Raw genomic sequence first — 72089 nt, 5'->3', positions numbered from 1 at the left:
ACTCATCATCATTCTCAACTATGAACGTGTGCCTGACAACCACCTCCGTTCTACCTTAGATTAAGTAGATATCTCTTGGATTCTTTAATCAGAATCTTCGTGGTATAAGCTATAACTGATGGCGGCATTCAAGAGAATCCGGAAGGTCTAAACCTTGTCTGTGGTATTCTGAGTAGGATTCAATGATTGAATGACTGTGACGAGCTTCAAACTCCTAAGGGCTGGGCGTTAGTGACAGACGCAAAAGAATCACTGGATTCTATTCCAACCTGATTGAGAACCGACAGATGGATAGCCGTGCCGTGATAGGGTGCGTTGAACATTTCCACTGAGAGGATGGGAGGTAGCCACTGACAACGGTGAAACCCTTGCATACAGCTTGCCATGGAAGGAGCCTTGCGTGCTTGAAGAAGAAGACAGTAGGAAAGCAGAGATTCAGAAGACAGAGTATCTCCAAAGCCTCAACCTATTCTCCATTACTGCAAAACAAGTACTTATTTCATGTTCTTTTGCTTTTCACAATCAATCCTGATAATTTCTGATATACTGACTAAGAGTTACAAGATAACCATAGCTTGCTTCAAGCCGACAATCTTCGTGGGATCGACCCTTACTCACGTAAGGTATTACTTGGACGACCCAGTGCACTTGCTGGTTAGTTGTGCGGGATTGCAAAAGTGTGATTGCAATTTCGTGCACCAAGTTTTTGGCGCCGTTGCCGGGGATTGTTTCGAGTTTGGACAACTGACGGTTTATCTTGTTGCTTAGATTAGGACTGTTTTATTTTTGTTGGTTTAGAGTCTTTTATTTGAGTTTAGTTTTATATTTTAAGTTTGGTGTCTTCTTTGTGTTTTCCTTTAAGTTTTCGAGAATTTGTGTTTGATTTTCTAAAAATTTTAAGTTTGGTGTCTTTTGTGCTTTTATTCACTTAAAAATTTTTCAAAAATTTGTTCTTGGTGTTCATCTTGATCTTCAAAGTGTTCTTGGTGTTCATCTTGACATTCAAAGTTTTCTTGTTTGTTCTCTTTGTTTTGATCTAAAATTTCTAAGTCTGGTGTCGTTCCGTTGTTTTTCTCTTTCCTCATTAAAATTTAAAAATAAAAAAAATATCCTTTCCTAGTTTTACTCATAATTTTCGAAATTTTGCATTAAATTAGTCAAAGATTTTCAAAATCATATCTTTTCAATCATTTTTATTTGCAATCATATCTTCTCAATCATATCTTTTTCAAAATAATTCTCAATCATATCTTTTTAATTGCTAATTCCAAAATCTTTTTAATTAATTAATTAATTTAGTTTTAATTTGCTTTGATTTTATTTTTCGAAATTTTATTTTATTTTCCATTTATTTTATTTTATTATTTTCGGTCACTTTTAATTAAAATAAAAAAAATAAAAATAAAATAATATCTGCATCATTTCCCTTTCTCTATCATGGACCTAAGTAGAATTGAGCAGTCCAGAAGGACTCTGGGGTCATATGCTAAACCCATTACAGCTGCATATGGGAGTAGCATCTGTATACCTCCTATCAAAGCAAGCAGCTTTGAACTAAATCCTCAACTCATTATCATGGTGCAGCAAAATTGCCAGTATTCCGGTCTTCCACAGGAAGAACCTACTGAGTTTCTGGCACAATTCTTACAAATTGCTGACACAGTACGTGATAAAGAGGTAGATCAGGATGTCTACAGATTATTACTGTTTCCATTTGCTGTAAAAGATCAAGCTAAGAGGTGGTTGAACAACCAACCTACAGCAAGCATAAAGACATGGAAATAGTTATCAGACAAATTCCTGAATCAATTTTACCCTCCAAAAAGGATGACACAGCTAAGGCTGGACATCGAAGGCTTTAAACAATAGGATAATGAATCCCTTTATAATGCCTGGGAGAGGTATAGAGGTATGCTAAGAAAATGCCCCTCTGAAATATTTTCAGAGTGGGTACAGTTAGACATCTTCTACTATGGGCTTACAAAAAAAGCTCAGATGTCTCTAGACCACTCATCTGGTGGATCTATACATATGAGGAAGACGATTGAAGAGGCTCAAGAGATTATAGACACTGTTGCTAGAAATCAATATTTGTACTCTACCAATGAGTCCTCTATAAAAGAAAAAGCTATGGCAGTAACTACTGGTCCTAACCCTCAAGAACAGATGGTTGAGCTAAATCAGCAATTACTCCTTATGACAAAACAATTAGCAGAATTTAAAGAGATGCTCCAAGACACTAAAAATGCTAACAAGAATATGGAAGCACAATTGAATCAGACAAGACAGCAACTATCTAAACAGATAACAGAAGAATGCCAAGCTGTTAAATTAAGGAGTGGGAAGACATTGAATGTATCAACTCAAAGCAGCAGAAAGCTAAGAAAGGAACAACTGACAGAGGATGACCAACCAATTACTCAAAATCCCTCTGAGGACAGTAAGAGCCCAGAGAGGAATGATTCTGGCGTTCAAACGCCAGAAAAGGGTAAGAAAGTGGCGTTGAACGCCCAATGGGTAGCCAATTCTGGCGTTCAAACGCCAGAAAAGGGAGAGAAGTTGGCGTTAAACGCCCATTCTTCACCCAATCCTGGCGTTCAAACGCCAATGAGGAATCAGACACCTGAGAGTGCTGATAGTAACCCCTCTAAAAAGGCTTCTCCAACCACTTCTGTAAGGAATAAACCTGCAGCAACTAAGGTTGAAGAATATAAAGCCGAGATGCCTTATCCTCAGAAACTCCGCCAAGCAGAACAGGATAAGAAATTTGCCCGCTTTGCAGACTATCTAAGGACTCTTGAAATAAAGATTCCGTTTGCAGAGGCACTTGAGCAAATACCTTCTTATGCTAAGTTCATGAAAGAGATCTTAAGTCATAAGAAGGATTGGAGAGAAACTAAAAAAGTTTTTCTCACTGAAGAATACAGTGCAGTCATATTAAAGAGCTTACCAGAGAAGCTTAAAGATCCTGGAAGCTTTATGATACCATGCACATTAGAGGGTACTTGTACCAATAAAGCTCTATGTGATCTTGGGGCAAGTATCAACCTAATACCTGCTTCCACTATCAGAAAGCTTGGCTTGACTGAAGAAGTCAAACCAACCAGGATATGTCTCCAACTTGCTGATGGCTCCATTAAATACCCATCAGGCATAATTGAGGACATGATTGTCAAGGTTGGGCCATTTGCCTTTCCCACTGACTTTGTAGTGCTGGAAATGGAGGAGCACAAGAGTGCAACTCTCATTCTAGGAAGACCTTTCCTAGCAACTGGACGGACCCTCATTGACGTCCAAAAGGGGGAATTAACCCTGAGAGTCAATGATGATGAGTTCAAGTTGAATGTTGTCAAAGCTATGCAGCATCCAGACACATCAAATGACTGCATGAGCACTGATATTATTGACTCTTTGGTGGAGGAGGTCAATATGACTGAAAGTCTTGAATCAGAGCTAGATGACATCTTTAAAGATGTTCATCCTGATCTGGAGGAACTAAAAGAAATAAAAGAAATTCTGAAAATTCCTCAGGAAGAAGATAAGCCTTCTAAACCAGAGCTCAAGCCACTACCACCATCCCTGAAATATGCATTTCTGGGAGAAGGTGACACTTTTCCAGTGATCATAAGCTCTGCTCTAAATCCACAGGAAGAGGAAGCACTAATTCAAGTGCTAAGGACACACAAGACAGCTCTTGGGTGGTCCATAAGTGATCTTAAGGGCATTAGTCCAGCAAGATGCATGCACAAGATCCTATTGGAGGATGATGCTAAGCCAGTGGTTAAACCACAAAGGCGGTTAAATCCAGCCATGAAGGAGGTGGTGCAGAAAGAGGTCACTAAGTTACTAGAGGCTGGGATTATTTATCCTATTTCTGATAGACCCTGGGTGAGCCCTGTCCACGTTGTCCCTAAGAAGGGAGGCATGACAGTGGTTCATAATGAAAAGAATGAACTTGTTCCAACAAGAACAGTTACAGGGTGGCGCATGTGTATTGACTACAGAAGGCTCAATACAGTCACCAGAAAGGATCATTTTCCTTTACCATTCATAGACCAGATGCTAGAGAGACTAGCAGGTCATGAATACTACTACTTTTTGGACGGCTACTCAGGTTACAACCAAATTGCAGTAGATCCTCGGGACCAAGAGAAAACAGCATTTACATGTCCTTCTGGAGTATTTGCCTACAGAAGGATGCCTTTTGGTCTGTGCAATGCACCTGCAACCTTTCAGAGGTGCATGCTCTCTATCTTCTCAGATATGGTAGAGAAATTTCTGGAAGTCTTCATGGATGACTTTTCAGTATTTGGATACTCATTCAGCTCCTGCTTTAACCATCTAGCACTTGTTCTAAAAAGATGCCAAGAGACCAACCTAGTTTTAAACTGGGAAAAATGTCACTTTATGGTGATTGAAGGAATTGTCCTTGGGCATAAAATTTCAAACAAAGGAATAGAGGTGGATCAAGCTAAAGTTGAAGTAATTGAAAAATTACCACCACCTACCAATGTTAAGGCAATCAGAAGCTTTCTGGGGCATACAGGATTCTACAGAAGGTTTATAAAGGATTTTTCAAAAATTGCCAAACCTCTGAGTAATCTGCTAGCTGCTGACACTCCATTTATTTTTTATAATGAGTGTCTACAGGCGTTTGAAACTCTGAAAGCTAAGCTGGTCACAGCACCAGTCATCTCTGCACTAGACTGGACATTACCATTTGAACTAATGTGTGATGCCAGTGACCATGCCATTGGTGCAGTACTGGGACAAAGGTATGGTAAGCTTCTGCACGTCATTTATTATGGTAGCCGTATTCTAAATGATGCACAGAAGAACTACACAACCACAGAAAAGGAGCTACTTGCAGTGGTTTATGCCATTGACAAGTTCAGATCTTATTTAGTAGGATCAAAAGTGATTGAGTACACTGACCATGCTGCTCTTAAATATCTACTCACAAAGCAGGATTCAAACCCCAGGCTCATAAGATGGGTGTTGCTTCTGCAAGAGTTTGATATAGAAATAAGAGATAGAAAAGGGACAGAGAATCAAGTAGCTGATCACCTGTCCCGGATAGAACCAGTAGCAGGAGCATCCCTCCCTCCTACTGAGATCTCTGAAACCTTTCCGGATGAGCAATTATTTGCTATTCAGGAAGCTCCGTGGCTTACAGACAATGCAAACTATAAGACTCAAGGTTCCCCTTCTGTAACCATGGAAAGGAAGCATGAAGTGCTTCTCTCAGAACAGAGTCAAACAGAGCCCCCACAGTCAAACTCTAAGTTTGGTGTTGGGAGGCCACAACTAACTTCTAAGTTTGGTGTTGAACCCCCACATTCAAACTCTAAGTTTGGTGTTGGGAGGTTCCAACATGGCTCTGAGTATCTGTGAGGCTCCATGAGAGCCTACTGTCAAGCTACTGACATTAAAGAAGCGCTTGTTGGGAGGCAACCCAATGTTATATTTATTATTTTCCCTTGTTATTTTATGTTTTCTATAGGTTGATGATCATGGAAGGTCACAAAATCAATTGAAAAAGCAGAAATAGAATGAAAAATAGAAAGAAAAACAGCACACCCTGGAGGAAAACTTGCTGGCGTTTAAACGCCAGTAAAGGCAGCAAATGGGCGTTTAACGCCCAGTCTGGCACCATTCTGGGCATTTAACGCCAGAAAGGGGCACCAGACTGGCGTTAAACGCCAGGAATGGGCACCAAGCTGGTGTTAAACGCCAGAAATGGGCACCAGCCCGGCGTTTAACGCCAGGATTGGTAGAAGGAGCATTTTTGCTCGCCACTTGGTGCAGGGATGAATGATCATTGACACCTCAGGATCTGTGGACCCCACAGGATTCCCACCTACTCCACCACTCTCTCTCTCTTCTTTCTTCTTTTGCTAGAGGACGAGTAAACCTTCTAAGTTTGGTGTGGTAAAAGTGTTGCTTTTTGTTTCTCCATAACCATTTATGGCACCTAAGGCCGGAGAAACCTCTAGAAAGAGGAAAGGGTAGGCAAAAGCTTCCACCTACGAGCCATGGGAGATGGAGAGATTCATCTCAAGGGATGCACTTTCCTCCACAAAACTATTGGGAGCAAATCAACACCTCCCTAGGAGAATTGAGTTCCAACATGGGACAACTAAGGGTGGAGCACCAAGAACATTCCATCCTCCTCCATGAAATTAAAGAAGATCATAGAATCATGAGAGAGGAGCAACAAAGGCAAGGAAGAAACATTGAGGAGCTCAAGCACTCCATGAGATCTTCAAGAGGAAGAACAAGCCGCCATCACTAAGGTGGACCCGTTCTTTAATCTCCTTGTTCTTTATTTTCTATTTTTCGAATTTTTATGCTTATGTTTATCTATGTTTGTGTCTTATTACATGATTATTAGTATCTTAGTGTCTATGCCTTAAAGCTATGAATGTCCTATGAATCCATCACCTTTCTTAAATGAAAAATGTTTTTATTACAAAAGAACAAGAAGTACAGGATTTCGAATTTATCTCTGAAACTAGTTGAATTAGTTTGATGTGGTGACAATACTTTTTGTTTTCTGAATGAATGCTTGAACAGTGCATATGTCTTTTGAATTTGTTGTTTTAAGAATGTTAAAATTGTTGGCTCTTGAAAGAATGATGGAAAAGGAGAACTGTTATTGAGGATCTGAAAAATCATCAAATTGATTCTTGAAGCAAGAAAAAGCATTGAATGCAAAAAAAAAACGATGAAAAAAAAAGAAAAAGAAAAAAAAGAAAAAGAAAGAAATAAAGTTGTGATCCAAGGCAAAAAGAGTGTGCTTAAGAACCCTGGACACCTGTAATTGGGGACTCTAGCAAAGCTGAGTCACAATCTGAAAAGGTTCACTCAATTATGTGTCTGTGGCATGTATGTATCCGGTGGTAATACTGGAAGACATAGTGCTTTGGGCCACGGCCAAGACTCATAAAGTAGCTAAGTTAAAAAATCATCATACTTAACTAGGAGAATCAATAACACTATCTGAGTTCTGAGTTCCTATGGATGCCAATCATTCTAAACTTCAAAGGATAAAGTGAGATGCCAAAACTGTTCAGAAGTAAAAAGCTACTAGTCCCGCTCATCTAATTGGAGCTAAGTTTCTTTGAAACTTTGGAGTCTATAGTATATTCTCTTCTTTTTATTCCATTTTGATTTTCAGTTGCTTGGGGACAAGCAACAATTTAAGTTTGTTGTTGTGATGAGCGGATAATTTATACGCTTTTTAGCATTGTTTTTAGTATGTTTTTAGTATATTTTAGTTAGTTTTTATTATATTTTTATTAGTTTTTAGTTAAAATTCACTTTTCTGGACTTTACTATGAGTTTGTGTGTTTTTCTGTGATTTCAGGTATTTTCTGGCTGAAATTGAGGGTCCTGAGCAAAAATCTGATTCAGAGGCTGAAAAGGACTGCAGATGCTGTTGGATTCTGACCTCCCTGCACTCGAAGTGGATTTTCTGGCGCTACAGAAGCCCAATTGGCGCGCTCTCAACGGCGTTGGAAAGTAGACATCCTGGGCTTTCCAGAAATGTATAATAGTCCATACTTTGCCCGAGATTTAATGGCCGAAACCGGCGTTGCAAATCAGCTTCAGAATTTCCAGCGTTTAATGCTGGAACTGGCATAAAAATTGGAGTTAAACGCCCAAACTGGCACAAAAGCTGGCGTTTAACTCCAAGAGAAGTCTCTACACGAAAATGCTTCAATGCTCAGCCCAAGCACACACCAAGTGGGCCCGGAAGTGGATTTTTCTGTCATTTACTCATTTCTGTAAACCCTAGGCTACTAGTTTTCTACAAATAGGATCTTTTGACATTGTATCTAGACCTCATGACACTTTACACGTTTCTTTGTGTACCTTCCACGGCATGAGTCTCTAAACCCCATGGTTGGGGGTGAGGAGCTCTGCTGTGTCTTGATGGATTAATGCAATTACTACTGTTTTTCATTCAATCATGCTTGCTTCCATTCTAAGATATTACTTGTTCTTAAACCGGATGAATGTGATGATCCGTGACACTCATCATCATTCTCAACTATGAACGTGTGCCTGACAACCACCTCCGTTCTACCTTAGATTAAGTAGATATCTCTTGGATTATTTAATCAGAATCTTCGTGGTATAAGCTAGAACTGATGGCGGCATTCAAGAGAATTCGGAAGGTCTAAACCTTGTCTGTGGTATTCTGAGTAGGATTCAATGATTGAATGACTGTGACGAGCTTCAAACTCCTAAGGGCTGGGCGTTAGTGACAGACGCAAAAGAATCACTGGATTCTATTCCAACCTGATTGAGAACCGACAGATGGATAGCCGTGCCATGACAGGGTGCGTTGAACATTTCCACTGAGAGGATGGGAGGTAGCCACTGACAACGGTGAAACCCTTGCATACAACTTGCCATGGAAGGAGCCTTGCGTGCTTGAAGAAGAAGACAGTAGGAAAGCAGAGATTCAGAAGACAGAGCATCTCCAAAGCCTCAACCTATTCTCCATTACTGCAAAACAAGTACTTATTTCATGTTCTTTTGCTTTTCACAATCAATCCTGATAATTTCTGATATCCTGACTAAGAGTTACAAGATAACCATAGCTTGCTTCAAGCCGACAATCTCCGTGGGATCGACCCTTACTCACGTAAGGTATTACTTGGACGACCCAGTGCACTTGCTGGTTAGTTGTGCGGGATTGCAAAAGTGTGATTGCAATTTCGTGCACCAATCACCTTCTTCTTTGCCACAACATTATAGAAGTGGTCTTGATGGCTTTTGGAGATGAATCTTTCCATCTCCCATGACTCGTAGGTGGAAGCTTTTGTCTTCCCTTTTTCTTTTCTAGAGGATTCTCCGGCCTTAGGTGCCATTGATGGTAATGGAAAAACAAAAAGCTTATGCTTTTACCACACCAAACTTAAAATATTGCTCGCCCTCGAGCAAGAGAAGAAAAAAGAGAAGAAGAAGAAGAAGAAGAAGAAGAAAATATGGAGGAGAAGGGGGAGTGTAGGTTTCGGCCAAGATATAGAAGAGGGGGTTGTGTTGTGTGAAAATGAAGTAGAATGGAAGGGTATATATAGGGAGGGGAGAGGGTGTAGTTTCGGTCATTTAGGGTGGGTTTGGGTGGGAAAGTGGTTTTGAATTTTGAAGGTAGGTGGGGTTTATGGGGAAGAGTGGATGGATGTGAGTGGTGAAGGGGGTAATTGGGAAGAGAGATTGAAGTTGTTGGGAAGTGTGATATGGGGAAGAGTGTTATAGGATTAGGAGGTAAGGTGGGAATATGTTAGGTGGGGATCCTGTGGGATCCACAGATTCTGAGATGATCCTGTGGGGTCCACAGATCCTGAGGTGTCAAGGAATTACATCCCTGCACCAAATAGGCATGCAAAATGCCTTTGCATACCATTCTGGCATTTAAACGCCGAGGTGATGCACGTTCTGGGCGTTCAACGCCCATGTGTAGCATGTTCTAGGCGTTCAACGCCCATGTGTAGCATGTTTTGGGAGTTCAACGCCCATGTGTAGCATGTTTCTGGCGTTGAACGCCAGTTCCATGCTTGTTACTGGCGTTCAGTGCCAGCTTTTCTCAAGGCACATTCCTGGCGTTCAAACGCCAGAATGTTGCTTGTTTCTGGCATTCAGCGCCAGATTCATGCTCTGTTCTGGCGTTGAACGCCAGCCAGATGCTCCTTACTGGCGTTGAACGCCAGTCTGTCCTCCCTCCAGGGTGTGATTTTTCTTCTGCTGTTTTTGATTCTGTTTTTAATTTTTATATTTTTTTCGTGACTCCACATGATCATGTACCTAATAAAACACAAAATAACAATAAAATAAAATAAAATAGAAATTAGATAAATAAAATTGGGTTGCCTCCCAACAAGCGCTCTTTTAATGTCATTAGCTTGATAGTGGGCTCTCATGGAGCCTCACAGGTGATCAGGTCAATGTTGTATAGCCCCAACACCAAACTTAGAGTTTGGATATGGGGTCTTAACACCAAACTTGGGGTCTTAACACAAAACTTAGAGTTTGGTTGTGGCCTCCCAACACCAAACTTAGAGTTTGACTGTGGGGGTTCTTCTTGACTCTGAACTGAGAGAAGCTCTTCATGCTTACTCTCTTTTGTCACAGAGGGATGGCCATGTGCCTTAAACACAAGGTAGTCCCCATTGAATTGAAGGACTAATTCACCTCTGTTGACATCTATCACAGCTCCTGCTGTAGCTAGGAAAGGTCTTCCAAGGATGATGCATTCATCATCTTCCTTCCTAATGTCTAAGATTATGAAATCAGCAGGGATGTAAAGGCCTTCAACCTTTACTAACACGTCCTCTACTATTCCATAAGCTTGTTTCAATGACTTGTCTGCCAATTGTAAGGAGAACAAGGCAGGTTGTACCTCAATGATCCCCAGCTTCTCCATTACAGAGAGTGGCATAAGATTTATGCCTGACCCCAGATCACATAGAGCTTTTTCAAAGGTCATGGTGCCTATGGTACAAGGTATTAAGAACTTTCCAGGATCTTGTCTCTTTTGAGGTAAAATTTGGTGAATCCAGGTATCTAGTTCATTAATGAGCAAGGGAGGTTCACTTTCCCAAGTCTCATTACCAAACAACTTGGCATTCAGCTTTATGATAGCTCCTAAATATTGAGCAACTTTCTCTCCAGTCACATCTTCATCCTCCTCAGAGGAAGAATAGTCTTCAGAGCTCATGAATGGCAGAAGGAGATTTAACGGAATCTCTATGGTCTCTATATGAGCCTCAGATTCCTTTGTATCCTTGATAGGAAACTCCTTTTTGCTTGAGAGACGTCCCAGGAGGTCTTCCTCACTAGGATTTTTGTCCTCCTCCTCCCTTGTGCATTCGGCCATATTGATTAAATCAATGGCCTTGCACTCTCCTTTTGGATTCTCTTCTGTATTGCTTGGGAGAATACTGGGAGGAGTTTTAATGACTTTCTTACTCAGCTGGCCCACTTGTGCTTCCAGATTTCTGATGGAGGATCTTGTTTCACTCATGAAACTAAACGTGGCCTTTGACAGATCAGAGACTAAATTGGCTAAATTAGAAGTGTTTTGTTCAGAATTCTCTGTCTATTGCTGAGAAGATGATGGAAAAGGTTTTGCTATTGCTCAGCCTATTGCGTCCACCATTGTTAAAGCCTTGTTGAGGCTTTTGTTGATCCTTCCATGAGAAATTTGGATGATTTCTCCATGATGAATTATAGGTGTTTCCATAAGGCTCACCCATGTAATTTACCTCTGCTATTACAGGGTTCTCAGGATCATAAGCTTCTTCAGAAGCTGCCTCTTTAGTACTGTTGGATGCATTTTGCCATCCATTCAGACTTTGAGAAATCATGTTAACTTGCTGAGTCAAAACTTTGTTCTGAGCCAATATGGCATTCAGAGCATCAATTTCAAGAACTCCCTTCCTCTGAGGTGTCCCATTATTCACAGAATTCCTCTCAGAAGTGTACATGAATTGGTTATTTGCAACCATGTCAATGAGTTCTTGAGCTTCTGCAGGTGTTTTCTTTAGGTGAATGGATCCACCTGCAAAATGGTCCAATGACATTTTCGAAAACTCAGATAGACCATAATAGAATATATCTAATATGGTCCATTCTGGAAACATGTCAGATGGACACCTTTTGGTCAGCTGCTTGTATCTTTCCCAAGCTTCATAGAGGGATTCACCATCTTTTTGCTTGAAGGTCTGAACATCCACTCTAAGCTTGCTCAGCTTTTGAGGAGGAAAGAATTTATCCAAGAAGGCCGTGACCAGCTTCTCCCAGGAGTCCAAGCTATCCTTAGGTTGTGAATCCAACCATATTCTAGCTCTATCTCTTACAGCAAAAGGGAAAAGCATAAGCCTGTTGTTCCGAGGGTAACCTGAAACTGTAGGTCGATCTCGGATGAGATCTTCTGTGCTGGTCGGAGCTGTTGTGTCCGACTTGTTGATGGTGGTCGGAGCCGCCGCGTCCGACTTGTAGATGGTGGCCAGAGCTGCCGCGTCCGACTTGTTGGACTGGTTGCACTGCTGATCCTTCGTCACCGGAGGGTGGGGGGTACCTGCAAGAGACTTCGATGCTTAAGTTAGCATGGGTATTAAACAGGTTTTATGTAGAATCAGAGTATGAGTTATACCTGGGTGCTCCAGTGTATTTATAATGGTGAGATGTGGCCTCTTGTGGATAAGATAAGTTAGTTATCTTATCTTATCTTTACCTTATCTTTAAGTGAGGTCATCTTATCTTCAAGGGAACCGCCATTATCTTTCTGGGCTTTAGCTGCCTTTAGGTTGGGCTGTGTTCCTTTGTTTTGGGCCTGCTTTGGGCTCCTTTGGCGAGTTGGCCGAGCTCTTTGAGAAGAGGTCGGGCATTTGGCCGAGCTCTTTGAGAAGAGGTCGGGCATTTGGCCGAGCTCTTTGAGAAGAGGTCAGGCATTTGGCCGAGCTCTTTGAGAAGAGGTCAGGCATTTGGCCGAGCTCTTTGAGAAGAGGTCGGGCATTTTGACCTGAAGAGGTCGGTCAGCTTGTCGCTAAGCATCCCGGGTCGGACAGCTTGACCCAGGGTATGAACAGTGCCCCTGCTTGAGTTCGATCTTTCCATGAGATCATGCTTTTCAGAGCGTCGATCTCTTTGGAAGTCGTGCTCAAGCATCTGTCTGGCTTGTTTCTTCATTGCTTTGCAATCTTTGTAGATTTTCTAGAGGTTTGGTGCTTCACAGTCCAACCTCTTTTGAGTGGTAGCGTGGGTTTTCTACCCTTGCCTTCTGGATCACGCCTTGCTTTAAGTTTGTGTTGACAACCCTCTGCTTTGGTGAAGTTATCCTTGCGGCTTGATATCCGGACTCTTAGTGACTTGTCTGATGACTTTTTAGTGTTCTTTGTATAGAACCTTTTTAGTCTCGGATGACGTACGTAGCCCTGTTTGAGATTGTGCCTTCTTTGAGTGGAGTTGTATCCCTTTTAGCTAAGCACTTTTGAGCCTTAAGGTTTTTTCTTAACCTTTTGGCTTGTTCTTCTTTTTTTTTTTTTTTTGAGATTTGTACTTGCGCCTCTTCTTAGCTGACGTCGACCTGTACGACTTTGCCCCTGCTTGAGTTCGATCTTTCCGTGAGATCGTGCTCTCTTTGGGGGAAGTCGTACTCAAGCATCCTGACTTTGGTCGATCTTGAGTAGTTTTTATCTTGTGCGAGTTTGGCATTTGCCTTTTTTAGTTTGTTGAGAGGTCTTTTCAGCCTTCTTCCGACTTGTTTGTCTTCACTGTTCGGGCTTTTTAGTCATAATCCAACAACTTTTTAGGTATAGTTCCTGATGGGAAACCTTTTATAGTCTGTTTGGATGACTTTTTAGCGCCGTTTTGATTTGTGCTTTTGCCTTTTAAGTAGTGTCTTTTTTCAAGACTTCGTACCTTTTAGCAAAGCATTCCTGGCATTCCTCTGGCCGTTGCGAGATGTCTTTGTCCCCTTTGTGGATCTTTGTAGAGTGTCGGTATTTTGTTGTCCGACCTCTTTTGATCACTGCCGGTTTTGTCCACTTTCTGCTTGGTTGAGGTGGTCCTTGGGGCTAACTTGTCCAACGACTTTTTAGTGTTCTTTGGTAGAACCTTTTTAGTTGGTCTGAACAATTTTGATAGCCTTGTCATGGAGCCGTGGCTTTTTGGGCAAAGCTATGTCCCTTTTAGCGCACGCTTTTCGTTGGTCCAATTTCTCGTGTCGACGAGCTGTAGCTTTCGTTGGTCCGACTTCTTGTCGGTCCAAGCTGTGGTTTTCGTTGGTCCGACTTCTTCTTGTCGGTCCAAGCTGTAGCTTTGGGCCGACTTCTTCATGTCGGTCGCTTCTAAGTTATTTCTAGTAATCCTCTTTATTGGACCTCTGTCAGGTCTCTTTCAGGGATTACTTTTTATAACTTTTTGTTTATGGGATGACTTCTTTACGTCAGTCCCTTCTCCAAGTTATTTTTGTAATCCTCTTTCTTGGACCTTTGTCAGATCTCTTTCAGGGATTACTTTTATAACTTGTCCGTTGTAGGAGACCGACTTCTTTATGTCGATCTCTTCTAAGTTATTTCGTAACCCTCTTTCTTGGACCGACTTCAGGATCTACTCCATTCGTCTTAACAGTCTCATAATCTGCAAGAACTCAGTTAAAAACTGATAAGGATCTTCAGATAGAAGTCCATAGAACTTGCAGTTTTGTTGCATTAAGGGAACTAGCTGAGGTTTCAGCTCAAAATTATTGGCTCCAATGGCAGGAATGGAGATGCTTCTTCCATCAAATTTGGACGTTGGTTTTGTGAAGTCACCAAGCATTCTCCTTGCATTATTGTTGTTGGGTTCGGCTGCCATCTCCTTCTCTTGTTCTAATATTTCTGAAAGATTACCTTTAGATTGTTGTAATTTGGCTTCTCTTAGTTTTCTCTTCAGAGTCCTTTCAGGTTCAGGATCAATTTCAACAAGAGTGCCTTTTTCCTTGTTCCTACTCATATGAAAGAGAAGAAAACAAGAAAAGAAAGAGGAATCCTCTATGTCACAGTATAGAGATTCCTTTATGTTAGTAGAAAAAGAAGGGGAGAAGAGTGAAGAAGAGTGGGTTCGGATATTTAGATGAAGAGAGGTGAAGAGAAGTGTTAGTAAATAAATAATTAAATAGAATAAGAGAGAAGAGGTAGAAAATTCGAAAATAATTTTAAAAAGGGGTTAGTAATTTTCGAAAATTAGAGATAAGATAAGATTAAAATTAAAGATTAAAACAAAAAAGAATTTTTGAAAAAGAGATGAGATATTTTCGAAAATTAGAGAGGGAAAAGTAGTTTGGTGGTTTTGAAAAAGATAAGAAACAAACAAAAAGTCAAATAGTTAGTTGAAAAAGATATTAAAATCAAATTTGAAAAGATAAGAAGATAAGATAAAATAAGATATTTTGAAATCAAAATTTGAAAAAGATAAAATTTTGAAAAAGATATGATAAAAAGATAAGATAAAAAGATGTGATAAAAAGATATGTTTGAAAAAGATTTAATTTTTAAAATTAAAATTAATTACTTAACTAACAAGTAACTACAAGATATGATTCTAGAATTTAATGATTGAACCTTTCTTAACAAGAAAGTAACAAACTTCAAATTTTTGAATCAATCACATTAATTGTTAGCTAATTTTTGAAAATTTGATATAAAGATAAGAAAAAGATTTTGAAAAATTTTGAAAAAGATATTTGGAATTTTTCGAAAAATAAGAAAAAAATGAAAAAGATATGATTTTTGAAAAAGATTTTAAAAATATAAGATTTTTAAAATTGAAAATTTGACTTGACTTGTAAGAAACAACTAATTTTAAAAATTTTTGATCAAGTCAACCCAAAATTTCGAAAATTTGGAGAGAAATAAGGAAAAGAATTTTTTTTTATTTTTGAATTTTTAATGAAGAGGGAGAAAAACACAAACATGACCCAAAACATGAAAATTTTGGATCAAAACACAAGATGCATGCAAGAATACTATGAATGTCAAGATGAACACCAAGAACACTTTGAAGATCATGATGAACATCAAGAACATAATTTTGAAAAATTTTTGATGCAAAGAAAACATGCAAGACACCAAACTTAGAAATCTTTAAGGCATGGACTCTATGAATGCAAAAATGCATATGAAAAACAACCTACAACACAAAATAAGAAATCATCAAGATCAAACAAGAAGACTTGTCAAGAACAACTTGAAGATCATGAAGAACACCATGAATGCATAAATTTTAGAAAAAATGCAAGAAAAATTTTTAAAGCATGCAATTGACACCAAACTTAAAAATTGACTCAAGATTCAAACAAGAAACACAAAATATTTTTTATTTTTATGATTTTATGATTTTTTTGGATTTTTATTAATTTTTTTCGAAAATATTTTTGGAAAAAAACGAAAAAGAAAAGAAAATTTTGAAAAATTTTGAAAAGAAAATTACCTAATCTGAGCAACAAGATGAACTGTCAGTTGTCCATACTCGAACAATCCCCGGCAACGGCACCAAAAACTTGGTGGACGAAATTGTGATCCTCAAAGTTGGTCTCTTTGTACTTGTATGAAAATTAAATATTGGCTCTATCAAAAATACTCCAAAGAGATCATGGTATGATAAATTGGGATCTTAATAATCCCTGGTGTGATCATAACTCCGTTCAACTTAACCAGCAAGTGTACTGGGTCATCCAAGTAATACCTTACGTGAGTAAGGGTCGATCCCACAGAGATTGTTGGTATGAAGCAAGCTATGGTCACCTTGTAAATCTCAGTTAGGCAGATTAAATGGTTTATGATAAGTTCGAAAATTAATAATAAACAGAAAATAAAATAGGATAGAAATACTTATGCAAATCAATAGTGAAAATTTCAGATAGGCGTATGGAGATGCTGTGCTCCTCTCGAATTTCTACTTTTTTATTACATTCATCCAATCCTTCTTACTCCTTTCCATGGCAAGCTGTATGTAGGGCATCACCGTTGTCAATGGCTACATCCCATCCTCTCAGTGAAAATGGTCCTATGCTCTATCACATCACGGCTAATCATCTGTCGGTTCTCAATCAGGTTGGAATAGAATCCCTTGATTCTTTTGCGTCTGTCACTAACGCCCAGCCTTCAGGAGTTTGAAGCTCGTCACAGTCATTCAATCCCAGAATCCTACTCGGAATACCACAGATAAGGTTAGACTTTCCGGATTCCCGGAATCCTACTCGGAATGCCACAGACAAGGTTAGACTTTCCGGATTCCCATGAATGATGCCATCTATCTAGCTTATGCCACGAAGATTCTGTTGGGGAATCTAAAACATATGCGCCCGGCCTAAGGTAGAACGGAAGTGGTTGTCAGTCACGCGCGTTCATAGGTGAGAATGATGATGAGTGTCACGGTTCATCACATTCATCAAGTTGAAGTGCAATGTATATCTTAGAATAAGAATAAAAGAGAATTGAATAGAAAATAATAGTAATTGTATTGAAACTTGAGGTACAGCAGAGCTCCACACCCTTAATCTATGGTGTGTAGAAACTCCACCGTTGAAAATACATAAGTGAAAGGTTCAGGCATGGCCGAATGGCCAGCCCCAAAAACGTTATCAATGGCCTCCTAAGATGAAGAATAAAACAAAACTGAGACCAAAGATAAAACGTGGTCAAAAGACTCTTAATACACTAGTAAAAAGTCTTATTTATACTAAACTAGCTACTAGGGTTTACATGAGTAAGTAATTGATGCATAAATCCACTTTCGGGGCCCACTTGGTGTGTGTTTGGGCTGAGCTTGATCTATCCACGATCTTAGGCTTTTATTGGAGTTGAACGCTGAGTTATAGCGTGTTTCTGGCGTTCAACTCCGGGTTGTGACGTGTTTCTGGCGTTTAACTCCAGACAGCAGCATGTACTTGGCGTTGAGCGCCACTTTACGTCGTCAATTCCCGAATAAAGTATGAACTATTATATGTTGCTGGAAAGCTCTGGATGTCTACTTTCCAACGCCGTTAAGAGCGCGCCATTTGGAGTTCTGTAGCTCCAGAAAATCCATTTCGAGTGCAGGGAGGTCAGATTCTAACAGCATCAGCAGTCCTTTTGTCAGCCTTTTCCAGAGTTTTGCTCAAATCCCTTAATTTTAGCCAGAAATTACCTGAAATTACAGAAAAACACACAAACTCATAGTAAAGTCTAGAAATGTGAATTTAACATAAAAACTAATGAAAACATCCCTAAAATTAGCTTAAACTTACTAAAAACTACCTAAAAATAATGCCAAAAAACGTATAAATTATCCGCTCATCAATATGCAGCAAAATGAGCCTTTGGTTCCCGATGACTAGAAGATGGGAGATCCAATTGATGCTCCAGTTGATGATGATGTTGATAATCAACCTGAGCTACCTAAAGATCCACCAGGTTTCCATCCTAAGAGGTCTACTAGAGAGCGGCGACCTTCAACGAGATATCCTTCTAATGAGTATGTGACATTTACTGATGGATATACGACCTTGACTGATGGGGGAGAACCTGAATGTTATGAGGAAGTTATGGAAGGTGACGAAATGGTTTGATGCAATGCAAGATGAAATGAAATCCTTGTATGATAATCAAACATTTAAGCTTGTGAAGTTACCAAAAGGAAAGAAAGCTTTGCAGAACAGGTAGGTTTATAGGTTGAAGCATGAAGAAAATCCTCAGTGTCCAAGGTACAAGGCTAGATTGGTGATCAAGGGCTACAGGCAAAAAAAGGGAGTTGACTATAATGAAATTTTTTCACCGGTTCTGAGAAGATCTTCTATTAGGATTGTTTTGAGTTTGGCTGCTGTTCATACCCTGGGTCAAGCTGTCCGACCCGGGATGTTTAGCGACAAGCCGACCGACCTCTTCAGGTCAGACTATCCGACCTCTTCTCAAAGAGCTCGGCCAATGCCCGACCTCTTCACAAAGAGCTTGGCCAAATCGCCGTAAGAGGCCCAAGCAGGGCCAGACGAAGGGACACAGCCCAATCTAAAGGCAGTCAAAGCCTAGAAAGATAAAGGCGGTTCCCCAGAAGATAAGATGACCTCACTCAAAGATAAGATAAGATAAGATAAGATAACTAACTTATCTTATCTAAGAAGGTCACTGGTGCACGAAATTGCAATCACACTTTTGCAATCCCGCACAACTAACCAGCAAGTGCACTGGGTCGTCCAAGTAATACCTTGCGTGAGCAAGGGTCGATCCCACGGAGATTGTCGGCTTGAAGCAAGCTATGGTTATCTTGTAAATCTTAGTCAGGATATCAGAAATTATCAGGATTGATTGTGAAAAACAAAAGAACATGAAATGATTACTTGTTTTGCAGTAATGGAGAATAGGTTGAGGTTTTGGAGATGCTCCATCTTCTGAATCTCTGCTTTCCTACTGTCTTCTTCATCAAACACGCAAGACTCCTTCCATGGCAAGCTGTATGTAGGGTTTCACCGTTGTCAATGGCTACCTCCCATCCTCTCAGTGAAAATATTCCTATGCTCTGTCACAGCATGGCTAATCATCTGTCGGTTCTCGATCAGGCCGGAATAGAATCCAGTGATTCTTTTACGTCTATCACTAACGCCCCGCCTTCAGGAGTTTGAAGCTCGTCACATTCATTCAATCATTGAATCCTACTCAGAATACCACAGACAAGGTTTAGACCTTCCGGATTCTCTTGAATGCTGCCATCAGTTCTAGCTTATACCACGAAGATTCCGATTAAAGAATCCAAGAGATAACTACTTAATCTAAGGTAGAACGGAGGTGGTTGTCAGGCACGCGTTCATAGTTGAGAATGATGATGATTGTCACGGATCATCACATTCGTCCGGGTTAAGAACAAGTATTATCTTAGAATGGAAGCAAGCATGATTGAATGAGAAACAGTAGTAATTGCATTAATCCATCAAGACACAGCAGAGCTCCTCACCCCCAACCGTGGGGTTTAGAGACTCATGCCGTGGAAAGTATACAAAGAAAATGTGTAAAGTGTCATAAGGTACTGATACAATGTCAAAAGATCCTATTAATAGTAAACTAGTAACCTAGGGTGTACAGAAATGAGTAAATGACGTAAAAATCCACTTCTGGGTCCACTTGGTGTGTGTTTGGGCTGAGCAATGAAGAGTTTTCGTGTAGAGACCTTTTTTGGAGTTAAACGCCAGCTTTCATGCCAGTTTGGGCGTTTAACTCCAAGTTTTATGCCAGTTCCAGCGTTTAACGCTGGAATTCCTGAGGGTGACTTTGAACGCCGGTTTGGGCCATCAAATCTTGGGCAAAGTATGGACTATCATATATTGCTGGAAAGCCCAGGATGTCTACTTTCCAAGGCCGTTAAGAGCGCGCCAATTGAGCTTCTGTAGCTCCAGAAAATCCACTTCGAGTGCAGGGAGGTCAGAATCCAACAGCATCTGCAGTCCTTTTTAGTCTCTGAATCAGATTTTTGCTCAGGTCCCTCAATTTCAGCCAGAAAATACCTGAAATCACAGAAAAACACACAAACTCATAGTAAAGTCCAGAAAAGTGAATTTTAACTAAAAACTAATAAAAATATACTAAAAACTAACTAGATCATACTAAAAACACACTAAAAACAATGCCAAAAAGCGTACAAATTATCCGCTCATCACAACACCAAACTTAAATTGTTGCTTGTCCCCAAGCAACTGAAAATCAAAATAGGATAAAAAGAAGAGAATATACTATAGACTCCAAAATATCAAGGAAACATAGCTCCAATTAGATGAGCGGGACTAGTAGCTTTTTGCCTCCGAACAGTTTTGGCATCTCACTCTATCCCTTGAAGTTCAGAATGATTGGCATCTATAATAACTCAGAACTCAGATAGTGTTATTGATTCTCTTAGTTGAGTATAATGATTCTTGAACATAGCTAGTGTATGAGTCTTGGCTGTGGCCCAAAGCACTCTGTCTTCCAGTATTACCACCGGATACATACATGCCACAGACACATAATTGGGTGAACCTTTCCAGATTGTGACTCAGCTTTGCTAAAGTCCCCAATTAGAGGTGTCCAGGGTTCTTAAGCACACTCTTGTTGCCTTGGATCACAACTTTATTTCTTTCTCTTCTTTTTTTTTCTTTCTTTTCTTTCTCTTTTTTTTTCACTGCTTTTTCTTGCTTCAAGAATCAATTTGATGATTTTTCAGATCCTCAATAACAGTTCCCCTTTTCCATCATTCTTTCAAGAGCCAACAATTTTAACATTCTTAAAACAACAAATTCAAAAGACATATGCACTGTTCAAGCATTCATTCAGAAAACAAAAAGTATTGTCACAACATCAAACTAATTTAACTAGTTTCAAGGGTAAATTCGAAATCCTGTACTTCTTGTTCTTTTGTGATTAAAGCATTTTTCATTTAAGAGAGGTGATGGATTCATAGGACATTCGTAGCTTTAAGGCATAGACACTAAGATACTAATGATCATGTAATAAGACACAAACATAGATAAACATAAGCATAAAAATTCGAAAAATAGAAAATAAAGAACAAGGAGATTAAAGAACGGGTCCACCTTAGTCATGGCGGCTTGTTCTTCCTCAATGTCTCTTCCTTGCCTCTTTCTAGAGGTTTCTCCGGTCTTAGGTGCCATAAATGGTTTTGGAGAAACAAAAAGCAACGCTCTTACCACACCAAACTTAGAAGGTTTGCTCGTCCTCGAGCAAAAGAATAAAGAAGAGAGAGAGTGGTGGGGTAGGTGGGGATCCTGTGGGGTCCACAGATCCTGAGGTGTCAAGGAAAAGTCATCCCTGCACCAAGTGGCGAGCAAAAATGCTCCTTCTGCCAATTCTGGCGTTAAACGCCGGGCTGGTGCCCATTTCTGGCGTTTAACGCCAGCTTGGTGCCCATTCCTGGCGTTTAACGCCAGTCTGGTGCCCCTTTCTGGCGTTAAACGCCCAGAATGGTGCCAGACTGGGCGTTAAACGCCCATCTGCTAGCCTCACTGGCGTTTAAACGCCAGCAATTTCTCCTCCAGGGTGTGCTATTTTTCTTTCTATTTTTCTTTCTGTTTTTGCTTTTTCAATTGATTTTGTGACTTCTCATGATCATCAACCTATAGAAAACATAAAATAACAAAGGAAATTAGATAAAATATAACATTGGGTTGCCTCCCAACAAGCGCTTCTTTAATGTCAGTAGCTTGACAGTGGGCTCTCATGGAGCCTCACGAAGGCTCAAAGCAATGTTGGAACCTCCCAACACCAAACTTAGAGTTTGGTTGTGACCTCCCAACACCAAACTTATAGTTTGACTGTGGGGGCTCTGTTTGACTCTGTTTTGAGAGAAGCTCTTCATGCTTCCTCTCCATGGTTACAGAAGGAGAACCTTGAGTCTTATAGTTTGCACTGTCTGCAAGCCACGGAGTTTCCTGAATAGCAAACAATTGCTCATCCGGAAAGGTTTCAGAGATCTCAGTAGAAGGGAGGGACGCCCCAGCTACTGGTTCTATTCGGGACAGATGATCAGCTACTTGGTTCTCTGTCCCTTTTCTGTCTCTTATTTCTATATCAAACTCTTGCAGAAGCAACACCCATCTTATAAGTCTGGGTTTTGAATCCTGCTTTGTGAGTAAGTATTTAAGAGCAGCATGGTCAGTATACACAACCACTTTGGACCCCACTAGATAGGATCTAAACTTGTCAATGGCATAGACCACTGCAAGTAACACTTTTTCTGTGGTTGTGTAATTCTTCTGTGCGTCATTTAGAACACGGATGGCATAGTAAATGACGTGCAGAAGCTTGTTATGCCTCTGTCCCAACACTGCACCAATGGCATGGTCACTGGCATCACACATTAATTCAAATGGCAATGTCCAATCTGGTGCAGAGATGACTGGTGCTGTGACCAGCTTAGCTTTCAGGGTCTCAAATGCCTGCAGACACTCATTATAAAAAATAAATGGAGTGTTAGCAGCTAGCAGATTACTCAGAGGTTTGGCAATTTTTGAAAAATCCCTTATAAACCTTCTGTAGAATCTTGCATGCCCCAGAAAGCTTCTGATTGCCTTAACATTGGCAGGTGGTGGTAATTTTTCAATTACCTCTACCTTTGCCTTATCCACCTCTATTCCCTTGTTTGAAATTTTATGCCCAAGGACAATCCCTTCAGTCACCATAAAGTGACATTTTTCCCAGTTTAAAACTAGGTTGGTCTCTTGGCATCTTTTCAGAACAAGTGCTAGATGGTTAAGACAGGAGCTAAATGAGTCTCCATATACTGAAAAGTCATCCATGAAAACTTCCAGAAATTTCTCTACCATATCTGAGAAGATAGAGAGCATGCACCTCTGAAAGGTTGCAGGTGCATTGCACAGACCAAAAGGCATCCTCCTGTAGGCAAACACGCCAGAAGGGCAAGTGAATGCTGTTTTCTCTTGGTCCTGAGGGTCTACTGCAATTTGGTTGTAGCCTGAATAGCCATCCAAAAAGCAGTAATAATCATGGCCAGCTAGTCTTTCTAGCATTTGGTCTATGAATGGTAAAGGAAAATGATCCTTTCTGGTGGCTGTATTGAGTTTTCTGTAGTCAATACACATGCGCCACCCTGTGACTGTCCTTGTGGGAACCAGTTCATTTTTTTCATTATGAACCACTGTCATGCCTCCCTTTTTGGGAACAACTTGGACAGGGCTCACCCAGGGGCTATCAGAAATAGGATAAATAATCCCAGCCTCTAGTAATTTAGTGACCTCTTTCTGCACCACCTCCTTCATGGCAGGATTTAGCCTCCTCTGTGGTTGGACCACTGGTTGGCATTATCCTCCAATAGGATCTTGTGCATGCATCTAGCTGGGCTAATGCCTTTAAGATCACTTATAGACCACCCAAGAGCTGTCTTGTGCGTCCTTAGCACTTGAATCAGTGCTTCCTCTTCCTGTGAATTTAAAGCAGAGCTTATAATCACTGGAAAAGTTTCACCCCTCCCAGAAATGCATATTTCAGGGATGGTGGTAGTGGTTTGAGTTCAGGTTTGGGAGGCTTATCTTCCTCCTGAGGAATTTTCGAACATTCCTTTGCTTCCTCTGGTTCTTCTTGATCAGGTTGAGCATCTTTGAAGATGTCCTCAAGCTCTGATTCTAGGCTTTCAGTCATATTGATCTCTTCTACCAGAGAGTCAATAATGTCAGCACCCATGCAGTCATTTGGTGTGTCTGGATGCTGCATAGCTTTTACAGCATTCAACTTGAACTCATCCTCATTGACTCTTAAGGTGACTTCCCCTTTTTGTACATCAATGAGAGTTCGTCCAGTTGCTAGGAAGGGTCTTCCTAGAATGAGAGTTGCACTCTTGTGCTCCTCCATTTCCAGCACCACAAAGTCAGTTGGAAAGGCAAATGGCCCAACCTTGACAATCATGTCCTCAATTATGCCTGATGGGTGTTTAATGGAGCCATCAGCAAGTTGGAGGCATATCCGGGTTGGTTTGACTTCTCCAGTCAACCCAAGCTTTCTGATAGTGGATGCAGGTATTAGATTGATGCTTGCTCCAAGATCACATAGGGCTGTCTTGGTGCAAGCACCTTCTAATGTGCATGGTATCATAAAGCTTCCTGGATCTTGAAGCTTTTCTGGTAAGCTCTTTAATATGACTGCACTGCATTCTTCAGTGAGAAACACTTTTTTAGTTTCTCTCCAATCCTTCTTATGACTTAAGATTTCTTTCATGAACTTAGCATAAGAAGGTATTTGCTCAAGTGCCTCTGCAAACGGAATCTTTATTTCAAGAGTCCTTAGATAGTCTGCAAAGCGGGCAAATTGCTTATCCTGCTCCGCTTGGCGGAGTTTTTGAGGATAAGACATTTTGGCTTTATATTCTTCAACCTTAGATGCTGCAGGTTTATTCCTTACAGAAGTGGTTTAAGAAGCCTTGTTAGAGGGATTACTGTCAGCACTCTCAGGTGTCTGATTTTCCCTAGGCGTCTGAACGCCAGGATTGGGTAGAAATTGGGCGTTTAACGCCAACTTTTCCCCCTTTTCTGGCGTTTGAACGCCAGAACTGGGCAAGGAATGGGCGTTTAACGCCAGCTTTCCTTCCCTTTCTGGCGTTTGAACGCCAATGACATTCCTCTCTGGGCTCTTACTGTCCTCAGAGGGATTTTGAACAGTGGTTTGGTTGTCCTCTGTCAATTGTTCCTTGTTTGGCTTTTTACTCTTTTGAGCAGTGTTATTCAGGGTTTTCCCACTCCTCAATTGAACTGCTTGACACTCCTCTGTTATCTGTTTAGATATTTGCTGTTTTGCTTGATTCAACTGCAGTTCTATGCTCTTGTTAGCAACTTTAGTTTCATGGAGCATCTCTTTAAAGTCTGCTAACTGTTCTGTCATCAGGAGCAATTGTTGATTAAGCTCAATTATCTGTTCTTGAGGACTAGGGTCAGTGACTACTGCCATGACTTCCTCTTTTGGAGAGAACTCATTGCTAGAGTACAAATATTGGTTTCTAGCAATAGTGTCTATAAGCTCTTGAGCTTCTTCAATTGTCTTCCTCATGTGTATAGATCCACCAGCTGAGTGGTCTAAAGACATCTGAGCTTTTTCTGTAAGCCCATAGTAGAAAATGTCTAACTGTACCCACTCTGAAAACATTTCAGAGGGACATTTCCTTAGCATACCTCTATACCTCTCCCAGGCATTATAAAGGGATTCATTATCCTCTTGTTTAAAGCCTTGGATGTCCAGCCTTAGCTGTGTCATCCTTTTTGGAGGGTAAAAATGATTCAGGAATTTGTCTGACAACTGTTTCCATGTCTTTATGCTTGCTGTAGGTTGGTTATTCAACCACCTTTTAGCTTGATCTTTTACAGCAAATGGAAACAGTAATAGTCTGTAGACATCCTGATCTACCTCTTTATCATGTACTGTGTCAGCAATTTGTAAAAACTGTGCCAGAAACTCAGTAGGTTCTTCCTGTGGAAGACCGGAATACTGCCAATTTTGCTGCACTATGATAATGAGTTGAGGATTTAGCTCAAAGCTACTTGCTTTGATGGGAGGTGTACAGATGCTACTCCCATATGCAGCTGTAATGGGGTTAGCATATGACCCCAGAGTCCTTTTGGACTGATCAATCCCACTTAGGTCCATAATGGATTGCAAATGGATATATTTTGTTTTTTTTTTTTGAATTAAACGAAAAAATAAAATAAAACAAAAGAAAATTAAAGTGAAAATTCGAAAATCAAAAAGAAAATAAGATCAAAGCAAATTGAGAACTGAATCAATTAGTTAATTAAAAAGATTTTGAAAACAGCAATTAAAAAGATATGATTGAAAAATTTTTATGAAAAAGATTTGATTTTTGAAAAGAGGAAAGAGAAAAACACAAAAAGACACCAAACTTAAAATTTTTAGAAAATCAAACACAAATTTTTCGAAAATCTTTAAGGGAAGAACACAAAGAGGACACCAAACTTAGAATTTTTATGAATCAAAAAGGGACTAAGAACATGCAAATTCGAAAATTAAAAGAAAAACAAAAGCATGCAATTGATACCAAACTTAAAATATGAAACTAGACTCAACTAAAAGACTCTAAACCAACAAAAATAAAACAGTCCTAATCTAAGCAACAAGATAAGCCGTCAGTTGTCCAAACTCGAACAATCCCCGGCAACGGCGCCAAAAACTTGGTGCACGAAATTACAATCACACTTTTGCAATCCCGCACAACTAACCAGCAAGTGCACTGGGTCGTCCAAGTAATACCTTGCGTGAGCAAGGGTCGATCCCACGGAGATTGTCGGCTTGAAGCAAGCTATGGTTATCTTGTAAATCTTAGTCAGGATATCAGAAATTATCAGGATTGATTGTGAAAAACAAAAGAACATGAAATGATTACTTGTTTTGTAGTAATGGAGAATAGGTTGAGGTTTTGGAGATGCTCCATCTTCTGAATCTCTGCTTTCCTACTGTCTTCTTCATCAAACACGCAAGACTCCTTCCATGGCAAGCTGTATGTAGGGTTTCACCGTTGTCAATGGCTACCTCCCATCCTCTCAGTGAAAATATTCCTATGCTCTGTCACAGCATGGCTAATCATCTGTCGGTTCTCGATCAGGCCGGAATAGAATCCAGTGATTCTTTTGCGTCTGTCACTAACGCCCCACCTTCAGGAGTTTGAAGCTCGTCACAGTCATTCAATCATTGAATCCTACTCAGAATACCACAGACAAGGTTTAGACCTTCCGGATTCTCTTGAATGCCGCCATCAGTTCTAGCTTATACCACGAAGATTCCGATTAAAGAATCCAAGAGATAACTACTTAATCTAAGGTAGAACGGAGGTGGTTGTCAGGCACGCGTTCATAGTTGAGAATGATGATGATTGTCACGGATCATCACATTCGTCCGGGTTAAGAACAAGTATTATCTTAGAATGGAATCAAGCATGATTGAATGAGAAACAGTAGTAATTGCATTAATCCATCAAGACACAGCAGAGCTCCTCACCCCCAACCATGGGGTTTAGAGACTCATGCCGTGGAAAGTATACAAAGAAAACGTGTAAAGTGTCATAAGGTACTGATACAATGTCAAAAGATCCTATTAATAGTAAACTAGTAACCTAGGGTGTACAGAAATGAGTAAATGACGTAAAAATCCACTTCTGGGTCCACTTGGTGTGTGTTTGGGCTGAGCAATGAAGAGTTTTCGTGTAGAGGCCTTTTTTGGAGTTAAACGCCAGCTTTCATGCCAGTTTGGGCGTTTAACTCCAAGTTTTATGCCAGTTCCAGCGTTTAAAGCTGGAATTCCTGAGGGTGACTTTGAACACCGGTTTGGGCCATCAAATCTTGGGCAAAGTATGAACTATCATATATTGCTGGAAAGCCCAGGATGTCTACTTTCCAACGCCATTAAGAGCGCGCCAATTGGGCTTCTGTAGCTCCAGAAAATCCACTTCGAGTGCAGGGAGGTCAGAATCCAACAGCATCTGCAGTCCTTTTTAGTCTCTGAATCAGATTTTTACTCAGGTCCCTCAATTTCAGCCAGAAAATACCTGAAATCACAGAAAAACACACAAACTCATAGTAAAGTCCAGAAAAGTGAATTTTAACTAAAAACTAATAAAAATATACTAAAAACTAACTAGATCATACTAAAAACACATTAAAAACAATGCCAAAAAGCGTACAAATTATCCGCTCATCAGTCACTCTACACCTCTATAAATACACTGAAGCACCCAGGTATAACTCATACTCTGATCCTACTAAAAACCTATTTAATACCCATGCTAGCTTAAGCATCGGAGTCTCTTGCAGGTACCCCCCACCCTCCAGTGACCAAGGATCAGCAGTGCAGCCAATCTAACAAGTCGGACGCAGCAGCCCCGGCCACCATCAACAAGTCGGACGCGGCAGCTCCAACCAGCATAGAAGATCTCATCCGAGATCGACCTCCAGTTTCAGGTAACCCTCAGAACATTGGCGCCGTTGCCAGGGAACCTGGAAGTCATCCCATCATCATGGCGGACGACCATGACAACGACCACAATTCAGATCTAGAGGATAGAACACCGCACAAAAATGCGGACACTACACCAAAGGATACTCTTCAACTTAACAATGAAAAGAATTCTCCAAATGCGGGAGCCATGGAGGCGCTTCAAGACCGTTTAAAATAACTGGAAGAAGAAGCCCTACATCAACGAGAGACTGAAAAAGACCTACAAAGGGAGATAAAGCGACGCTTAGAATTGGAGGACAAACTCCTAAAACTCGAAGCCGATCTCAAGGCCAAAGCTAATCGTTCCTCTCATGAGGATAGCTCCTGCAAAGACCAAGATCCATTCACCAAAGAGATCAGGAAAGCTAAAGGTCCCAAAGGACTTCAAAGCTCTAGACATGACTCCGTACGATAGCACATCAGATCCAGGTCATCATCTTAGCAATTTCAGAAGCAAGATGTATCTCACGGAGGCCTCAGATGCAATCCGTTATTCTCTATCCAAAAGGACCTTTTAGCCACTCAATATCCAAGAAGCACCCAAACATCTCTGAACGAGGTACAAGAACGAGCAGAGAAGTACATCAACATGGAGGAAAACTCTCGACTAGGAGAGATCTCAAAAACCTTACATTCCTACTCCTCTCGGGATAAGGATAAAAAGTCCAAGAAAAAAGAAGATCAACATAGAGAGAAGCCTAGAAAATAACACAATTACACCCCTTCGGGTGTCTCTAGTGGATGTCTACCGAGAAATATGCAACACTGAGAAGATCCCACCACCTTGCCCAATCCAAAACCTGAAGAGGTCGGACGCGTTGAAGGTCCACCTCACACCGAAGAGGTCGGACGCGTTGAAGGTCCACCTCACACCAAAGAGGTCGGACACGTTGAAGGTCCACCTCACACCAAAGAGGTCGGACGCGTTGAAGGTCTACCTCACACCAAAGTGGTCGGACAAGTTGAAGGTCCACCTCACACCAAAGAGGTCGGACGAGTCGAAACGTCTCACACCAAAGAGGTCGGACGAGTTGAACATCCACCTCACACCCCAGAGAGACATGTTCATGGAGGATTCGCAGGAGAAGAGATCTCTATATCATCTCGCAAAGGACACCTCAAAGAGGGATATTAAGGAAGGGAGAGATGTTTGAATAAAACAACGGGGTGCACAAGCCTTCCGAGATTTTAAAAATTCTTGGGGCAACCACCCATTCTTACCCGACCAAGGGAATGTGAAAAGCTCATATTATACCTCGTAATGGGAAGTCGGGCAATAGCCTCAGCACTAATCAAAGAAGACGAAAGTAGGCAACAACACGTCTACTTCATCATCAAGGCTCTACAAGGGGCCGAACTAAACTATCAAAAGATAGAAAAGTTCGCCTATGCCCTCATACTCTCTTATCGACAACTTTGTCCATATTTTCAAGCTCACACTATTAGAGTTCCGACCAACCAGCCCATAAAAGGCATCCTACAGAACACAGACTTAGCTGGAAGAATCCTACAGTGGGCAATCGAGTTATCTGAATTCGATCTTTGACATGAAGCTCGGACAGCCATCAAATCATAGTATCTAGCTGACTTCATTATAGAGTACACTGACATCTCGGGAACTCCTACAAAATGGAAACTCTGCATGGATGACTCTTCAAACAAAACCAGGAGTGGTGCAGGTGTAATTATAAAAAGCGATCAGAGAAGCCGACAATTCTGGGGACCCTGGACAAAAACAGAAAACAGCTTAGACATTTCGGGGAAAATGAAGTCCGACACATACCTCGGGAGCAGAATGCCCGAGCTGATGCACTTTTAAAATGAGCCAGCACCAACAGCTCGGACAATTCGGGGAATATGAAGTCCGATACATACCTCAGGAGTAGAACGCCCGAGGTGATGCATTTTCAAAACTAACCCACACCAAACCAGGGGGCAATAATAGAAGCCTCATCCAGGCTACATTACAAGACCACAACAAGGAAGAAAAACAAACCCTCTCCTCAGAGTCCGGCGACACCAGCTCATAATTCTTCTCCTCATCCCTATCCCTACAAATTCTACGAAACCTCCTAAAGTCGCACACAGTACTCGGGGTCAGCCACGGTAACACGCATTAAAACTATGGAATCCAATCAATCGGACATGCCATCTGGGATCTTAGTAAACATCTCAGCAATACTTTTTCAAGAAGACATAGGTCAACCATGGGGTTATTACCAAACAACTCGGACAAAAAAGAAAACAACTCGGACAATAACGGTAAAACATCAAGTGTCAGATACGGCAGTAAAAGGGAAACCCCAAGACTCACACGAAAGTCCAGGGGCACCCTTTGGGGGCAACAACAGGGCAAGAACACAGAGAAGAGAAGCCGACAATCTATACTCAAACAGTTCGAACACCTCTAAAACAAAAAGTCAAAATAAAAGCTAGAACTATTGTACAAAAGGGAGCTTAGGCTGAAGAGCTCCCACAAGTCCTATGGGCATATCAGACAACTCCACACTTCACCACGGGGGAATCACCCTTCCGATTGACTCGCGGAGTGAAGGCAATGATCCCAGCAGAGATCGAAGAAGGATCCCCCAGAATGATCCCCTACAATAAAGAGGTCAACTCCCAAAACCAAAGGGAAGAACTCGACCTACTCGGATTAGGGAGGAAGCGTTAAAGCGTCAAATGGCCTCAAGATACAATCAGAAGGGAAAGGAAAGCTAGCAGCTAATTGGAAAGAACCCTGCCAAGTCACGGAAGTACTGGGGAAAGGTCACCACAAAGTATCCGACCTCGAGGGGCGAGAGCTACCAATGTCATGGCATGCCTGCAAAAGGCACCAGGCCGAGATCTAAAAGATTGCCCGACCTAGAAGGGTAAACACTAACATGTACACACTCTTATTCATATCTTCATTGTTTAAAAGTTTGCAGATTCCCTAAAAAGTTTCCTACCAAGACGTCCGATTACGACAGGTCGGCAAGGTGAAAACCAAATTCACCGCCTGATCACGACAAAGGTCGGCAAGGTGAAAAAACCAAATTCACCGCCCGATCACGACAAAGGTCGACAAAGTGAAAACCAAATTCACTGCTTAATCAAGACGCATTAATCTGAAGCATTCATCATCCGATTATAAAGCAATAGATCAACAGAAAGTGAAGAACAGATTCACTGTACGATCTCGATAGGAATGATCGTCCGACAAAGGTGAAAACGCGATTCACCTAAAGGACGATCAAACCGGGACAGAAACCACCATCCACAAATCGGCAAAGATGAACACAGAATAATGCAAGAAGTTATCGAAAGTGATCCCAAAAAGAACCTGACGAGGTCTTATGGATTACTATATAATAACTTAAAAAGACTAGCTGACACTAAAAAGTCAGACCAAGTCAACCCAAGTTATCAGAAAATCCCTGGAAAGAGGTCTGGCCAACCCTATAAAAGAGGAATTGCTATAACTTAGAAGAGATCGACCTAACGAAGTCGTTCTCCTACGAAAAACAAGTTATAAAAGTAATCCCTGAAAGAGATCTGACAAAGGTCCAAAAAAGAGGATTACAAAATAACTTAGAAGAGATCGACATAAAGAAGTCGGTCTCCTACAAAGTAATCCCTGAAAGAGATCTGACAAAGGTCCAAAAAAGAGGATTACAAAAATAACTTAGAAAGAGGACGACGTAAAGAAGTCGACCTCCTACAAACAAGTTATAAAAGTAATCCCTGAAAGAGACCTAACAAAGGTCCAAGAAAGAGGATTACAAAAATAACTTAGAAGAGATCGACCTAACGAAGTCGGTCTCCTACAAGACAAGTTATAAACGTAATCCTTGAAAGAGACTGATGAGCGGGTAATTTATACGCTTTTTGGCATTGTTTTTAGGTAGTTTTTAGTAAGTTCAAGCTACTTTTAGGGATGTTTTCATTAGTTTTTATGTTAAATTCACATTTCTGGACTTTACTATGAGTTTGTGTGTTTTTCTATAATTTTAGGTAATTTCTGGCTGAAATTGAGGGACTTGAGCAAAACTCTAAAAAAGGCTGACAAAAGGACTGCTGATGCTGTTGGAATCTGACCTCCCTGCACTCGAAATGGATTTTCTAGAGCTACAGAACTCCAATTGGCGCGCTCTCAACGGCGTTGGAAAGTAGACATCTAGAACTTTCCAGCAATATATGATAGTTCATACTTTATTCGGAAATTGACGACGTAACTTGGCGTTGAACGCCAAGTACATGCTGCTGTCTGGAGTTAAACGCCAGAAACACGTCATGATCCGGAGTTGAACGCCCAAAACACGCTATAACTTGGAGTTCAACTCCAACAAAAGCCTCAGCTCGTGGATAGATCAAGCTCAGCCCAAGCATACACCAAGTGGGCCCCGGAAGTGGATTTATGCATCAATTACTTACTCATGTAAACCCTAGTAGCTAGTCTAGTATAAATAGGATAAGTTACTATTGTATTAGACATCTTTTGATAGTTTAATCTTTGACTGTTCTAATCTTTTGACCATTCGGTCTTTTGATCACCTTCATGGGGGCTGGCCATTCGGCCATGCCTGAACCTTTCACTTATGTACTTTCAACAGTGGAGTTTCTACACACCATAGATTAAGGGTGTGGAGCTCTGCTGTACCTCAAGTTTCAATACAATTATTATTACTTTCTATTCAATTCTCTTTTATTCTTATTCCAAGATATACGTTGCACAACACTTTGATGAATGTGATGATCCGTGACAGTCATCATCATTCTCACCTATGAACGTGCGTGACTGATAACCACTTCCGTTCTACTCTAGGCCGGGCGCATATCTCTTAGATTCCCCAACAGAATCTTCGTGGTATAAGCTAGATAGATGGCGGCATTCATGGGGATCCAGAAAGTTTAACCTTGTCTGTGGTATTCCGAGTAGGATCCCGGGAATCCGGAAAGTCTAACCTTATCCGTGGTATTCCGAGTAGGATTCCGGTATTGAATGGCTGTGACGAGCTTCAAACTCCTGAAGGCTGGGCGTGATGACAAACGCAAAAGAATCAAGGGATTCTACTCCAACCTGATTGAGAACCGACAGATGATTAGCCGTGCTGTGACAGAGCATTTGAACCATTTTCACTGAGAGGATGGGATGTAGCCATTGTCAAGGGTGATGCCTCCAGACGATTAGCCGTGCAGTGACAGCGCATAGGACCATTTTCCCGAGAGGATTAAAAGTAGCCATGGATGACGGTGATGCCCTACATACAGCTTGCCATGGAAAGGAGTAAGAAGAATTGGATGAAAGCAATAAGAAAGTAGAGATTCGAAAGGATTCTAGCATCTTCACATGCCTATCTGAAATTCCCACTATTGATCTACATAAGTATTTCTATCCCTTTTTTATTTTATTTATCTTTTAATTATCTAATCCAATTACATTTGACCCTATGAATCCACTTAACTGAGATTTACAAGATGACCATAGCTTGCTTCATACCAACAATCTCTGTGGGATCGACCCTTACTCACGTAAGGTATTACTTGGATGACCCAGTACACTTGCTAGTTAAGTTGAACAGAGTTGTGAGCTTCTCTAACAGTGCCTGGAACTCTTTTATCACAATTTCGTCCACCACGTTTTTGGCGCCGTTGCCGGGGATTGTTCGAGTATGGACAACTGACGGTTCATCTTGTTGCTCAGATTAGGTAATTTTCTTTTCAAAAAGTTTTCAAAAATTTTTCTTTATTTTCATTTTTCTAAAGAATATTTTCGAAAAAAATTAATAAAAATACAAAAAATCATAAAATCATAAAAACCAAAAATATTTTGTGTTTCTTGTTTGAGTCTTGAGTCAATTTTTAAGTTTGGTGTCAATTGCATGTTTTAAAAATATATTTCTTGCATTTTTCGAAAATTCATGCATTCATAGTGTTCTTCATGATCTTCAAGTTGTTCTTGACAAGTCTTCTTGTTTGATCTTGATGATTTCTTGTTTTGTGTTGTTTGTTGTTTTTTATATGCACTTTTTGTTTGTTAGAGTCCATGCATTAAAAATTTCTAAGTTTGGTGTCTTGCATGTTTTCTTTGCATCAAAAATTTTTCAAAATTATGTTCTTGGTGTTCATCATGATCTTCAAAGTGTTTTTGGTGTTCATCTTGACATTCATAGTGTTCTTGCATGCATTATGTGTTTGATCCAAAATTTTCATATTTTGGGTCATTTTTATGTTTTTCTCTCTCATCTTTAAAATTTCAAAAATCAAAAAATATCTTTTCCTTATTTCCCTCCAAATTTTCGAAATTTTGGGTTGACTTGGTCAAAAATTTTCAAAATTAGTTGTTTCTTACAAGTCAAGTCAAATTTTCAATTTTAAAAAGCTTATCTTTTCAAAAATCTTTTTCAAAAATTATATCCTTTTCATTTTTTTCTATTTTTCGAAAATTTCAAAAATCTTTTTCAAAATCTTTTTCTTACCTTTATACCAAATTTTCAAAAATTAGCTAACAATTAATGTGATTGATTCAAAAATTTGAAGTTTGTTACTTGCTTGTTAAGAAAGGTTCAATCTTTAAAATTTTAGAATCCTATCTTTTAGTTTCTTGTTAGTTAAGTAATTAATTTTAATTTTAAAAATTAAATCTTTTTCAAAACTAATTTCAATCATATCTTTTTAAAACCATATCTTTTAAAATCATATCTTTTCAAAAAATATCTTTTTAATCTTATCTTTTCAAAAATCATATCTTTTTATCTTATCTCTTATCATATCTTTTTCAAAATTTTATCTTTTTCAAAAAAAAATTGATTTCAAAATATCTTATCTAACTTCTTATCTTCTTATCTTTTCAAATTTGACTTTAATATCTTTTTCAACTAACTATTTGATTTTTTGTTTGTTTCTTATCTTTTTCAAAACCACCTAACTACTCTTTCCTCTCTAATTTTCGAAAATATCTCACCCCTTTTTCAAAAATTCTTTTTAATTAACTAATTGTTTCAAATTTTAATTTTAATTTTGATTCATCTTTAATTTTCGAAATTACTAACTCCTTTTCAAAAATATTTTCGAAAATCCCTCTCTCATCTTCTTCTATTTATTTATTTATTTACTAACACTTCTCTTCATCTCTTATCACCTCCCCTATCCTTACTCTTTATACAGACTATTCATCCTTCTCCTTCCATTATCCCCTTTCTTCTTCTACTAATAATAAGGATCCTCCTTACTGTGACATAGAGGATTCCTCTTCCTTTTCTTTTTCTCTTCTCTTTCATATGAGCAGGAACAAGGAAAAAGGCACTCTTGTTGAAGCTGATCCTGAACCTGAAAAGACTCTGAGGAGGAAGTCAAGAGAAACTAAAAATCAACAATTCAGAGAAACCTCAAAAAAAAAAAGAAAATAAAAAGAGAAAAGGGAAGACAAAAAGCTTCCACCTCCAAGTCATGGGAGATAGAGATATTCATCTCAAGGGTCCATAACTCAGTAGAAGAGCATTTGACTGCACATCAAGAGAGCATGAGAAATTCCCTCATCAAGAAATCCCTGAGATACCTCAGGGGATACATGTTCCTCCATATAATTATTGGAAGCAACTAAGAGTAGGAACACCAAAATCACTAGGGATCATGCAACAGAAGCAAGGAAGAGACATAAAGGAGCTCAAAAAGCACCATTGGTTCTTCAAGAGGGCACCACCCTCACTAAGGTGGACTCATTCCTTGTTCTTATTTCTCTGCTTTTTCAGTTTTTATCCTTCATGTCTATCTATATTTTGTGTCTCTACTTCATGATCATTAGTATGTAGTAACTATGTCTTAAAGCTATGAATAATTTCTATAAATCCTTCACCTCTCTTAAATAAAAAAAATGTTTTTAATTCAAAACAACAAGAAGTACATAAATTTCGAAAATTGTCCTTGAATTTAATTTAATTATATTGATGTGGTGACAATACTTTTTGTTTTCTGAATGAATGCTTGAACAGTGCATATTTTTGATCTTGTTATTTATGAATGTTAAAATTGTTGGCTCTTGAAAGAATGATGAACAAAGAGAAATGTTATTGATAATCTGAAAAATCATAAAATTGATTCTTGAAGCAAGAAAAAGCAGTGAAAAAAAAGAAAAGCTTGCAAAAAAAATGGCGAAAAAAATAGAAAGAAAAAGAAAAAGCAAGCAGAAAAAGCCAATAGCCCTTAAAACCAAAAGGCAAGGGTAAAAAGGATCCAAGGCTTTGAGCATCAATGGATAGGAGGGCCCAAGGAAATCAAACCCAGGCCTAAGCGGCTAAATCAAGCTGTCCCTAACCATGTGCTTGTGTCATGAAGGCCCAAGTGAAAAGCTTGAGACTGAGTGGTTAAAGTCGTGATCCAAAGCAAAAAGAGTGTGCTTAAGAGCTCTGGACACCTCTAACTGGGGATTCTAGTAAAGCTGAGTCACAATCTGAAAAGGTTCACGTCATGTGTTTGTGGCATTTATGTATCCGGTGGTAATACTGGAAAACAAAATGCTTAGGGCCACGGCTAAGACTCATAAGTAGCTGTGTTCAAGAATCAACATGCTTAACTAGGAAAGTCAATAACACTATCTGAAATTCTAGGTTCCTAGAGAAGCCAATCATTCTAAACTTCAAAGGAAAAAGTGAGATGCCAAAACTGTTCAGAAGCAAAAAGCTACAAGTCCCGCTCATCTAATTAGAATTAATATTCATTGATATTTTGAAATTTATAGTATATTCTCTTCTTTTTATCCTAATTGATTTTCAGTTGCTTGGGGACAAGCAACAATTTAAGTTTGGTGTTGTGATGAGCGGATAATTTATACGCTTTTTGGCATTGTTTTTAGGTTGTTTTTAGTAAGTTCAAGCTACTTTTAGGGATGTTTTCATTAGTTTTTATGTTAAATTCACATTTCTGGACTTTACTATGAGTTTGTGTGTTTTTCTGTGATTTCAGGTAATTTCTGGCTGAAATTGAGGGACTTGAGCAAAACTCTGAAAAAGGCTGACAAAAGGACTGCTGATGTTGTTGGAATCTGACCTCCCTGCACTCGAAATGAATTTTCTGGAGCTACAGAACCCTAATTGGCGCGCTCTCAACGGCGTTGGAAAGTAGACATTCAGAGCTTTTCAGCAATATATGATAGTCCATACTTTATTCGGAAATTGATGACGTAACTTGGCGTTGAACGCCAAGTACATGCTGCTGTCTGGAGTTAAACACCAGAAACACGTCATGATCCGGAGTTGAACGCCCAAAACACGCTATAACTTGGAGTTCAACTCCAAGAAAAGCCTCAACTCGTGGATAGATCAAGCTCAGCCCAAGCATACACCAAGTGGGCCCCGGAAGTGGATTTATGCATCAATTACTTACTCATGTAAACCCTAGTAGCTAGTCTAGTATAAATAGGATAAGTTATTATTGTATTAGACATCTTTTGATAGTTTAATCTTTGACTGTTCTAATCTTTTGACCATTCGGTCTTTTGATCACCTTCATGGGGGCTGGCCATTCGGCCATGTCTGAACCTTTCACTTATGTACTTTCAACAGTGGAGTTTCTACACACCATAGATTAAGGGTGTGGAGCTCTGCTGTACCTCAAGTTTCAATACAATTACTATTACTTTCTATTCAATTCTCTTTTATTCTTATTCCAAGATATATGTTGCACAACACTTTGATGAATATGATGATCCGTGACACTCATCATCATTCTCACCTATGAACGTGCGTGACTGACAACCACTTCCGTTCTACTCTCGGCCGGGCGTATATCTCTTAGATTCCTCAATAGAATCTTCGTGGTATAAGCTAGATAGATGGCGGCATTCATGGGGATCCGAAAAGTCTAACCTTGTCTGTGGTATTCCGAGTAGGATCCCGGGAATCCGGAAAGTCTAACCTTGTCCGTGGTATTCTGAGTAGGATTCCAGTATTGAATGACTGTGACGAGCTTCAAACTCCTGAAGGCTGGGCGTGATGACAAACGCAAAAGAATCAAGGGATTCTACTCCAACCTGATTGAGAACCGACTGATGATTAGCCATGCTGTGACAGAGCATTTGGACCATTTTCACTGAGAGGATGGGATGTAGCCATTGTCAAGGGTGATGCCTCCAGACGATTAGCCATGCAGTGACAGCGCATAGGACCATTTTCCCGAGAGGATTAAAAGTAGCCATGGATGACGGTGATGCCCTACATACAGCTTGCCATGGAAAGGAGTAAGAAGAATTGGATGAAAGCAATAAGAAAGTAGAGATTCGAAAGGATTCTAGCATCTTCACATGCCTATCTGAAATTCCCACTATTGATCTACATAAGTATTTCTATCCCTTTTTTATTTTATTTATCTTTTAATTATCTAATCCAATTACATTTGACCTTATGAATCCACTTAACTGAGATTTACAAGATGACCATAGCTTGCGTCATACCAACAATCTCTGTGGGATCGACATTTACTCACGTAAGGTATTACTTGGATGACCCAGTACACTTGCTGGTTAAGTTGAACGGAGTTGTGAGCTTCTCTAACAGTGCCTGGAACTCTTTTATAACAATTTCGTCCACCAGAGACCTAACAAAGGTCCAAGAAAGAGGATCACAAAAATAACTTAAAAGAGATCGACCTAATGAAGTCGGTCTCCTACAAGACAAGTTATAAAAGTAATCCCTGAAAGAGACCTGAACAAGGTCCAAGAAAGAGGATTACAAAATAACTTAGGAGGACTTGACATGACGAAGTCAACCCAAAACATAAAGCTACAAAAGTAACCCCTGAAAGAGACCTAAATGAGGTACAAAAAAGAGGGTTACAGCAGCTCGGACCGACAAGAAGAAGTCGGACCAACGAAAGCTACAGCTTGGACCGACAAGAAGAAGTCGAACCAACGAAAACCACCGCCTGGACCGACAAGAAGAAGTCGGACCAACGAAAGCTACAGCTTGGACCGACAAGGAGAAGTCAGACCAACAAAAGTTAAAGAAGGATCGACAAGAGAAGTCAGACCAACAAAAAACGTGTGCTAGAGCGGACATGGCTCCGCCCAAAAAGCCACGGCTCCACGACAAGGCTATCAAAATTGTTCGGACTGACTAAAAAGTGTTCTATGAGAACACTGAAAAATCGTCGGACAAGTTAGCCCTAAGGACCACCTCGACCAAGCAAAAAGTGAACAAAACTAGAAGTGATCAATAGAGGTCGGACAACAAAGTACCAACACTCTACAAAGATCCACAAAGGGGACAAAGACATCTCGCAACGGCCAGAGGAAGGCCAGAAATGCTTTGCTAAAAAGTACGAAGTCTTGAAAAAAGACACTACTTAAAAGGCAAAAGCACAAATCAAAACGGCGCTAAAAAGTTATCCAAACAGACTATAAAAAGTTCCCCATCAGGAACACTACCTAAAAAGTTATTGGATTATGACTAAAAAGCCCGAGCAGTGAAGACAAGCAAGTCGGAAGAAAGCTGAAAAGACCTCTCAACAAAAAAGGGCAATACCAGACCCGCACAAAGAGAAACTACTCAAGATCGACCAAAATGCTTGAGCACGACTTCCCCAAAGAGATCGAAGCTCTGAAAGCACGATCTCATGGAAAGATCCGAACTCAAGCAGGGACAAAGTCGTACAGGTCGACGTCAGCTAAGAAGAGGCGCAAGTACGATCTCAAAAAAGAACAAGCCAAAAGGTTGAGAAATAACTTAAGGCTCAAATGTGCTTAGCTAAAAGGGATACAACTCCACTCAAAGAAGGCACAATCTCAAACAGGGCTACATCCGAGACTAAAAAAGTTCAATATAAAGAACACTAAAAAGTCATTGGACAAGTCACTAAAAGCCCAGATATCAAGCCTCAAGGATAACTTCGCCAAAGCAGAGGGTTGTCAACACAAAAGCAAGGCATGATCTAAAAGGCAAAGGTAGAAAACCCACACGACCACTCAAAAGAGGACAGACTGTGAAGTACCAAACCTCTAGAAAATGTGCAAAAGATTGCAAAGCAATGAAGAAACAAACCAGATGGATGCTTGAGCACGACTTCCCCAAAGAGATCAAAGCTCTGAAAAGCAAGATCTCACAGAAAGATCCGAACTCAAGCAGGGGCACTGTTCATACCCTGGGTCAAGCTGTCCGTCCCGGGATGTTTAGCGACAAGCCGACCGACCTCTTCAGGTCAGACTATCCGACCTCTTCTCAGAGAGCTCGGCCAATGCCTGACCTCTTCACAAAGAGCTCGACCAAATCGCCATAAGAGGCCCAAGCAGGCCCAGACGAAGGGACACAGCCCAATCTAAAGGCAGTCAAAGCCTAGAAAGATAAAGGCGGTTTCCCAGAAGATAAGAGGACCTCACTCAAAGATAAGATAAGATAAGATAAGATAACTAACTTATCTTATCTAAGAAGGTCACTCTACACCTCTATAAATACACTGGAGCACCCAGGTATAACTCATACTGGGATTCTACAAAAAACCTGTTTAATACCCATGCTAACTTAAGCATCGGAGTCTCTTGCAGGTAACCCCCACCCTCCGGTGACCAAGGATCAGCAGTGCAGCTAGTCCAACAAGTCGGACGCGGCGGCTCCGGCCACTGGTGCACGAAATTGTGATCATCAATGGCGCCATCAACATGGTACGCAACTCTTTATCACAACTCTGCACAACTAACCAGCAAGTGCACTGGGTCGTCCAAGTAATAAACCTTATGCGAGTAAGGGTCGATCCCACGGAGATTGTTGGTATGAAGCAAGCTATGGTCATCTTGTAAATCTCAGTCAGGCAGATTCAAATGGTTATGGATGATGAATAAAACATAAAGATAAAGATAAAGATACTTATGTAATTCATTGGTGAGAATTTCAGATAAGCGTATAGAGATGCTTTGTCCCTTCCGTCTCTCTGCTTTCCTACTGTCTTCATCCAATCCTTCTTACTCCTTTCCATGGCAAGCTGTATGTAGTGTTTCACCGTTGTCAGTGGCTACCTCCCATCCTCTCAGTGAAAATGTTCAACGCACCCTGTCACGGCACGGCTAATCATCTGTCGGTTCTCAATCAGGTTGGAATAGAATCCATTGATTCTTTTGCGTCTGTCACTAACGCCCAGCCTTCAGGAGTTTGAAGCTCGTCACAGTCATTCAATCATTGAATCCTACTCAGAATACCACAGACAAGGTTTAGACCTTCCGGATTCTCTTGAATGCCGCCATCAATTCTAGCTTATACCACGAAGACTCCGATTAAGGGATCCAAGAGATATCCACTCAATCTAAGGTAGAACGGAGGTGGTTGTCAGGCACACGTTCATAGGTGAGAATGATGATGAGTGTCACGGATCATCACATTCATCAAGTTGAAGAACAAGTGATATCTTAGAACAAGAATAAGCTGAATTGAATAGAAGAACAATAGTAATTGCATTAATACTCGAGGTACAGCAGAGCTCCACACCTTAATCTATGTTGTGTAGAAACTCCACCGTTGAAAATACATAAGAACAAGGTCTAGGCATGGCCGTGAGGCCAGCCCCCATAATCTAAGAACTAGACGTCCAAAGCGTGCAAGGAGATACTTTGGATGAAGAAATTCTTGAAAGAACTCGGGTTTACTCAAGAGAGGTATGTGTTGTTTTGTGATAGTCAAAGTGATATACATCTTGATAAAAACTCGACTTTTCATTCTCGATCCAAACATATTGATGTGAGGTATCATTGGATACGTGATGTTTTGGATGCTGAGTTGTTAAAACTTGAAAAGGTTTATACTGATGAGAATGTTTCTGATATGATGACCAAGGCATTACCAAGATGGAAGTTTGAAGTTTATTGCTTAATCGCCGGATTGGCGGTTGCCTCCATATAGTCTTGAGGGGGAGATTTGTTGGTTTTTGGGCTCCCTTCCTATGTGGAGAAAAAGCCCAAATGCTAGTATCCAAGTCCATGAATAGTTGAAGTGGCTGAAGTGATTTAGGGTTAAGAGAGAGAGATGTCATTTTGCAAGAGAACACCAAACACTGAGTGAAGAGAAGAGAGAAAGTCATTTTCGTACATATACAAAGCTGTTTCTGTAAATTGGTCGCTGCAGATTTGTTAACCGTTGGATCGAGCTTAAATTTGGACAGTGTGTTCTTCACATCTGGTTCTCTAATTTCACCATTTGGATCTTTAATTAGACATCTATAGCTGGAGATATTGACTACACACAGCAGCTATATTTTTATGGTATTTTCATCTTCTTGTTCTTGTTTTGTAAGTTTTGAAGCTTGGGTTGTTTGACTTGTTGTATGCACGTTTTGTGCAGTAATTTGTGACTCTCTTGTATCCTATTTTTCATCATAATGAAGCTATATCCTGGTTTTAGTGACTCGTGGTTTTTACTTCTCTTATTGAGGAGGTTTTTCATATTAAAAATTTTGGTGTGTTAGCTTGTCTCTAATTTTTAGTTTATGTGATTTTTTTACTGCTATTAAGTATTATTGTGCTGGTGTGAATACTTATTGTGAGTAGATATTATTACTCCTCTAATTCTTGCAAGTAGGAAATTGTGTTTTATTCGTATCACAGACCACATAGTGTCGTGGTGCCGAAGCGGAGCAAGCTTCGTGGTTTGAGATCCGCACGCCTTCTCCAGAGGCCTTCTTCCAAGATACTTCAAGCATAACTGCATTAGTGCATAACAACATCTCCAGCTTCGTAAGGCAGCTCAACACTTACGTAAGCCTTCTCTCTAATTTCTTTAATTACGTCTCTTAAGTCTTAATTACTGTAATTATTATTAATTACTGTGAAACTGTTTACCTGGCACTATATGATTGAATATTTAATTAATTAATTGAATTGGTGTCATGATTTCTGGAATTCTCTTACCTACTACTGCGGTAGGTGAACAATCATTGAGACTTCAAATTTGTCTTGTTTTGTAGGGTTTTAGAAAGATTGATCCAGATAAATGGGAGTTTGCGAACGAAGGGTTTGTGAGAGGGCACAGGCACCTGTTAACAAGTATAAGGAGAAGGAAGGCGCCTCCGCCACCAATCCAAACACAGATGTCGCAGTAGCAGCAGGGTCACTGCCTTGAAGTAGGGCGGTTCGGATTGGATGAGGAGATCGACCGGTTGAGGCGTGACAAGCAGGTTTTGATGATGGAGCTTGTGAGGCTAAGACAGCAGCAACAAACCACAAGATCGTATCTTCAGGCAATGGAGCAGAGGCTGAAAGGTACTGAGATCAAGCAGTAGCAGATGATGGCCTTCTTGGCCAAAGCAATGAAGAACCCTGTGTTTATACAGAAACTCATACAGCACAAGGAGAAGAGGAAAGAGCTTGAGGATGCCATGACCAAGAAGAAGAGGAGGCCCATTGAGCAAGGGCCTAGTTGCAGCACCACTACTGTTAAGGTTGAGAATCCACCAGAGTTTGCTAGTTATGCTGGTGGCTTTGGAGCTTCTGAGCTTCAAATTCTGGGTATGGAGATGCAAGGATATGGTAGAGGGAGGCGAGGGAGTACTGAGCATGAGCAAGAGCAAGAGCAAGAGCAAGAGAGGCTTGACAAGGAGCTTGATGATGAAGGCTTCTGGGAAGAGCTGTTCAGTGAGAGTTTTGAGAGTGATTTGGACATTTCACAAGATGAAGAATAGGATGTTAATGTGTTGGTCAATCGGCTGGGTTACTTGGGTTCAAGTCCTAAGTGAAAGAAATTAGTATTCAATCAAAGTAACATTCATTCACTATTCTTCATTTTAGGAGGATTCATCCGGTGGATGGGGTTTCAACTTTCAACTGTTCAACCTCATCATCACCAATTGGGGGCAAGACAATAAAAATCAACGTGAAGCGTGGATAAAAACGGTAATATGGATAGAAATTGATATAGATGAACTTAGTATATATGGTTGACTCAATCATTCAGGCAGCGTCATGTTAGGGGATTAGGGATTAGGGTGGCCCATCAAGAAGAGACCCCAATTAATGTTATAAATCTGGCTATGTTAGATACCTTATCTTCAATTGAATGATTCTTCACCCTTTGAAGTAAAAAAGAAATCATATCATGCAGGTAGGGTCAGAATAGTCCTTTACTTATGTTTGGATTTGGATATAATTCTTTATTTCTGGATTTAAGAAAAGGACTTAATGTGAAATACAAACAGTTTGGACCTAATAAATTTTAACGATTTTAGTCTTTTAAATTTTAATTTAAGTGAAATATTAATTATAATATTAAAGAATATATATAGCGTATTACTAAAAAATTATCTGCCACTAGGGGTGTGCATGGCCCGGCCTGACCCGAAGATCCGGCTCGGTCCCGAACACTTTAGGGGTTAATTTGGTGTGATTTCATCGGATCTAGGGCCGGGTAGGAGTCTCAAAAATAGACCCGGTCATTATTTCAGGTCGGACCCGAGTCATAGCTCGGGTCACCCAAAATCAGCCCGGTGACCCGTCATCATACGCAATTAATATTTTGTATTATTAGTGATGGATGATGGCTATTATTATGTGAAATTTAAGTATTATAAACCTTAATATTTTGTGTTATTAGTTATTATATATAAGACTATAAGTTAATGTTTTATGTTTAAAATGCATAAGACTTTAGACTAATGCATAGTATTGTGTTATTTGTATTGATTTAAATATTTTGTGTTATTAGACAATATTAGTATTGATTATGGTTATGCTTTAATTTTAGAGAAGAGTTGGTTCTTGTTATATTTTTCTAAGTGAATTTTACCATGTCAAATAATGGTTGGAGTTTTGGAAATTTGGATATTTTTACATGCTAACTTACAAGAAGGTATCAAGGTAATGTAATGTTAGTGGCCCAGTTTTTACCCGGTATAATCGTGGCCCGAAAATGTATAGGTTTCATCAGGTCTAGGGTCAGATTCGGGTCTAATAAATAGGTCCGGTATATATTTCAAGTCGGATCCGGGTCACATCAAACTCAGTTTCACCCGACCCATGCACACCACTATCTGCTACTATTCACGTGAATTATATAATTGACAAAAAAAATTTTGTATTAGACCCTAGATTTTATTTAAGGTACACTATAAAAAATATATTCAAATAATTTTATTGTCGTAAAAATATATTCAAAATTTTATTATTGATAAAAATATCTTTAAATAATTAAAAAATATAATAAAAATGTCAAAAAACATTATCTTTTTAAATGATAAATAATTTTTGCATTTAAAAAACCATTATACATTTGATTCAAAATTTTATAAAAATATTTAGATAATTATTTAAAAATACACACAAAAAGGATAAACATTTGATCTTTATATTTTTATTTTATCTTTTAAAAGTATTATTAGTAGTTGACAAAAAAGTCATAAAAATATATATATATATACTTAACTTTAATCACCAAATTTTAAGGATAAAAATATCTAATTTTTTTAATTATACTTGCGAAAAATCGCACCAGAATTAAAATTTTAAAGTATTTTTTAAGAATACATATTTAATGTTGGACATTTTTGTCACATTTTAAAATTATTTGAGGATATTTTTGTCAATAACAAAATTTGAATATGTTAGAAATAAGAGACTAAACTGAAAAAAAATTTATATATTATTAAGTGTATTCAAATTGTCTGAAATAATACAATACAAAAAAAATTATAGATGTTAAAATAATCATAATAATAATAATGTAATATTCTATAATAAATATTTAGATATATTAAATAATTGTAATAAATACTAATTGATCCTAATATATTTTAACAAAATACATTTTTATAAGCAAAATTATCGGATATATTTTTCTCACCCTTTCATATATATAGATACATGTTTCTTTTTAATATAGCGGAATAAACATTAATTAAAAATATTTCATTTCAATACTTTTTTAAGATAATTGTTTGTAAATATATCTAATAAACAAATTAAAAATAAATCGAAGCTAATTATTTTTCATTTGATCTGTGCAGCTCCTCAAAATTATTTAAGTCGGTAACTAAGCCCACCTTAATTAATTGTCATATAGCAGTTTAGCACATATTAATTAAATAGTTTTAAAACTTAAATGCACAAAATGTTTTTTATTAGCAAACACTATCATTTTAAAATATTATTTTTTCTAAATCATTTTTAGTAGAAGTATAAAATAAAATTATTCCACTGTTAAATCATTTTGCCTAAATTTTTAACAAACCCAACTCAAATTCGACTCCATGTGTAATATAATTAAGTGAACATACATTAAAATCAACTTATTCACAACTTTGGCTGGGTGATTAAGCTAAGTTTCATTTGTTATTGTTTTGAGAATTACCTGAAACGTTGATTTAGGTCTGAATGTGAAGTCAAGATCCTTTTGTATAGCAGCGTCCGACTTGATATGCCGAGATACCGCCTATCCGAGTCCCTTACGATTGTTTCTTTAATAGGTTGAATGTCCAACTTCCATTTATTGCCTTCGAAATAGAAGTTCTAGAGTAACACCAGCCCCGCTTTCAGATTTATTTGATGACCCATCCACGTACAGAGTCCATGTAGTGGGGTTCCCAGGACTTTTAGTGTATTCAGCGATGAAGTCGGCGAGGTATTGTGATTTGATAGCTGTCCGAGTTTCATATCTTAAGTCGAACTTAGACAGCTCCACCGCCCGTTGCAAAATTTTCCTGGCCAAATCTGTTTTTTGTAGGATATTTTTCATTGGTTGATTAGTACGGACTTTAATGGTGTGGGCCTGGAAGTAAGGTCGAAGCCTCCGAGATGTAAGAACAAGAGCATAAGCAAACTTCTCTATCTTTTGATAATTCAGCTATTTCCCTTGTAAGGCTTTGCTGATGAAGTAGATAGGTCGCTGCCCTTTTTCGTCTTTTCGGATCAATGTCGAGGTTATAGCTCGGCTTTCCACTGATAAATATAGTACGAGTTCTTTCCCTTTTTTAGGTCGGACAAAATGGGTGGTTGCCCCAGGAATGTCTTGAAATCTTGGAAAGCTTATTCGCATTTTGGAGTCCACTCAAATTGCTTCCCTTTCCTTAGAATTGAATAGAGGGGAAGTGATTTCAGAGCTGATCTTGCCAAAAATCTGGATAGAGCAGCCAATCTTCCATTTAATTGTTGGACCTCTTTAACATAGGTCAGACTCTTCATGTTGAGTATCGCTTTGCATTTATCGGGGTTGGCTTCTATGCCTCTTTAATTCAACATGAACTCTAAGAACTTTCCAACTTCTACTGCAAAGGTGCATTTTGAGGAATTTAGCCTCATTTCATGCTTTCTTATGGTGGAGAATACTTCTGAGAGGTCGGTCAATAGTGTTCCATCCTCTTTGGTCATAACGAGAATGTCATCCACATATACTTTTATGAGTTTTCCTATGTGAGAAGAAAATACCTTATTCATTAATCGCTGGTAGGTAGCTGCCGCATTCTTTAATCCAAATGGCATTACTATGTAACAGTAGTTTGCCTTTAGAGTTATGAATGAGGTCTTTTCTTGGTCCGGCTTATACATCGGGATTTAGTTGTATTCTGAGTAGGCATCCATAAAGGACAAATATCTGTAGCTCGATGTTGAGTCAATGACGTTAGGATTTTTGCTAGTAAAGAATTTATAAAAATATTCGTGTTGTAGATATAGCTTCCAAACTAACAGAAATCCCTTCGTACAAAAGTTTTGGTTGTCACAAGTAACAAACCCCTTTAAAATTGATAACCGAGTATTTAAACCTCGGGTCGTCTTCTCAAGGAATTGCAGGGAGGTGTGTTCTTATTATTGGTTATGAAAAAGTGTGTTTTGGGGTTTTGGAGTTTGGGCAATGGGCACAAGCATATTTAAATGACAAGTAAAATAAATTAACAATAATAAAATCTCTTGGCAATGTATGAAGAACTGGAAGTCCTATCCTAGTTATCCTTATCAATTATGATGAGAATTGGATTTTTCTCCCACCTTGTTAACCTCTAACTATGAAGGTAAGTTAAGTGGATGAATTAATTCGAATCCTCAAGTCCTAGTCTTTCCTTGGGAAAGGCTAGAGTTATTGGAATATGAATTAATGAAATGAAGAAATCCAATTTTCAATCAACAATGAGTTTGATAACTCTAGAGTCACCAATTATTTAACCAAAGCCAAAAGGGAAACTATCTAAATTAAATAAAAAGCATTCATAAATAAAACAATCATAAACTGAAATACCTCAAATAACATTAATTAAGAAAATCAATCTAAACATGGAACATTGAAAATAAATAAATACAAAGAACATTGAACCTGGGATTGAGAGTCACTCCTAAAACTAAGAGAAGTCCTAAATCCTAATCTTAAGAGAGAGGAGAGAACCTCTCTCACTAAAAACTACATCTAAAACTAAAATTATGAATTATCAGAGCATGATGAGTCTCTGCAAGTTCCCTGACTTTAATCTGTGTTTCTGGGCCGAAAACTGGTTTGAAATGCGGCCCAGAATCTCTGCCAGCGACTTTTGTAATTCTGCAGATCGCGCACGTCACACGATCACGTCATCCATGCGGACGCGTCATTCGTGTTTTTCCCTGCCACGCGTTCGCGTCGTCCACGCTTCCGTGTCACTTGTGCTTTTCCAATCCGCGCGGTCACGTGAGCCATGTGATTGCGTCACGTTGATTTCTTCTATTTCACGCGGTCGCGTGAGCCATGCGACCGCGTGACTCTTCGCTGGTCATCTCCTCAATTCCTTGTATTCCTTCCATCTTTGCACACTTCTTCTTCATTCTCTAAGCCATTCCTGCCCTATGAAGACTGAAACACTTAACATATAGATCAAGGCATCGAATGGTAATAAGAGAGGATTAAGATTAGCTAAATTAAGACCAAAGAAGCATGTTTTCAATCATGTAATAATTTTAGGAAGGAAATATAAATGCATGCTAATTATATGAATAAGTGGGTAAAGACCAAGATAAAACCACACAATTAAACACATTTTAAACCATAAAATAGTGGTTTATCAACCTCCCCACACTTAAACATTAGCATGTCCTCATGCTAAACTCAAGGAGACCAAATAAATGAGTAGGGAAAGGCAAGACTCATGCAATGCAACCTATGAATGTGAATGCAACTACATGCTAAAATAATTCTACCTACTTGGTGAAAAAGTAAATAAATCTTTCAAGAATAAATGTGAACTGGATTTCACTAATTCAAATCACAAAATACAATATAAATAACTTGCAAGAAGAAGATAGCTCATAAAAGCAGGGAACATAGAATTAAGCACTGAACCATTACTAGTAGTGTATATCATTCTAACTCTCAAGTGTCTACGGTCAATTCTCTCAATTCTCTACTAATCTTGCTTTCTCTAGCTTGCTCTTCATCTAACAATCAACAAACATTTAATGCACCAATACACAAATCAAGAGGTCTTTTAAGGGTTGTAATGGGGTTAGGGTCAAGGTAGGATTGTATTTGGCCAAGTGGACTAAAATTTGAATCCTTAATTAACATAAACTTTCCACCTAACTTAAGACAATCCATTTAATTAAAATACAAAATCTAACTTCCCATCAACTGTGTTTACTACATATTTATGCATTCCAAGTTTTGAGTACAGCTCATATGCATTGATTTCACTTATTTATTTTAGGGCATTTTGTCCCCTTTTATTAATTATTTTTTTCTTTTTCTTTTCTCTTTTTTTTTTCAATGCATATGATTAAAGTATTGAATGCAGTAACATGTGCTCAACCATTATTTTGCACATTTTCACTAAAATATACAACACCCAATTAATTCAAACGAAATAATTTCAAACCCAACTTCTCCACACTTAAATCATGAGCACTTTTACTAGTCTAAGCTAACCAAGGATTTAAATTAAGGACATTATTGTTTTCTGCTTAGAGTCAGTAATGAGCTAGAGTAAAGAACAAATGGGTATATTAGGCTCAAATTGGTTTGCAAATGATAATGAAAGGGTAAGGCCATATGGGTATGTAAGCTTAATGAAACAAAGGCCTCAATCATATCAGTGCATGCATATATCAAACAATGGAAATATAGAATTAAGTAAGACAAAGATCATAATTTTAGAGAGAGAAAAACACATCAAAAATAAAATATTGTTTGATAAAATGCAACCAATCAAATAGGCTCAAAATCTCACTGGTTTTGTGTGTTCGGGCTCTAAACTATGTTCCAAAATAATATTTCTTCAAACAAGTTTTTCAAAAAGTTTATTCAAATTAGTGAAATACTATAAAAATTTCTTGAAAAAGAAAATATTACTTCAACCAAGTGGTAAAATATGAACAAAATCAAGAGAATATGCGATCAGATATGCAAATGCAACAATGAAAAACAAAAATTGGTGTTGAGAAGGGACTAACTAACCCGTGGAGATCGGTATCGACCTCCCCACACTTATAGATTGCGCCGTCCTCGGTGTATGCTAGATGTACAAGTGGATGGGGGTTGTTGTTCCTCAGCTGGTATTCTCTTTGTTCCTTTCCTTGCCGGTGGTTTGGGAGTAGCTTTCTCCGTATCCTTCTTGGTGGCCATCCTAAAAAGGGGAAGAGAAAGTAAATAAAATTAAAGAGATAGAGCAAGGAAGAGGAATAAGTGAGTGATAGTCAATGCACAGTAAAGATCAATGAAGGTAACACATGGTCATGACAACATGTGAAAAGTTCATTAAAGGGAATAAAACAAGTGCAAGATAGGGTAAGTAGATGCAAGATGTTTATTGGCATGCCGGCAAGGGCATGAGTAGCATAGATCAAACATCACTTCGTAACAAACTATCACGTTTGTATTGACAATTAAATTTAATTAATAAAATAATAAAGGAATTTGTGAAAAGCATGCATTAAATAGTGGAATAGAATAATGTAGAAAAGTGCATGATGCCATATGGGCTTTTTCACAAACACTTAGCATGCATGGTAAATAATCTAATGAAAAATAATAAATTGAACATGCAAGCAACCCTTTAAAAAGTAATATATAATTGTCAAACAATTCACAAAAATATAGAAAATAATGACCCAAATAAATTTTTAACACCAATGAAAATAATACAATGAATGAAAGTATGCAAATAAATTAAATAAAATAAGAGATAAGAAGAATGAGAAGTGAAAGAAAGGAAGAAGAGGTAAGTAAGAAAGAAGGGAGAAAAAATTAGGATTGGGGAGGAAAAGATAAAATATTTTGGCATATTATATTAGGTTATGGTGTGCGACGCTGGCGACGCGGTCGCGTGGGTGACGCGGCTGCGTGGTCCGCAATAAGGTCAGGCGACGCGGACGCGTGAGTCACGCGACCGCGTCACTTGATTTGTGCTAGTGGCGCGAGTGCAGCCTCGCATTCACACAACTCTCTGTTTGAATTGCATTTTGCTAAAAATCTGGGTGACGCGGTCGCGTGGGTGACGCAATCGCGTGGATGGCCATTTTTGAAAGACGACACGGCCGCGTGGAGCACGCGTTTGCGTGGGGCACGCGTTTGCGTGGGAGGGCTTGGGCTTCTAGTACGAGTCCAGCCCAATTCCAGCACAACTTTCGGCCATGCACCTTTTTTATGTCGATTTTCATGGCACGCGGCCGCGTGGTGACGCGGTCGCGTGAGCGACGCGGTCGCGTGGGACAATTTATGCCACGGGCACGCCTCCAGCCACACTCTCGCGTGACTCTCTGTTCGATTTCTTTTCTTCACAACGCACATGTGACGCGGACGCGTCAGCGACGCTGCCGCATCGCGTGCGTACTTTTTTTTTTAATAATGCAGTATGCAGAATGCAATGCTAATATGAATGTTATGCTAAATTCCAGGTTCAATACAATAAAATAAAATAAAACTCGAAAAAAAATAAAACTAAATTAAAATGAAAAAGGAACGATCATACCATGGTGGGTTGTCTCCCACCTAGCACTTTTAGTTAAAGTTCTTAAGTTGGATTTTCGGTGAGCTCCCTGTTATGGTGGTTTATGCTTGTACTAATCCAGGAATTCCCACCAATGTTTGTACTTCCAGTAGCCTCCGGGGTCCCAAATCTTTTTTCTACACCCGTCTTCTTATTGATCATCATGATTCCATTCGGGTAGCAAAAAAACTGAATCCTTAGGGGAGCTGTCAAATAACTTTCTAGAATCCTCAGGGGAGCTACCAAATAACTTCCTAGACCCATTCAACTGAGCTCTACACCAACCTTTACGTTTAAACTTTGAGCACATAACCATGTTGAACCTTGCAGGACAATACTTACCACTAACCATATTCCTCTTACTCTTGATGCCACAGAGAGCTCTAAGTTGACCATCCGTCTCCAGTAGCCCATATTCAAGTGGGATTAGAAAGCTAAGGGATATGAATTTTATCTACTTGAATGTTGTGAAGGATGATGGCAACTTAGGGGGAGGGGTTTCTAATGAACTTGTAAGCTCCACTCCTTTGTGTTCTTCTTTGACAACTACTACCTCTTTGCAAGCTTCTTCAATATCAACCTCTTCCTCTTGGTAGCTCGCTTCCAATTCAATCTCTTCTTCATTGCTCACCAAGGGTATGGGAGGTTGTGCTTTTTCTTCTTGAATCTCCATCTCTTGATCAACCTCTTCCAAGTCTTCAACCATGATATGCCTTGGAGGTTGTACACCCTCCTCAACAACAAATTCAAACTCCTTAGAAGAGGGTTATGTGACTTGAGGTTCCCGTGGGGGTTCTGCATCTCTGATGAGCGGATAATTTGTACGCTTTTTGGCATTGTTTTTAGTATGTTTTTAGTATGATCTAGTTAGTTTTTAGTATATTTTTATTAGTTTTTAGTTAAAATTCACTTTTCTTGACTTTACTATGAGTTTGTGTATTTTTCTGTGATTTCAGGTATTTTCTGGCTGAAATTGAGGGACCTGAGCAAAAATCTGATTCAGAGACTGAAAAGGACTGCAGATGCTATTGGATTCTGACCTCCCTGCACTCGAAGTGGATTTTCTGGAGCTACAGAGGCCTAATTGGCGCGCTCTCAACGGCGTTGGAAAGTAGACATCCTGGGCTTTCAAGCAATATATGATAGTTCATACTTTGCCCAAGATTTGATGGCCCAAACCGGCGTTCAAAGTCACCCTCAGGAATTCCAGCGTTAAATGCCGGAACTGGCACCCAAATGGGAGTTAAACGCCCAAACTGGCACTAAAGTTGGCGTTTAACTCCAAGAGGAGTCTCTACACGAAAATGCTTCATTGCTTAGCCCAAGCACACACCAAGTGGGCCCGGAAGCGGATTTTTATGTCATTTACTTATCCCTGTAAACCTTAGGCTACCAGTTTTCTATAAGTAGGACCTTTTACTATTGTATTTTCATCTTTGGATTTCTTTGATCCTTTGATCATCTTTGAATCTTGGGACATCTAGTTCTTAGATCACTGGGAGGCTGGCCATTCGGCCATGCCTAGACCTTGTTCTTATGTATTTTCAACGGTGGAGTTTCTACACACCATAGATTAAGGTGTGGAGCTCTGCTGTACCTCGAGTATTAATGCAATTACTATTGTTCTTCCATTCAATTCCGCTTGTTCTTGTTCTAAGATATCACTTGTTCTTCAACTTGATGAATGTGATGATCCGTGACACTCATCACCATTCTCACCTATGAACGTGTGACTGACAACCACCTCCGTTCTACCTTCGATTGGGTGAATATCTCTTGGATTCCTGATTGCACGATGCATGGTTGATCGCCTGACAACCGAGTGCTCGCCTGACAAACGAGCCAACCATTCCGTGAGATCAGAGTCTTCGTGGTATAGGCTAGAACTGATGGCGGCATTCAAGAGAATCCGGAAGGTCTAACCTTGTCTGTGGTATTCTGAGTAGGATTCAATGATTGAATGACTGTGACGTGCTTCAAACTCCTAGCAGGCGGGGCGTTAGTGACAGACGCAAAAGAATCGATGGATTCTATTCCGGCCTGACCGAGAACTGACAGATGATTATCCATGCTGTGACAGAGCATAGGCAACATTTTCACTGAGAGGATGGGAGGTAGCCATTGACAACGGTGAAACCCTACATAAGCTTGCCATGGAAAGGAGTAAGAAGGATTGGATGAAGACAGTAGGAAAGCAGAGAGACGGAAGGGAAGGCATCTTCATGCGCTTATCTGAAGTTCCTACCAATGAATTACATAAGTATCTCTATCTTTATCTTTATGTTTTATGCGTTCATCACCATATCCTTTTGAGTTTGCCTGACTAAGATTTACAAGATGACCATAGCTTGCTTCATACTAACAATCTCCGTGGGATCAACCCTTACTCGCGTAAGGTTTATTACTTGGATGACCCAGTGCACTTGCTGGTTAGTTGTGCGAAGTTGTGTAATGCCATGGTATTGAACACCAAGTTTTTGGGGTTCATGACCGGGGATTATGAGAGTTGTGAAAAGTATTGTTCACAATTTCGCGCACCAAGTTTTTGGCACCGTTGCCGGGGATTGTTCAAGTTTTGAGCAAGCTTTTGGTAACATCAGTGCCAAGGATTGTTCTAGTTTGGACAACTGACGGTTCATCTTGTTGCTTAGATTAGGTATTTATTTTTTCGAAATTCTTGAAGATGAATTCTAGAGTTTCGTGATGATTTGTTGAAGTCTGGCTGGCTGAGAAGCCATGTCTAATTTCATTGGACCGAGGTTTCAACTTATCATCACAAGAGCTTGTTGATTTTCATCAATCTTGCTTTTGGAGCAGTGATTTGCTAAGGCTTGGCTGGCCTTTGGCCATGTCTAGTGTTTTGGACCGAAGCTTTCTTTGAAAGCTTGGCTGGCTGTGAAGCCATGTCTAATTCCTGGACCGGAGTCTTAGACTAGCATTGCACTGATTCCTGGAATTCTCATTAAGAATTTTGATATCTTTTTTCCACTTAATTTTCAAAAAACACAAAAAAAAAATCAAAAAAATCATAAAATCCAAAAATTTCTTGTCTGAGTCTAGTGTCTCATCTTAAGTTTGGTGTCAATTGTATGCATTCATTCATGTGTCTTAAGGATCTTCAAGTAATTCTTGATGATTTTCGTGCTCTGATCTTTGAATTCTATTGACTTGAGTGTTTTGTGTGTCTCATGTGCATTCTCATGTTGTTAGTGTCAGTAGTATACAAACTGCTAAGTTTGGTGTCTTGCATGCATTGTTAGTTGATTCTTGTTGTATTTTGATTTACCCTTATTATTAAAAAAAATCCAAAAATATTTTTAATTTGTGTCTTTTCAAGTCAATAATACAGAGAATTGAAGATTCAGAACATACAGCAGAGGAATTGCACAGAAAAAGCTGGGCGTTCAAAACGCCCAGTGAAGAAGGACAGACTGGCGTTTAAACGCCAGCCAGGGTACCTGGTTGGGCGTTTAACGCCCAAAAGGATAGCATTTTGGGCGTTAAACGCCAGAATGTGCACCATTCTGGGCGTTTAACGCCAGGATGGCTAAAGGGGGAAGATTTTGTTTTCAAATCAAATTTTTTTTTAAGTTTTCAAAATCTTTTCAAAATCAAATCTTTTTCAAATCAATTTTTCAATCAAATCTTTTTCAAAATCAATTTCTTCCCATTTTCAAAGAAACTTACTATCAATTAATGATTTGATTCAACATTTCAAGTATGTTACCTTTTCTGTTGAGAAAGGTTTAATGTTTGAATCATATCTTTTCTTGTTAGTCAAGTTTTTAATTTTCAAATCAAATCTTTTTTAAAATGTTTTTCAAATCATATTTTCTCAATCACATTTTTTTAACCAATCATATCTTCTTAACCACATCTTTTTCAAATTAGTTTTCAATCAAATCTTTTTGATTTCTAATTTCAAAATCTTTTTCAAAAATCACTTGATTTCTTTTCCACTTTCATTTTCGAAAATTAAGTAATGTTTTTCAAAAAATGTTTTCAAAATCTTTCACTTAATTTTCGAAAATTACTTCCCTTCTTCTCACATCCTTCTATTTATGGACTAACACTATCCCTTAATGCAAAATTCGAACTCCATTTCCTCTGATAAGTTCGAATTTTCTACTTCTGTCTTCTACTCTTCTTTTCCTCTGACACTTCAAGGAATCTCTATACTGTGACATAGAGGATTCCATATTTTCTTGTTCCCTTCTCTTTCTTATGAGCAGGAGCAAAGACAAAAGCATTCTTGTTGAGCCTGATCCTGAACCTGAAAGGACCTTGAAGAGAAAGTTAAAAGAAGCCAAAGCACAACTCTCTTTAGAGGACCTGACCGAATTCTTCAAAGAAGAAGAACACATGGCAGCCGAAAACAACAACAATGCCAACAATGCAAGGAAGGTGCTTGGTGACTTTACTGCACCTACTCCCGACTTCTATGGGAGAAGCATATCTATCCCTGCCATTGGAGCAAACAACTTTGAGCTTAAGCCTCAATTAGTTTCTCTAATGCAACAGAATTGCAAGTTCCATGGACTTTCATTGGAAGATCCTCATCAGTTTTTAGCTGAGTTCTTGCAAATCTGTGACACTGTTAAGACTAATGGGGTTGACCCTGAGGTCTACAGACTTATGCTATTCCCTTTTGCTGTAAGAGACAGAGCTAGAACATGGTTGGACTCTCAACCTAAAGAAAGCCTAGACTCTTGGGAAAAGCTAGTCAATGCCTTCTTGGCAAAGTTCTTTCCACCTCAAAAATTGAGTAAGCTTAGAGTGGAAGTCCAAACCTTCAGACAAAAGGATGGAGAATCCCTCTATGAAGCTTGGGAAAGATACAAACAATTAATCAGAAAGTGTCCCTCTGACATGCTTTCTGAATGGAGCATCATAGGTATTTTCTATGATGGTCTCTCTGAACTGTCCAAGATGTCTTTGGATAGCTCTGCTGGAGGATCTCTTCATCTGAAGAAGACGCCTACTGAAGCTCAAGAACTGATTGAAATGTTTGCAAATAACCAATTCATGTACACTTCTGAAAGAAATCCTGAGAACAATGGGACTAGTCAGAAGAAAGGAGTTCTTGAGATTGACACTCTGAATGCCATTATGGCTCAGAACAAAATATTGACCCAACAAGTCAATATGATTTCTCAAAGTCCGTCTGGAATGCAAAATGCACCAAGCAGTACTAAGGAAGCTTCATCTGAGGAAGAAGCTTATGATCCTGAGAACCCTTCAATGGAAGAGGTGAATTACATGGGAGAACCCTATGGAAACACCTATAATCCTTCATGGAGGAATCATCCAAATCTTTCATGGAAGGATCAACAGAGACCTCAACAAGGTTTCAGTAACAATAATGGTGGAAGAAATAGGTTTAGCAATAGCAAGCCTTTTCCATCATCTTCTCAGCAACAGACAGAGAGTTCTAAGCAGAATACCTCTGACTTAGCAACCATGGTCTCTGATCTAATCAAAACCACTCAAAGTTTCATGACTGAAACAAGGTCCTCCATCAGAAACTTGGAAGGACAAGTGGGTCAGCTGAGCAAGAAAATCATTGAACTCCCTCCTAGTACTCTCCCAAGCAATACAAAAGAAAATCCAAAAGGAGAGTGCAAGGCCATTAACATGGCCGAATTCTGGGAGGAAGAAGTGGCAGTGAACGCCACTGAGGAAGACCTCACTGGACGTCCACTGGCCTCCAATGAGTTCCCCAATAAGGAATCATGGGAATCTGAGGCTCAAAATGAGACCATAGAGATTCCATTGGACTTACTTCTGCCATTCATGAGCTCTGATGAGTATTCTTCCTCTGAAGAGGATGAATATGTCACTGAAGAGCAAGTTGCTAAATACCTTGGAGCAATCATGAAGCTAAATGACAAGTTATTTGGAAATGAGACTTGGGAGGATGAACCCCCTTTGCTCACCAAAGAACTGGATGACTTGTCTAGGCAGAAACTGCCTCAAAAGAGGCAGGATCCTGGGAAGTTTTCAATACCTTGTACCATAGGCACCATGACCTTCAAGAAGGTCTTGTGTGACTTAGGGTCAAGTGTAAACCTCATGCCCCTCTCTGTAATGGAGAAGCTAGGGATCTTTGAGGTGCAAGTTGCAAAAATCTCACTAGAGATGGCAGACAACTCAAGAAAACAAGCCTATGGACTTGTAGAGGATGTTCTGGTCAAAGTTGAAAACCATTACATCCCTACGGATTTCATAGTCCTAGAGACTGGGAAGTGCATGGATGAATCCATCATCCTTGGCAGACCCTTCCTAGCCACAGCACGGGCTGTGATTGATGTTGATAGAGGAGAGTTGATCATTCAAGTGAATGAAGAACCCTTGGTGTTTAAGGCCCAAGGATATCCCTCTGTCATCATGGAGAAGAAGCATGAAGAGCTTCTCTCAAAACAGAGCCAAACAGAGCCCCCACAGTCAAACTCTAAGTTTGGTGTTGGGAGGCCACAACCAAACTCTAAGTTTGGTGTTGAACCCCCACATTCAAACTCTAAGTTTGGTGTTGGGTGGTTCCAACATGGCTCTGAGTATCTGTGAGGCTCCATGAGAATCTTCTGTCAAGCTACTGACATTAAAGAAGCGCTTGTTGGGAGGCAACCCAATGATATATTTTATATATTTTCTTTTGTTATTTTATTTTTTTGTAGGTTGATGATCATGAGAAGTCACAAAATCAATGAAAAAAAGCAAAAACAGAATGAAAAACAGAAAGAAAAACAGCACACCCTGGAGGACGCACCTACTGGCGTTTAAACGCCAGTGATGTTAGCTGTTGGGCGTTTAACGCCCAGTCTGGCACCATTCTGGGCGTTTAACGCCAGAAAGGGGCACCAGACTGGCGTTAAACGCCAGAGAAGGGCAAGAAGCTGGCGTTAAACGCCAGAAATGGGCACCAGCCCGGCGTTTAACGCCAGAAATGGCACAAAACGTGATTTTGCATGCCATTTGGTGCAGGGATGACTTTTCCTTGACACCTCAGGATCTGTGGACCCCACAGGATCCCCACCTACCCTACCACTCTCTCTCTTCTTCACCAATCACCTCAACACCTCTTCCCCAAAAACCCCTCACCTATCAAATCCCATCTTTCTCTTCACCAATCATATACATCCTTCATAAAACCCCACCTACCCCACCATTCAAATTTAAACCACTTTCCCACCCAAACCCACCCTTTTGGCCGAACACAAGCCCTCTCCATCTCTTTCATTTTCTTCTTCTACTCTCTTCTTTCTTCTTTTGCTCGAGGACGAGCAAACATTTTAAGTTTGGTGTGGTAAAAGCATTGCTTTTTGTTTTTCATAACCATTTATGGCATCCAAGGCCGGAGAAACCTCTAGAAAGAGGAAAGGGAAGGCAAAAGCTTCCACCTCCGAGTCATGGGAGATGGAGAGATTCATCTCAAGGGTGCATCAAGACCATTTCTATGAAGTTGTGGCCTTGAAGAAGGTGATCCCCGAGGTCCCTTTTTCACTCAAAAAGGGTGAATATCCGGAGATCCGACATGAGATCCGAAGAAGAGGTTGGGAAGTTCTTACCAACCCCACTCAACAAGTCGGAATCTTGATGGTTCAAGAGTTCTATGCCAATGCATGGATCACCAAGAACCATGACCAAAGTGTGAACCCGAACCCAAAGAATTATCTTACTATGGTTCGGGGGAAATACTTGGATTTTAGTCCGAAAAGTGTAAGGTTCGCATTCAACTTGCCTATGATGCAAGGAGATGAACATCCTTACACTAGAAGGGTCAACTTTGATCAAAGGTTGGACCAAGTCCTCACAGTCATATGTGAAGAGGGCGCCCAATGGAAGAGAGATTCAAGAGGAAAGCCGGTTCAATTAAGGAGGCATGACCTCAAGCCCGTGGCTAGAGGATGGTTAGAGTTTATACAACGCTCAATCATTCCCACTAGCAACCGGTCCGAAGTTACCATAGACCGGGCTATCATGATCCATAGCATCATGATTGGAGAAGAAATAGAAGTTCATGAGGTTATAACTCAAGAACTCTATAAGGTGGCGGACAAGTCCTCTACCTTGGCAAGGTTAGCCTTTCCTCATCTCATCTGTCATCTCTGTTATTCAGTTGGAGTTGACATAGAGGGAGACACCCCCATTGATGAGGACAAGCCTATCACTAAGAAGAGGATGGAGCACACAAGAGATCCCACTCATCATGAGATCCCTGAGATTCCTCAAGGGATGCACCTTCCTCCACAAAACTATTGGGAGCAACTAAACACCTCCCTAGGAGAGTTGAGTTCCAACATGGGACAACTAAGGATGGAGCATCAAGAACACTCCATCATCCTCCATGAAATTAGAGAAGATCAAAGAATCATGAGGGAGGAACAACAAAGACAAGGAAGAGATATTGAGGAGCTCAAGCACTCCATAGGATCTTCAAGAGCAAGAAAGAGCCGCCATCACTAAGGTGGACCCGTTCTTTGATTTCCTTGTTCTTTATTCTTCTGTTTTTCGAATTTTAGTGCTTATGTTTATCCATGTTTGTGTCTTGTGATCATTAGTGTCTTAGTGTCTATGCCTTAAAGTTATGAATGTCCTATGAATCCATCACCTTTCTTAAATAAAAAAAAAACGTGCTTAATTGAAAAAGGAAGAATTGCATGAATTTTGAATTTTATAACAGTTTAATTATTTTGATGTGGTGGCAATACTGTTGTTCTCTGAATGTATGCTTAAACAGTGCATATGTATCTTGAATTTGTGATTTATGAATGTTGGCTCTTGAAAGAATGATGAAAAAGGAGACATGTTATTGAGGATCTGAAAAATCATCAAAATGATTCTTGAAGCAAGAAAAAGCATTTCTATTCAAAAAAAAAAAAAGAGAAAAAAACGAAAAAAATATATAATAAAGTTGTGATCCAAGGCAAATAAGAGTGTGCTTAAGAACCCTGGACACCTCTAATTGGGGACTTTAGCAAAGCTGAGTCACAATCTGAAAAGGTTCACCCAATTATGTGTCTGTGGCATGTATGTATCCGGTGGTAATACTGGAAGACAGAGTGCTTTGGGCCACAGCCAAGACTCAATAAGTAGCTTTGTTCAAGAATCATCATACTTTACTAAGAGAATCAATAACACTATCTGGATTCTAAGTTCCTAAAGAAGCCAATCATTCTGAATTTCAAAGGATAGAGTGAGATGCCAAAACTGTTCAGAGGCAAAAAGCTAAAAGCCCCGCTCATCTAATTAATACTGATCTTCATAGATGTTTTTGGAATTCATTGCATATTCTCTTCTTTTTATCTTATTTGATTTTCAGTTGCTTGAGGACAAGCAACAATTTAAGTTTGGTGTTGTGATGAGCAGATAATTTGTACGCTTTTTGGCATTGTTTTTAGTATGTTTTTAGTATGATCTAGTTAGTTTTTAGTATATTTTTATTAGTTTTTAGTTAAAATTCACTTTTCTGGACTTTACTATGAGTTTGTGTGTTTTTCTGTGATTTCAGGTATTTTCTGGCTAAAATTGAGGGACCTGAGCAAAAATCTGATTCAGAGACTGAAAAGGACTGCAGATGCTGTTGGATTCTGACCTCCCTACACTCGAAGTGGATTTTCTGGAGCTACAGAAGCCCAATTGGCGCGCTCTCAATGGCGTTGGAAAGTAGACATCCTGGGCTTTCCAGCAATATATGATAGTCCATACTTTGCCCAAGATTTGATGGCCCAAACCGGCGTTCAAAGTCACCCTCAGGAATTCCAGCGTTAAACGCCGGAACTGGCACCCAAATGGGAGTTAAACGCCCAAACTGGCACTAAAGCTGGCGTTTAACTCCAAGAGGAGTCTCTACACGAAAATGCTTCATTGCTCAGCCCAAGCACACACCAAGTGGGCCCGGAAGCGGATTTTTATGTCATTTACTTATCCCTGTAAACCTTAGGCTACCAGTTTTCTATAAGTAGGACCTTTTACTATTGTATTTTCATCTTTGGATTTCTTTGATCCTTTGATCATCTTTGAATCTTGGGACATCTAGTTCTTAGATCACTGGGAGGCTGGCCATTCGGCCATGCCTAGACCTTGTTCTTATGTATTTTCAACGGTGGAGTTTCTACACACCATAGATTAAGGTGTGGAGCTCTGCTGTACCTCGAGTATTAATGCAATTACTATTGTTCTTCCATTCAATTCCGCTTGTTCTTGTTCTAAGATATCACTTGTTCTTCAACTTGATGAATGTGATGATCCGTGACACTCATCACCATTCTCACCTATGAACGTGTGACGACAACCACCTCCGTTCTACCTTCGATTGGGTGAATATCTCTTGGATTCCTGATTGCACGATGCATGGTTGATCGCCTGACAACCGAGTGCTCGCCTGACAAACGAGCCAACCATTCCGTGAGATCAGAGTCTTCGTGGTATAGGCTAGAACTGATGGCGGCATTCAAGAGAATCCGGAAGGTCTAACCTTGTCTGTGGTATTCTGAGTAGGATTCAATGATTGAATGACTGTGACGTGCTTCAAACTCCTAGCAGGCGGGGCGTTAGTGACAGACGCAAAAGAATCGATGGATTCTATTCCGGCCTGACCGAGAACCGACAGATGATTATCCATGCTGTGACAGAGCATAGGCAACATTTTCACTGAGAGGATGGGAGGTAGCCATTGACAACGGTGAAACCCTACATAAGCTTGCCATGGAAAGGAGTAAGAAGGATTGGATGAAGACAGTAGGAAAGCAGAGAGACGGAAGGGAAGGCATCTTCATGCGCTTATCTGAAGTTCCTACCAATGAATTACATAAGTATCTCTATCTTTATCTTTATGTTTTATGCGTTCATCACCATATCCTTTTGAGTTTGCCTGACTACGATTTACAAGATGACCATAGCTTGCTTCATACTGACAATCTCCGTGGGATCGACCCTTACTCGCGTAAGGTTTATTACTTGGACGACCCAGTGCACTTGCTGGTTAGTTGTGCGAAGTTGTGTAATGCCATGGTATTGAACACCAAGTTTTTGGGGTTCATGACCGGGGATTATGAGAGTTGTGAAAAGTATTGTTCACAATTTCGCGCTACCAATCTCCTAAATCTTCAACCACTTCTTCCTCTGCAACTATTATGGCTCTCTCCACCTGTTCCAGTACAAAGTCATGCTCCTTATTGTCCACTGGAGTCTCTAGTGTCTCCTTCATGCTACGTTCTTTATTAGATTCTCCACATGAAGCCATGGGGACCCTTGAGTGTCCGAACGTCCGGAAGGTAATTGACTTATTGCTTGCTCCAATTGATGAAGGGTTGCATGAAATTGATCTACTGTATCCTTGAAATGATCCTTTGACTCTTGTTCCATTTCAATAGCATAACTGGGATCATCTTGCTCTTGTATTGATGGATGTGGGTCCTCTTCCATGGATGGTAGTGATGGGATGGGTGGTGATGGAATGGGTGGAGCATTATATGGTTGAAAAGGAAGTGCACTAGAGCTTGAGGGTTGATTGTTGAAGGTATTCGGTGGTCCGATTTGGGTGACGAGAGCTTGTATAGTAGAGTTTAGATCGGTAAATGCTTTCTCCATGGAGGTTTGGGGTGGATAGGAGGGTTCATTTGTCGGGAGAAAAGGTTCATGGTAGGAAGGTGGTTCCTCTTTATAAAGATATGGAGATGGTGAATATTGAGGTGGTGGTTCTAAGTATGGCTCGTAGGGTGGTTGGTGTGGTGGATAAGGAGTAGGGTCATATGGAGGTGTTTGGTGGAAAGAGGCTTGTGAGTATGGTGGTCCAAAGTCATGTTGAGGATATCTATCATTTTGGTATGCATTGTAAAATGGTCTTCATCCATGATATCTTGGAAGGTGTTGTTGCCTAAAAGGTTGATCAGATCCTCTTGGCTCCGTCCATCTTTGATTGCTTTGACCTTGATGCATATTCCTTTTCTCATTATAGTGTCCATTCCTAACAATAACATTGGAATCAAACTTGAAGCCATAGGGGTGAGAATTCATGGTAGTAGAAAAAAAATAGAAACAAAAACTAACAAAAGGAAAATATTTTGAAAAAGATAAGATTTTATTTTAAAAAAGATAAAATAGGATTTTGAAAAAGATATGATTTTTTTTGAAAAAGGATAAGATAAGATTATGAAAAAGATATAAATTTTTTTTGAAAAATATTTACAATAACCAATAATAAGGCACACGTTTGCAATTCCCCGGCAACGGTGCCATTTTGACGTTAGGATTTTTGCTAGTAAAGAATTTATAAAAATATTCGCGTTGTAGATATAGCTTCCAAACTAACAGAAATCCCTTCGTACAAAAGTTTTGGTTGTCACAAGTAACAATCCCCTTTAAAATTGATAACCGAGTATTTAAACCTCGGGTCGTCTTCTCAAGGAATTGTAGGGAGGTGTGTTCTTATTATTGGTTATGAAAAAGTGTGTTTTGGGGTTTTGGAGTTTGGGCAATGGGTACAAGCATATTTAAATGACAAGTAAAATAAATTAACAATAATAAAATCTCTTGGCAAGGTATGAAGAACTGGAAGTCCTATCCTAGTTATCCTTATCAATTATGATGAGAATTGGATTTTTCTCCCACCTTGTTAACCTCTAACTATGAAGGTAAGTTAAGTGGATGAATTAATTTGAATCCTCAAGTCCTAGTCTTTCTTTGGGAAAGGCTAGAGTTATTGGAATATGAATTAATAAAATGAAGAAATCCAATTTTCAATCAACAATGAGTTTGATAACTCTAGAGTCACCAATTATTTAACCAAAGCCAAAAGGGAAACTATCTAAATTAAATAAAAAGCATTCATAAATAAAACAATCATAAACTGAAATACCTCAAATAACATTAATTAAGAAAATCAATCCAAACATGGAACATTGAAAATAAATAAATACGAAGAACATTGAACCTGGGATTGAGAGTCACTCCTAAAACTAAGAGAAGTCCTAAATCCTAATCCTAAGAGAGAGGATAGAACCTCTCTCACTAAAAACTACATCTAAAACTAAAATTATGAACTATCAGAGCATGATGAGTCTCTGCAAGTTTCCTGACTTTAATCTGTGTTTTTGGGCCGAAAACTGGGTTGAAATGCGGCCCAGAATCTCTGCCAGCGACTTTTGTAATTCTGCAGATCGCGCACGTCACGTGATCGTGTCATCCATGCGGACGCGTCATTCGTGTTTTTCCCTGCCACGCGTTTCACGTCGTCTACGCTTTCGCGTCACTTGTGCTTTTCCAATCCGCGCGGTCGCGTGAGCCATGCGATCGCGTCACGCTGATTTCTTCTATTTCACGCGATCGCGTGAGCCATGCGACCGCGTGACTCTTCGCTGGTCATCTCCTCAATTTCTTGTATTCCTTCCATCTTTGCACACTTCTTCTTCATTCTCTAAGCCATTCCTGCCCTATGAAGCCTGAAACACTTAACACACAGATCAAGGCATCGAATGGTAATAAGAGAGGATTAAGATTAGCTAAATTAAGACCAAAGAAGCATGTTTTCAATCATGTAATAATTTTAGAAAGGAAATATAAATGCATGCTAATTATATGAATAAGTGGGTAAAGACCATGATAAAACCACACAATTAAGTACATTGTAAACCATAAAATAGTGGTTTATCAGTCAACCAAAGCATCTATGCTGGGGAGTGGATAATGGTCCTTAGAGAAGGCTTTATTGAGGTCGGTATAATCAACACACATCCTCCACTTTTCATTTTGTTTTTTTCACCAACACCACGTTGGCTAACCATAGTGGATATTTTACCTCTCTTATAAACCCTGCCTCCAGTAAAGCTTGTACTTGTTCTTCTATGACTTGTGTTCATTCTGCCCCGAGATTTCTGCGCTTCTGCGGAACATGTCGGGAACTGGTGCACAAAATTACAATCACACTTTTGCAATTCCACACAACTAACCAGCAAGTGCACTGGGTCGTCCAAGTAATACCTTATGTGAGTAAGGGTCGATCCCACGGAGATTGTCGGCTTGAAGCAAGTTATGGTTATCTTGTAACTCTTAGTCAGGATATCAATAATTCTCAGGTTTAATTGTGAAAAGTAAGAGAACATGAAATAAATACTTGTTTAGCAGTAATGGAGAACATGTTGAGGTTTTGGAGATGCTCTATCTTCTGAATCTCTGCTTTCCTACTGTCTTCTTCTTCATGCACGCAAGACTCCTTCCATGGCAAGCTGTATGTAGGGTTTCACTGTTGTCAATGGCTACCTCCCATCCTCTCAGTGAAAATGTTCAACGCCCTCTGTCACAGCACGACTAATCATCTGTCAGTTCTCAATCGGGTTGGAATAGAATCCATTGATTCTTTTGCGTCTATCACTAACGCCCAGCCTTCAGGAGTTTGAAGCTCATCACAGTCATTCAATCCTTGAATCCTACTCAGAATACCACAGACAAGGTTTAGACCTTCCGGATTCTCTTGAATTCCGCCATCAATTCTAGCTTATACCACGAAGATTCTGATTAAGGAATCTAGGAGATATCCACTCAATCTAAGATAGAACGGAGGTGGTTGTCAGGCACACGTTCATAGGTGAGAATGATGATGAGTGTCACGGATCATCACATTCATCAAGTTGAGGAACAAGTGATATCTTAGAATGAAAGCAAGCGTGATTGAATGAAAAACAGTAGTAATTGCATTAATCCATCAAGACACAGCAGAGCTCCTCACCCCCAACCATGGGGTTTAGAGACTCTTGTCGTAGAAGGTACAATATGAAACGTGTAAAGTGTCATAAGGTAAAGATACAATGTCAAAAGGTCCTACTTATAGTGAACTAGTAACCTAGGATATACAGAAATGAGTAAATGACGTAAAAATCCACTTCCGGGGTCCACTTGGTGTGTGCTTGGGCTGAGCATTGAAGCTTTCATGTTTAGAGACTTTTCTTGGAGTTAAACGCCAGCTTTTGTGCCAGTTTGGACGTTTAACTCCAATTTTTGTGCCAGTTCCGGCGTTAAACGCCGGGAATTCTGAAGCTGATTTGCAATGCCGGTTTGGGCCATCAAATCTCGGGTAAAGTATAAACTATTATACATTGCTGGAAAGCCCAGGATGTCTAATTTCCAATGCAATTGAGAGCGCGCCGATTGGGCTTCTGTAGCTCCAGAAAATCAACTTCGAGTGCAGGGAGGTCAGAATCCAACAGCATCTGCAGTCCTTTTTCAGCCTCTTAATCAGATTTTTGCTCAGGTCCCTCAATTTCAGCCAGAAATTACCTGAAATCACAGAAAAACACACAAACTCATAGTAAAGTCCAGAAAAGTAAATTTTAATTAAAAAATAATAAAAATATAATAAAAACTAACTAAAATATACTAAAAACAGTGCCAAAAAGCGTATAAATTATCCGCTCATCAGGAACCTAGGTACACAGCAAGCCTATGGCACATCAGGTCGGGATCTATACCAGGTATGTCAGAGTCTTTTCAGGCAAAGAGATCGGAGTTTTTCCTCAACAATTCTACGAGTTATTTCTTTAGGCTTTCCTCCAAGTTTGCCCATATGCTCGTTTTGCCCTCAGAAACAATGGAAACCTGAGGTTGTCAAAACTAATTACTGACCTTGGGGGTAGGCCATCAAATCATTTCATTGCAGCCTTGGTTAAAGTAGTCGGAAAGGCTTTGCAACGAGTTACATCAAAGGCATCGGCCAGGTACATTCTGCTTCTGAAGTTGCTGAGAAGATGACTCAGGTCGGACGTTCTGTCGTAGAGATCCATATCGGATGATTTGAAGTTCTTAGAAACTTTAGCCCTCATGATCTCTTTTGTGAACGGATTCTGTCCCCCTAATGGACTTTCATCACACTCTGCCCGAGTGTTTCTCCTTTGTATGTCAGCCTCCAGTTTCTGTAACTTGTCTTCTAACTCCTGTCGCTGTCTTACCTCTCTTCACAACTCTCGTTCTGATTCTCGTTGTCGTTCAGCCTTGTGTTGAAGCTGTTGTAGTCGATCCCCTTGGCCATGAACGAGATCTAGAATTTCGATTGTATGAGGTTGGTCTTCAGCCTCGGGATGGTGGACCTCGAACTGGATCCTCCTTTTTTGGAGATTTCCCGAGGTTCCTTTCCCGTGAGGGCCGTGGTGTGGTGGTGGAGGCAGAAGTAAGAGGGCTTGGTTTTTCGGCTGATATTCTGACTCAAACTCAAATGCGTTTAACTATCTCTGTGGTCATCGTCTGCCATTTGTCAGAGGGTGAATCCCAGGTCTCCGACAACGGCACCAATGTTTCGAGGGTTAAAAAGTTGATTTGGGCCTGAACGTGAGGTCCAGATCTCTTTGTATGGCAGCGTCTGACTTGATATGCCGAGGTGTCGCCTGTTCGAGTTTCTCGTGAGGAGGTGCGGGTGGTACCTGCAAGAAACTCCGATGCTTAAGTTAGCAAGGATTTTAGGCAGGTTTTTAGTAGATTAGAACATGAGTTATACCTGGGGGTGGCAGTATATTTATAGTAGAGTAGTTGACCACCTTTGTTCGAATAGTTCTATCTTTTTGATAGGTAAGCGTTCTCTTTATGTTGAGAATTTGTTGGGATTTACCTTCTAGATGAAGTAGAATTAGTTAGAAAAACTTAAGGAGGCAATTACTTATTTAGCCAAGTAAGACTGGACCTTTATGTTTTTGTCCAATCTTTTTAAAGAGGTCGGGTTTATAGTGAAGTGCACCTTTATTGGTGGACCTTTCATCTTTATTGGGCCTGGCTTTTAGCATGGGTCAGGGCATGAACAGTTACCATTATATTTTAAAAAACAAAGCTGAATAATAAAAAAAATCTATCGGAACAAACAAGATCACGACTCTGCACAAGCCAAAGATACTGATAACGGCACCTACCAGATATATTAGAATAAACAAGACCCTTACTAACACACCACTCGCCTAAAAAACCAGGCCACAGAACCCTGAAAGTTCAGGTCACTTAATTCACTCTAGTTTATTATTCTTTACTCTCTCATAACTCATACACTTACTTGAGCGTCGGAGTGCTTTGTGTAGCTGCTCCCGCCGCCGTGTTTTAAAGGACCGAGGTCTACTCTCAACATTGTCCCTGGACGATGTATAGCTTAGCCAAGGACCTGAGTGACCCCCTCAGAGGCCATACACCTCAGCTCACTCAGAACGGAACATTTGGCGCCCACCGTGGGGTCAGAACAGTTACCCTGACCCCACTATTTTTTTCCCATATTGCACTTTGTGTTTTTCTTTTACGCAGGGTTCCTCAACCTTCCAACATGGCCGATAACGGAGTTCATCAACTCACGCAGGCCGAACTTATGGCCCAGATGGCCGAGCTACAAGCAGAAGTCAAAAGACTCGCCAAACTATCAACCCAGAACAGCGCCAATAAACGAGAATAGGGTAATTCCAAAGCCCCAACCCAAGGCAACACAGACCTATTGAGCGTCAACCCACCAAAGGAGAGGCTGACCTTAGCCAACCCATTCTCCGAAGAAATCACGAATTACCGAATGCCAAAACATTTTACACTGCCTTCCTCGCTCAAGCCATATAAGGGGATTGGTGACCCCCAGGCTCACATTAAGAAATTTCAGTCTATGATGTTTTTTATGGCCCTAATAATGAACTTGTACTTTGCAGAGCTTTCCATACTTACCTTGATGGAGCTGCTTTACTTTGGTTTTCAAAATTACCTGCAGGGTCAATCTCTTCCTTTGAAGAGCTAGCAAGGTCCTTCATCGACTACTTTGCAGTAGCACGAATTTACGTACACGGATTAGATTACCTCAGCACCATCCGCCAAGGTCCACAAGAAAGTTTGAAAGACTACATGACCAGATTTACAGAAGCAACCATGGAGATACCAGACCTGAACCCTGTTGTCCACCTACATGCTCTTAAAGCCGGTTTTCGACCCGAAAAGTTCAGAGAGACAATCGCGGTCACTAAGCCGAAGACGTTAGAAGAGTTTCGGGAAAGAGCAGCCAGACAGATGGAGATTGAAGAGCTCCGTGAAGCCGATAGAACAAAAAGAAAACCTAGAAGGGAGGAAGACAGAATACCAAGGTCGGTGAACAACAAAGAACCCGGAAAGCCATTCAAGCTCACCCCGAAATTCGACAACTACAAGAAATTCAACAAAAGAGGGAAAAGATAATCAAAGAAATATGCAATGCTAAAATCATAAAACCACCAGCAAGAGCTAGGAGTTATCAAGATCAGCGATTTGTTGACAAAAGCAAGTACTGTGCCTTCCACAAAAAGTACAGACACACAACCGATGAGTGCGTGATAGCCAAAGATCTCTTGGAAAGATTAGCTCAGCAAGGCCTCCTAGATAAATACATTGAAGGAAGAAAACATAAAGAGAGCGGTAGGGACAAAGAAGAACGCTAACAAACCTCGGGAAGCAAGGAAGTCAATAAATGGTCAAACAATGCCCCACCAAAAGGGTTTATAAACTGTGTATCCTGAGGATTCGCCGGGGGAGGCGTAACAATATCTGCAAGAAAGCGGAGCTACCGCGTAATGCTGGCAATCGAAGGAACAGCACCACAAAGCAACAAAGACATGCCCAACCTAGAAATCACCTTTAACCAGACAGACATATGCTCGGCCGCTCCACATTCAGACGACCTAGTGGTAATCTCCATCCAAACAGGCGAACTATTGGTAAGAAAAGTCCTATTGGACCCAGGTAGTAGTGCGGACGTCCTCTTTTACTCTACTTTTCTAAAAACGAAATTATCTGAAAAACTCATGCAACCCTCATCCGGAGAACTAGTTGGATTCTCTGGAGAAAGGGTCCCGATCAAGGGCTATATATGGCTAAAGACGACAATAGGAGATGACTCATTGTCAAAAACCATTGATATACAATATCTACTAGTTGACTACCCCAGTCCTTACAATGTTATTCTCGGAAGACCTGCTCTGAACACGTTCAGGGCAGTGGTATCGACTTTTCATCTATGTGTTAAATTTCAGGCACAGGTAATGAGCGGATAATTTATACGCTTTTTGGCATTGTTTTTAAATAGATTTTAGTAGGATCTAGCCACTTTTTAGTATATTTGTATTAGTTTTTAAGCAAAATTCATATTTCTGGACTATACTATGAGTTTATGTATTTCTCTATGATTTTAGGTATTTTCTAGCTGAAATTGAGGGATGGTGCACGAAATTGCAATCACACTTTTGCAATCCGCACAACTAACCAGCAAGTGCACTGGGTCGTCCAAGTAATACCTTACGTGAGTAAGGGTCGATCCCATAGAGATTATTGGTTTGAAGCAAGCTATGTTTATTTTATTAATCTTAGTCAGGATGCCAATAAGGTTATTTAGATTTAATTGTAAGAAGTAAAAGTGTTTGGAATAAGTAATTGTTACTTTATTAATGAAGAACATGTTGGGGTTTTGGAGATGCTTTGTCCTCTGAACTTCAACTCTTCCTTGAAATCCTTTTCCAAACGCAAGGCTCCTTCCATGGCAAGCTGTATGTAGGGTGTCACCATTGTCAGAGGCTACCTCCTATCCTCTCAGTGAAAATGGTCCAGATGCTCTGTCACAGCATGGCTAATCAGCTGTTGGTTCTCGATCATGTTGGAATAGGATCCATTGATCCTTTTGCGTTTGTCATCACGCCCAACAATTGCGAGTTTGAAGCTCGTCACAGCCATTCAATCCTTGAATCCTACTCGGAATACCACGGATGAGCGGATAATTTATACGCTTTTTGGCATTGTTTTTAGATTGTTTTTAGTAAGTTTAAGCTACTTTTAGGGATGTTTTCACTAGTTTTTATGTTAAATTCACATTTCTGGACTTTACTATGAGTTTGTGTGTTTTTCTGTGATTTCAGGTAAATTCTGACTGAAATTGAGGGATTTGAGCAGAACTCTGAAGAAGGCTGACAAAAGGACTATTGATGCTGTTGGAATCTGACCTCCCTGCACTCGAAATGGATTTTCTGGAGCTACAGAACTCCAATTGGCGCGCTCTCAACGGCGTTGGAAAGTAGACATCCAGGGCTTTCCAGCAATATATAATAGTCCATACTTTATTCGAAGAATGACGACGTAACTTGGAGTTAAACGCCAAGTTCATGCTGCTGTCTGGAGTTAAACGCCAGAAAAACGTCATGATCCGGAGTTAAACGCCCAAAACACGTCATA

The 72089-nt window shown here is 39.8% G+C and overlaps 1 pseudogene; it reads left to right on the top strand.

The window, feature by feature from the left end:
* The first annotated feature begins 18107 nt into the window (after positions 1 to 18107).
* LOC112805351 (heat stress transcription factor A-6b-like) lies at positions 18108 to 44183 on the top strand (annotated as a pseudogene).
* Positions 44184 to 72089: the final 27906 nt, after the last annotated feature.

Source organism: Arachis hypogaea, chromosome 6 (assembly GCF_003086295.3).
Source record: "Arachis hypogaea cultivar Tifrunner chromosome 6, arahy.Tifrunner.gnm2.J5K5, whole genome shotgun sequence".
Taxonomy (NCBI): Eukaryota; Viridiplantae; Streptophyta; class Magnoliopsida; order Fabales; family Fabaceae; genus Arachis; species Arachis hypogaea.
Note: the sequence above shows the minus strand (reverse complement) of the source record. Positions and strands in the feature narration are given on the sequence as shown.